This window comes from Squalius cephalus (genome assembly GCF_949319135.1).
Source record: "Squalius cephalus genome assembly, chromosome: 10".
Lineage (NCBI taxonomy): Eukaryota > Metazoa > Chordata > Actinopteri > Cypriniformes > Leuciscidae > Squalius > Squalius cephalus.
In genome coordinates this window covers 12,518,486-12,590,574 of record NC_137131.1, presented here as the reverse complement: position 1 = coordinate 12,590,574, position 72,089 = coordinate 12,518,486, and the positions used below count along the sequence as shown (strand labels likewise).

The 72,089-nt window shown below is 38.1% G+C and overlaps 1 protein-coding gene across 5 annotated transcripts; it reads right to left on the bottom strand.

Annotated features, from left to right (window-relative positions):
- Nucleotides 1-33,419: 33,419 nt before the first annotated feature.
- Nucleotides 33,420-71,442, bottom strand: opa1 (OPA1 mitochondrial dynamin like GTPase). Of its 5 annotated transcripts, none has more exons than XM_079882534.1 (31): nt 71,256-71,442; nt 69,201-69,519; nt 68,788-68,884; nt 67,827-67,934; nt 67,064-67,111; nt 65,606-65,694; nt 62,337-62,492; nt 59,971-60,024; nt 59,762-59,866; nt 59,582-59,668; nt 59,108-59,221; nt 58,895-58,975; nt 58,662-58,736; nt 58,489-58,560; nt 58,276-58,375; nt 58,047-58,177; nt 57,755-57,827; nt 57,605-57,677; nt 57,401-57,516; nt 55,079-55,143; nt 54,714-54,790; nt 52,275-52,440; nt 51,489-51,641; nt 51,240-51,348; nt 51,085-51,164; nt 50,804-50,944; nt 50,585-50,701; nt 49,995-50,088; nt 49,736-49,846; nt 35,722-35,790; nt 33,420-34,860 (listed from the first exon to the last, which is right to left on the bottom strand). In XM_079882534.1, exons 1-30 carry the CDS (start codon nt 71,282-71,284, stop codon nt 35,726-35,728), a joined length of 3,105 nt encoding a protein of 1,034 aa, XP_079738660.1. In that variant the 5' UTR covers nt 71,285-71,442; the 3' UTR covers nt 33,420-34,860; nt 35,722-35,725. The 5 variants fall into 5 exon arrangements, with proteins under 5 accessions (XP_079738660.1, XP_079738661.1, XP_079738663.1 ...); XM_079882535.1 differs by having other exon boundaries at nt 62,337-62,489; XM_079882537.1 differs by lacking the exon at nt 62,337-62,492.
- Nucleotides 71,443-72,089: the final 647 nt, after the last annotated feature.

Below are 72,089 nucleotides of genomic sequence, written 5' to 3'. Positions count from 1 at the left end.
GAAGAAAAATAAGCGGCCTTTAAATCTTGCTGCAAATGGCCTGTCAACACTACAGAGCTTTTGAATGCAGGTCCAAAATTACAGCTGCCCCACAAGCAAGCAATTACTGAGCTGCTAGCAAGGCGATGTGCACCGTGGTGTGTGGTATATGTGACCAGTGTGCAGAGCTTGCTAAGAGGCTTCGCGTAATTTCCGCCACTACATTTTCCTAAGCATTGGTCTATTCCCAAATCCCACTCCTGTATAATTACATGAAATGTAATGATTGTGCTGATATGCAAATCTGACAGTAAAAGATTCTGAGAGTTTTCCATTAGGAAAAGCAGGACGAGAGCCGATGTTTTTTTTTAAAATTTATTTTATTTTTCGCCAGAGGCACCGTCTGGCCACGAAGGCAGTTCGTCTTGGCGCGGCAGACAGTGGTGTTATGTAGGCGCTTCCCAAAAATTAGGCTCGGTAGCCAGTGTCAGGCCAGACGGAGTGAGAGATGTGACGGGGGCGCCCACGCGTGACACACGAGTCTTGTGGAAAAATGGGAGGAGGTGAAATGACGGCCGGCACCACCGCCAATTCCGAAACCTCCGTGCCACATGTCACGCGAGAGCATTGAGTAGAGCAGGCTGGGCAAAGGGCCTAACAATGTCACCTCCTCCTCTCTGATGCATTTTCCACCTCAAACCTCATGATTCCTCTCGGAGACCGGAGTATGAAAAGATGTTTTGGCAATAGTCTGGAAATTTGTTGCATCAATTTGCTCATGTTCTTAGTAACTGTTAGAGTGTGCAAGATGACATGAGGTTAAGGAATATTTCCCAAAATTGAACATTCTGAATGTAATTTCATTTTGCTGCACCTGTATTACGTTCTTTTTTTCATGGAATACAAATTGATGAATATAATGTAAAGAAGGTGAATGTGGACTGGGGCTGTCAAACTTGGAAAAGGATGCAAATGTACCATAAAATTATCATAAACGTTCTGTCTAGGCATGATGATGGTCAACCATAGGCGTAATTCTATGGGGGGACAGGGGGACACGTCCCCCCCAATATTCAAAGAAGGACAATTTGTCCCCCCCAATATTTGATCATACTGTATGATTATGCGGGCGATATCGATGTGATTGCAAATACGTCTTTCTTTCGAGCTCCGAAAATATAAAATCCCGGCCGGTCCATTTCCCAAATTCATTCGACTGGCCTTACACTATACATTAACAAAACCTATTTCTCCTGAAATCCATGTCATGTTTTCCCTATACCTTTAGTAGCTCGTGCACCGTCAGTGAGTTAGGAAAAACCAAACAGAAGAAGAGTTAGGAGCGCGAAATCTGACAGACATTTGGCCATACCTGTCAACACTCCCGTTTTTCCCGGGTTTCTCCCGTTTTTTAGCCCTATCTCCCGGACCCCTCCCGGTTTGTTATTTCTCCCGGGAAACTCCCATAATTTGCATGGCCCAAACTGAGTAAAGCCTCTGTTTAGGCTATTAAGGAAATATCATTTTGGCAAAAGAAGAACTTTTATTTTAAATAAATGTTCATTTTAAATCAGCCTATGTCAGTGTGATATGTTACCATATTATCATGCTTAACACTAAGAATTTGAATAATTGTAATGTGATGATCAGATGCAGATATCTAAATCAGAGAATATCATAGGTTCGGGCGGTTTGCGGGTGGATTATTTATTTTTAACAGTGGATTCGGGTGACTCAAAGTGCACCAGATTAATGAACTTACCTTTAAAATGTACAAAATTTTCTTACGGGGGAGCATGCCCCCGGACCCCCCTAGAAGTACCAAGTACACTTAACAGCATGACTGTTGTATGCTGGTAAGTGTTCGGACTCTGACTTTTATTTTATTTTGATTCAAAAAATGTGTGCATGCGCCAACACAAAAAGTCCCACAGCTGTCCCCCCCAATGTGTGATTGACAATTTCGCCCTTGTGGTCAACTATCCAGTTTTTAAATGATGTTTTATTAACAAAGTTCGAGAGGAACACGTTTAAATGATCTATCCAATCATCACGTCATTCCAACCAGCAGTCAGCAATCAGTAATCAACATGTCTACCCAATCAGCAAGAGTAAAGGCCTATATATACACAGTCGACCCACCTATGTTCCGTGACAGTTTTCAGTATCCCTCCACCACCCCATCTTTACACTCACGGGGTTACTTCCTAATCAGAAATATGGGGGGCGTACTCTGGGTTCGGGCCAAATTCCGAGCTCGGAGCCCTCCCCTCGGACAGCACGCAAAATACGCATACTACTTTGCTCTGATTTGATTATTTGTAAGTGTGAACTTGTGAAAGGTTTGCAAAATCTGTGTTGGTGCTGTCCATGTTATTGGACTTTGTGAAGCTTAAAAATAGGAATAAACACAGGACTGAACATCTTGTCCCACCATTTAAGTCTCAGGTGGAACGTGTGCCCTGGAGCACATCACTACATCACTGCCCTGATCCCTACAGTGTGGCCCAGACCTGTGCCCTGGAGTGACGTAACAAACGGGATTATCCCCTGTCGACAATACTCTGATCCTGGCCTGGCCAAGCTCCCTGCTCCTGCCCTTTTCTGAGGGAACCCCTGCATCTACCATCCCTTCTCCACCCACTCCCAAACACTCTAATCCATCATGCTCTGTCAAAGGCAAACTTGAGTCTCCGCCTCCTCACGGGTTAGCATTAGCCTAATCCACTGGGTCTGTGGCCCATATAGCGGATCTCCCGGAGTCCTGTTTACCCAGCACATCTGAGTCAACAGCAGCACCGGGACCTGTAGCTCTCATCTCATTAGATCTCGGCTGGGTGTGCCTTTGACATTAACAGGTTTGCTCGGCTGTCCCACAGACTTCCAGCATAGTAATCCACATGGCAAATACTGTATGACTAATGTGGAGGGACACTATGGCAGTGCTAAGAGCAGGAATTGGAGTTATTGAAAGAGTTCTAAGACACTTGTGGAGATGGTTGACGTCTGGATAACTTTAGAGTCATTCAAAGCGAGTGGTTGCATAAGAGGTGCTGACTGAAAGCATACACAGTTATAGCACGCTGGTGCTTGTTTTAGCGCATATTGCCGCAAAGAAAACTGCAGTCTTTGCTTCAGTTATCAATGCTAATACAGAGAGGTCCATGTTTATTAGTAGTAAGTACTGCAAGTCCTTCAATTGTACATGTAAAAGCTGAAATCATTATTTTTAAAGATAGTGTTGCAGACTGAGATCAACAAAACCAGTGGTCAATTAAAATGACCCCTCCCCCCATCCTCTCACTAAATTCCAAACAGCAGTTGACACTCACTTTTCAATGGACCTGGAGAACTTCAAGAGCCAATACCACCCTCTTGTGCTCAAAATGTGTAAAACAGTTTCACTGTGTCATGCACTGGGTGTGAGTAACGGAGCAACTTTTATTTCAGAACCTTTTGGCATAATTATACCATGACTTTTAGGATTTTGTATAAACGGTCAGATGTTCTTGCTTACATTTAGGCACAAAATGTTCTTTGGATCATTCTCAAATTATGCTGAATATCATGATCCTCGGGATTTACACAAACTTGTGGAGTGCATGCAGTTTGAGTACTGTCATTAAATCAAATGAGGAATATAAATAAAATCATACTATAGAAAATTAATATAGTAATACAAATTGCATCCAATACAAATGTATCCAGTTAAAAATGCACTAGTTTCCTAAGACATTTTGCCCTTACTGTACAAATCTGATCTGATTTTACTGAGGCAGCATTCTGTATATCAACATGCAACTTAACCATCAGGAGGTCAGATTTGATTTGAAATTCCCTTAAGGTCCTTTTTTTTCTGTATGGCCTATTCAGTGCATGTAAAAAGACTTATGTGACAATGCAAAAAATGGCAGAAATACTGTATACATTATTTGGCTCCTTACATAGAGGCAGGTAGCCCTGGGGGTAGAGACCTTATACAGCTGCTAATGTTCATATGCCTCATAACCTGGTTCCAGCTGCAATTTCAAAACCACTCTTTATGGCCTGAAGAGTCATAACCTTTCACTGGATGCAGCTATTAAAAGTGTTTTAGAATTCCAAGAGCAATAAAGTTTGAGATAAATAGATAAATAGGCTAATAATAATAATAATAACAATAACAATGATTATTATTATTACTACCATAAATAGATTTTAAAAGTATAAAAAAGCATTTAAATTACACTGCCTCCCAAAGACTTGACACAAAAACAAAAACAAGCACTTCACCATCCAAAGTGACTTTCACTAGTGAAATCAAGTGGGACCTTCACAGATCATCTTACATACCTAACCACAAAGTGAATGAAGCAATAACAATAACAAAACAAACCTGCCTATAATACACAAAAAAAGAAAATAGATTTTTTATACTTTTAATCTTTACACATGTATACACATGAATATTTACATATTCTAGCACATGTATTCATGTCACAATGGCTTCCTTTGTAACATGAATATATAAAAAACCTGTTTATCTCCGACCTTCTCCCTGTCTCAGATGAAATACTACATTGTAAGTCACTTCCAGTGACTGTACATTTTGACGCAGTGCCAGCTTGTAGACAGACACGGAGTTGGAAATGAAATAGATTTATGATATGTTTTAGTCTGCTCTGACTGTAAAACATACTTACAGGATGTGTTCAACTCCTTGCAATTCTTAAACTGATTCAAACCAAACTAATAGGACACTGATTCTCAGTAATTATAATTCTCGGTAAATAAAGCTGAAGTTGAATTAGGGGCGATTATCCAGGTTTGTCCCATGTTTTTGTTTATTTAAACTTATAAAATAGAATTGATGTAATAAAATAATAAATACTAAATAATATGAGTAAAATGGATCTCATTTCTCGTTTTTCTGACATGACTGGGAGGGTACCAAATACATTAAAAAAGAAAAAGAAAACTATAATATGGAAAGAGAGGTATACTATGGAGTTGAAGTGTTCTCCCAGACTCTTTTGCTCTTTAAGCCATTTCCCAAACGCGTTGCTGTAGTCCAGGAGATTAACTCAAGCTGTGCTTCAACATCTATTTCCATTCAGCATTGTCTCCTTCTTTATTAATCATTATTGCCACTCTGAATCTAAAGCTGTGTTTTTGAAATAGTTGGCCAAAATGCTGCCCTCAGCATGCGCTCCAAAATTCCCCCTAATGGCTACCGCTTTGCTTTAGGTTACAGACTCATTTCATTCTTGAAGAACATGTGGTTGGTTCCTCAGTGGACCCCACATCCCCTCTCCCTTCTTTCTCTCTGTTTTTCTGGAGTATCTAAGTGTCATAATCATAGTAGCCATGCTGTGTGTGCTATTCTGTAGGCCACTGAGAATCTCTAATCCCTCAATACCTATCCAATAAAGGTGCCCCATACCGAAGCTTCTCATGGCATTTTGTGTGCGTGTGTGTGTGTGCTTGAGAGAGACAAATACACAGAAAGACAGAAAAAGAGAGAGGGGTTCGTTTTTGATTCCACAGCAACCCCCTCACAGTCTTGGATCCCACAAAATAAAAGGGAAAGCCGTGATGTTAACTGGGGCTCCTCTATTCTTCATTGACGGCACACTAGACTGCCATTCCAGCTTCACTAAAGTCTTGTGAGAATTTGATCCCGGGAAACACAGCATGATAGATGAAGAGCATTTCTTTGGCAGATTTTCACGAGTGAATAATTGTAAGCAAAACCCCTTTGAGTTAAATAGATTTGGATTTTCCAATGGCCTGCCTCTTTCATTATAACTTCATTGTGAATTAATTCAGTGTCACATGTTGGCCTAGAGTACTACTGCAGAAACATGTATGATCCGTAACAAAAGATAAAAACCCACATGTTTAAATTGAGCTTATTTAGCTCACACAGTAAGTTAATACGCGTCAAGAGTTGTAACCTTGACAAATGCAGGTATTGTGTATGGGTATAACAATAGGTGTGTTTTGGTTTGTTTTTGCTTTTAACAACTGCTGCCTTTGTGTGTGAATAGCATCATTTTAATGAAAAAATGAAAAATAAAAAGTTTTAAAAGTACTTCAGGCAGGTCTGAAACATTTAAACTTTCGGTTTCACTTTATTTTGATGGTCCCTTTTGAACATTCTGTTGACTTCAAGTAACGTTGCACCTACATGTCTACTAACTATCATTAGAGTGTTAGTAGAGTATTAGTAGGCTGGTAGGGTTAGGGTTAGAATAAGTTGACATGTACTTGCAAAGTTACTTATAGTCAGTAGAATGTCTGTTGAGGGAGCAACAAGAGTTAGCAGATATGAATCAGACAGTCTATTAATACTCTAATGAGAGTTAGTTGACATGTAGTTGCAAAGTTACTTATAGTCAACAGAATGTTCAAAATGGACCATCAAAATAAAATGTTATCAAGCTTTCCTCCTGGCTGATAAAGAAATTAAATTAGAATGTTATTTTTTTCCAAACAACATAAAACCGATAAACATAAAACCGAACATAAAAAATTATTAAGCACACACACACACACGCACACACACACACATACGCACACACATATTTACTGATTATTTGTTCTTATAAAATTTATAATAAAAAATAAACACTTTATTTTACAGAATCATTGTTACATGTTACATGTAGTTACAGTAATAACTATAAATTATGCATAATTACATGCAACTAAACCAAACCAAACCCTAACCCTATAGTAAGTAATATTACTTAATATTACTCAGTACATAAATGGATAATTACAGTGTAACAAAGACACCTTAAAATAAAGTGTAACCAAAAAAATATGTTCATTATTATTTGTTATATCTGTATATTTTTATATAAACATATGTAACGTGGCCAGCTAGTCACTGTACGAGTAAACCTCACTCCTCTGATCTCAATAGGCGCTCTAGCGACAAACGCTAGAGGCTGCAGTCTTTAGCCTATTTGTTAGAGCGCCTGACTCTCACGCCGCAGAACCGGGTTCGAGGCCCGCACAGAGCGGGGCGAGTAGGACCCGGGTGGAGAGACACATACATACAAACATATCAGATCATTCAGAATTCCTATTCCTCTCAAAGTGGGGCTAGTTTGGTGGTATAATATCGAACTTCTGCTCATTTATACTGCTACCATGACTATTCTTGTTGTTTGTGAAGTTGGGTACTTCCTAAAAATCTCAGAGTTTTTTCATATTAACATATTTAATTCAATAAATATTAAGTATTACTGTATGTGAAATTCACTGTAAAAAGTGTTCAGTTCACTTACTTAAAAAAATGTGTAAACCCGTTGCCTTAAAATTATTTGGTAACTAAGCTTAATGCTTAAAGCTGCAGTGGCAAGTCTGGCAGATTGGGTCGACTTAGCCAAAATTTTGAATGTTTACAACTCTCATGCCCCTCCCCCACTAGCAACGAGCACCCTCCCATATCGTGTTCGTCAGTGCGTGTGTACCTGATTTTCTGTGAACGCGCGCGCCTCTTCAGCATCGATCAACACCATGGACTCGGAGGTAGGCTGCCCTGGCTAATCTATCCATAGATAGCAATAACCGAGGAATTGGAAGCTTGTTAGTAGATTTTCTCTCCGCCATCACGCTTCGTACAATCTTCACGCGAACTTCAGGCGTGTCGTGTGCATGTGATATTTTGTAACGCGCGCGTCTGCGCGAGGGAGAGGGGATCTGTGGCGTGTGCACTACCTGTGATGATTGACAGTCAGATCTCACACCCCCCTGCGCTGATTGGACCCGATGATCCGGTGGATTTTTGCAAAACAAATAACACGCTCCAGGTGGAGTTAGAAGCTCGGGTTTTTTTCTAAAACCACCTTATTTATGTTGTTCTGTCAGATTATAGTGTCGATTTCACTGAATATGATCAAAAAAATGTTGCCGACGGCAGCTATAATTGAAAAAATTAAAGGGGCATTCCACCCATTTGAACATTGTTTTTTATTTAAAGTGGGTCATATATGTAGTCGAAATGTAAAATAAATTTTGAATTTGGTGCCTTCGTGACCGAGGAAAGACAAAAAATAACTTCAGGACGCATTTGTATGAAAGACAACAACTCCCACAATGCACCACATTGCACAGCTCCGCAAGCCACTCCCACTAATCCAGAAAGCGCATATCTGCCTATAAGAGAAATCACTCTTCCGTCTACAAGGCTAGCTACCACCAGAGCTTGAAATTCATTTCACATTCACACAAAATGTCTAGTTAGTTGGCGAACTCATTAGTGCATTACTCCTCGTTTGTATTTCTTTCGAAAAGGTGAATTATTGCATGGATGTTCAGTCAGAACATATGCGGTGCGAAACTAGGATAGTTCTCAACACAAACGTCCGTGTCCTCGTCTGATTCAGAGATTTCGTCCAGGAGAAATTGTCATCGTTGAAATTCTTTGCCGCAGACGGACTCTATCTCTGTGTTCGTAGTTGCATCTTACAGTCTATGAGTTGCATAGTGAGATCACCGGCGCCACCAGTCCGCCCTAACTCGAGCCAGTCCGGGCTCCTCGTCCGCGGCAGACAGGTCTTCTGCCTCGGCTGCTCTTCGCTATAATGCGGCTTGTAAAGGTAGCCACAAACACCTGATTCAAGCATCAGACTTCCGAAATCCTCTTCTTCTATATCATATTGAGCACTCTCCTCCGCTATTGTCATTATTTTACATCTGTCTCCACAGCGCCTGTTAGCTTAGCTTCAAACAAGATGGAGGATATTGCTTTCAGTTTCAGAGAGTAAAGTCCCACCCACTGATCTGTAATAGGTCTGTAGCGTGAGCGGGTCCCGCCCCCTGGGAAAGATGAGGAACTAGTGCTTGTAGTCTCAAATCCCCCCCTCTTACACTTCCTCCTACAATGACGCAAAATGACGATTTTTGCGTCATTGTAGGAGGAAGTGTAAAAGGTAAATAACGGATTTCTCCCGTCTCAGGGGAAAATGAGAGAGTGTTGCACGACCATTCAATAGTATGACTGGGTTTCTAACAATGCAAAGCTTAATGCAAATGGGTGGAGTGTCCCTTTAAGTTATGTGAACTTGACAATTCCACATTACTTAATTTTTTCAATTAAGCATCACGTTTATTTACTTAATCATTTTAAGGCAACGGGTTTACAAATATTTTTTAAATTAAGTCAACTGATCACTTTTTACAGTGTAGAATGGAAGAGATTCAATTATCTAAGTTTGAAGGCACTTTCCAGCATGTGGGTTTTTAGCAGAAGATTATTCAAAGCAAGTAAAAGAACTCAGCCCTGGTCATGAGAGAGATCAGCGTGGTCAAGCCACCCAAGCCCAGATGAGAGCCCAACAAAGAAGAGAGCCTCTCCTCTGAAGATCCCACTCAACTGTGGAGAATGGTGCCGAGCAGGCCCAACACAGTCATCCTTCTCTTCACGTTCTTCCTCTCCAACCGCACCTGGTTCTGAGCCTGCCAACTCCCTGCACCCTATGGGCCCCCTGTCCCGAAGAATGCAGAAGAGTTTCACAGGAAAAGACGGTGTGAATCAGTTAGAGATAGCCTCCATCTCCATCAGAATTCCAAAGAAAGAATTCATCTTGATCTCTCTCTAAAAGCCTCATATGCCAGATAGACCAGATGTGACGACAGGCAAAACAGAGGATGGAGGAGAAAAAGAGAGAGAGAGAAGGGAGGGCTGCCCAGTGGTCTTTCTTTCCCTGGCCCACTTCCTTTGAGAGGGTTTTCCGAGAGCCGTCTTGCTGTCTTCCCATGGCAACCTCTGAGGTGGCCCGGCAGACTCTTTTTTTTTTTTTTTTTTCAGTCTTACGTAAAACCCCCCTCATAGCTCAACCTCCCTGCTCTGGCTGGCTAAAGTTTCTGCTCCAGTGGCCTTGGACAAGGCCACCATTAACTGCGGCCCTGTGTGGAGAGCACGTGGGACAAAAGGCCCAACACGGTGTCCCAGCCCTCAGACAAGGCTGGAAACAAATGTTACAGGGCCGACGCAGAATAGAATCATCCGGCCGATGTCACTGAATACATTTACCTACCTCAGAGCGCTTTCAGCAGCCCGCTTTTGTTTTATGCGGGGAAGAAGGGAAAGCATGAATGGTGGGCGGGAGGGGGCGGGGAGAGAGGCATGTGATGAGAAATAGCGGGGATCTCCACAGTGACCATCCAAGATGTGATAAACAAAAAAACTCCTCAAAGTTTTGCTCTGGGGATATTAGAAGGAGCATTCTTCACAAAACCCTCCCCCCCCCCCCCCTCCCCTGTTATTTTAGAAATTCTTGTGTGGACATCCTGTGCTTAATACTAATTAGATGTTTGGACGAACAGCTTAGAAATGATCAGCTGATGTTTGTCAACTGATTATTTCTAAGCCCCAAACTGGATACCATTTGGAAACTTTAAAGCATGTTTTGTTTAGATCTTAAAATGTGTGATGACCCAGTGTAAACATTACATTTAAGTGGCATACAATAATTTGTATTATATATAATACTAAACATTCAAAACTTTTCATTTAATTAATTTATGCAACATCACATATGATTGTGGATGAGAACCCATGCATGTGAATCGTGATTGGTAAAAAAAAAAAAAAAAAACAAAGAAAGAAAAAAAGATATTTCCCTCTGGGAAAGCCTCAAATTAGAAAAGCTGTATAGATTAAAGTCCACTTTCAGACTCCTCGAATCACCACATGGCTTCCGTTTTGATCTCCTTTGCCTTGATAATCTCCACAATCCACTGGGTTTGATTCAGTCATCTTTTTAATGGTATTCTAATCCATTTGCTCTTTGAGTTTTTGTAGAAGTCACAGTTCGTGGTCGCTGACACAAAAGAAAGCAGCCAGTGTATGACATTAAAGGTTTTGTGAACTTCTCCATACTTGAATGCACCCTTACATGGTGCTTATGCTTAGAGAAGTGCGTGTTTTCATCCTTGTTGTCATGGTGATTCTCATTCCTGCTCTTGCTTTCCTTCCTTGGACATTTTAGATGACATAAATTCATTCTTCTGGCCTTTATAACGGACATGACTGAATATCTACTAAAGTTGCTTCTTTCACCACCTGCGCTTTGAAATATGAACTTGGAACAGTATGTTTCTTTAATGGGGAGGGGTTGTACATGGGGTGAAATGCTTTATGTTTCATGGCCTGAAGAGGGGAAGGTCTAAAGTATAACTCAGTAGTCACATCATAAAGCATAAGAACTGTTCATCAAGTGTCTCAGTAGGAGTTACACAGGCTCAGATGGGGAATGGGACATGATGCCATTGTATTTGTTTTATAATAAAAGGTTTCTCTGGAACAAGGCAAGACTTACAATTTAACTGAATGCAGGGACTCCTCAAGAGCAATAACATTGTCAAATAATACTATTCTGCGATACACGCTTATGGTCATATGATAGAGATTCGTCACAGTGCTTTTGATCATTAATTATGATTCTGTCACATAATATTGTTTGATTTTTTTATCTTCTTAATAGTTCTATTCATGTAGCTCAAACAGTAGATCATATTGCATGAACTGAAATATAATATTCAAAGTCCTCTGCATCCATATGATAGATTTGTGTGAGAAAAAGACTAACATTTGTATTTATTTATTCATAGAAAACATAGCATCTTAAAGATTCGGAATGACAGTAAAAAATGACATTTGTTTTTATGTAAAAAAATGTGGGGGGTATTTACTTTATTTATATACAGAAACTATTAGATATAAACAGTATTTTAAAGTTATGCAAAAAAAAAAAAAAAAAAAAAAAGTGTGTTAAAATGCATAATACAACATATCTCTGTGTGACTGCCAATATAGTCCCACTCAAAAAAAGGGACTTTTTTTGTTGTTCAAATTAAAAAAAAATTAAAAAAATTAAATTAAATAAAAAAAAATCAATAAAATAAACAAAACAAATAAAATAAAATAAAATAAAATAAAATAAAATAAAATAAAATAAAATAAAATAAAATAAAATAAAATAATAATAAAAAAATAAAGTGTCTTTACTGATTTATTCAGCCTGAGAAAGCAAGCTAGGAATAACATGTGATGAGCTGAAGACAGGATACGTCTAGATGTCTAGATTAAGGAATTAATCAGGGGTAATTTACATGTTAAAATAGACGTCTTTTGTTCCCATTGGCATGTGCTTTATTGCTGGATGCCCGCTAACTGGATTTGGTTGTAAATGTTTTCTGGCTTTCCTGGACACACAGAAAATTGCTTTCGACATATCCAAAGCTCCCCCTCCTATAACCATCACTGTGTCAACAAAAGGCAGACGGGACCTCGCCTCTGGTGACAGAAGAGAGAGAAAGAGAAGGAGCCTCCAGCAGACGACATCCTGTCCTTGCTCAAAGAGTCTGTGTCATTTATAACAAATTGGGCCCTTTAGTCGGACTACCTGCGTGGGCTCTGAATGCAGTCCCTGACTGACTTCGCCGTCTTGCCCGCTGCCGCTTCCCCCGTGCCTTTTTGTTCTCTTTTGGGCAAACTCTTTCCTCTCACTCTCTCTCCATCTCAAGTGGGCTGGAAGTATCCTGGGAACCTAGCTAACAGTCCGGCAGAGCTCTTAGGACAGCTTGTGAATTAGTCCTTATTAGTCTCCCCCTGACATCATGACCAGCAGCGACTTGTCAGAGGAGCAACGGCTAACAATGGCAGGCCTTTTAACAAGTAAAGGGAAAAGAGCTGTCAGGCAGAGGAAGGCAGCAATTTGCTCAAGGAAGAAGAGTTAAATGACCCCCCTCACGTACATAGGCTTTCTCTACCTCTTTCTGTCTCGATCCGTGTTATCCTCTAGATGCTCTAGCATAAAATAGTTAATGTTTATTATGAGGCACATGTGATTACAATACAAAAGGAAGATTGTATCTTTAAATAGCATGGAAAGCGCAGAGTAGAAATGCGTTACAGGGTGTCCCAACCATGACAAGTTCGCATGCAAATCAATGAATGCAAAAAGGCTACACAACAAGACAATCATAGCCAGTCAGTCAGTTAAAATATCTGATGTTTAATGCACAGTTATCTCAGTATTTGTTTTTGTTTGTTTATTTGTGCATTTTTGTCCATAAAATGAAAGCTAATGGGCTCCAAAACAACATTAGACCCCAATGACTTTTATTAACAGTTGAAACACACACACACACACACACACACACACACACACACAAACACGCATGAATATGCATGCACACACACACACATATATATATACTGTATATATATATGTGTGTGTGTGTATTTTACTATTTTAGTATTACTGAAATACTGTTAAAGTTTTTGTTCATATTTTGAATTTTTTTATATATATTTTTTTCAATTTAAAGTTTTAGCAATTTTATTGTGTTTTTATAATTGTGTCGAGCAGGACGAGGTCGAGGGCCATGTGAGAGCGGCGCGAGGCCGGTGGCGTGATTGAGAGCGACACCTGCACGACGCACCGGTCTCGTATCTCTCACGGAGAAGCGGAAGCATAAAAGGGGGAGCGACGACAGGGAAGAGAGAGAGAGGACCAGGCCTGGACTTGTTTTAGTTGGACTTATGTTTTATTATATGTGACAGCAGTCGTCCGTGAGGGGCTGCTGTCTTTTACTTTCATTTTGGATTTGTTTATTTATTTATTAAAATATTTTGAATGTTAGCTGGTTCCCACCTCCTTCTTCCCAAAACAACTTTTTTTTTTCTTTTTTTACAAAGGTTTACTTTGTTTCACGAGTTCACATCTACATATAATTATTACGGTAAAGGTTATGCGTATTTGGCGTGCTGTCCCGGTGGAGGGCTCCGAGCTTGGAATTTCTGCCCGAACCCAGAGTACTCCCCCCGTTGGTAAGAGTAGATGGAACTAGAAGTGAGGAGATGGAACTAAAAGTGAGGAGATGGGGTGGAGGTGGGATGCTGATAAACTGTCAATGAACAGAGGTGGGTTCTGCTGTTATTTATATTGTCCTGAGTTGATTACTGATTGATCTCCACTTGTGCTAATGGGTTAATTATCTGCACCTGCTCCTCCCGAACCTTGTTAATAAAACATCATTTAGTTTTAGTTATTTTAGTACTTCAACTTAAACTAAATAAATAAAAGATAAACGTTGTCTTGGCAACTAACCTGAAGAGGTGATTTTTTTTTTTTTTTGTGCTAACAATTATAATCCTGACGTAAAGTACATAGTGTATATAAATATAGTGTGTTCCATGTAATTAATACAGGTCTGAAACAACATGAACAAAATTTTTAATGAACAACATTTTTGAGTGAACTATCACTTTAAGAGAATGTGTAGCTCCTCAATGCAGGATCTCAGCGTTTCACTCTTTGAGTTCATGTTCCAGTGGTTCATCAGCCCAGCAGTAGGCTATACTTGCAGCTGTTGCAAATTATAATGGAGGAGTGTGCTGGACACCATGCATAATTTCTCTCTTACACACACTACTTTCCCATACATCACAGTTCCATGCTCCTACAATTTCTTGAGGTGCCCGGCACACGGCATGCTGAGTTTTGGCCGCCTGCTACAATCCCACATCTTGTCTGCAGGAGCCAGGGGCCGGAGCCAGGCATGCAGGCAACTTGTTTGCCTCACTTTCATTCCTCCTCCCAGCCATTCATTAAATCTGGGGCTCCAGAAGCAGCAGCCTGGCTGCACCCAATATGAGACACCATAAAGCAAAGCACAGTTTATTCTAAAATGACTCACTACCCTATAAAGCACACCACTGGGAAACAGATGATGTCATGTCATTACAAAAGAACTGTCTATATCCATTCTGTCAATGCACAGAATTCATTAGCTGCTCAGAAAAAAAAGATAAACATTTATAGCAACACCAAGCCAGAATTAACAGCTTACTAACAACTTTTGCTAAATAACACGAGAAAATATTTTAACACAAAAAAATACACTTTTAAACGTAAAAAAAAAAAGATAGCGATCAGGGGTGCGTTTCTCATACAACGACATAACTCACTGCTTTTCTACCATAGTGCGATGCATCGTTGAAGAAATAAACTAGCTAGTCACGACTGTTTTCCGAAACCATATTGTCGCAAATTGTTAGTTCAACCACGTTGGTAAATGATGTCACGCAGGTGGTTGAGTAATAACTTTTAATAAATCTGTTTGAGATCGAATTAATGCTAGATGTTTTGATATAAATTACGGACATGGCATCTGAGGACTATTTCTCATTTTTCTCTATTTTCTTTATTTCCAGATTCAATCAGGCTCGTTCTTACGTAGCTACTAGAGCACGTACACACAAAACCACTCTTCAAAAATGACGCTTTAAATCTCTTGACAAACTAAAAGACGTAAATGACATTTGTATGTATTCTAAATGAAAGATATAGATTGAATGCCAGCTTGTTTATTTGGCTCAAGATAAGGATTTATTAAGTCCACATCACGCAAACAAGAAACTATGCTTCGAACCACAGGTCGAGAGCTGTCGTTCCAACCACACAATTTTGCGATGCTGATTGCGAATGTTCGTTAGAACTATGTTTTCGTTGATTCTCGAATACTCGTTGAACTATGATGATAACGACGGAACAACTTGCGAACATAGTTGGCTAACAATGCTTTTGGGAAACGCACCCCAGTTCAGATGAAGAAGCTCACCCCTGAAGCGCAGAAAAACAGAAATGTCACTATATTATAAATGTGCTGTCCTGGATGAAAGGCCTGTACATATGGAAAACTTATGAGAGGGGATGGCTATATGAACCTGAATGACAGCGTGGAATCCCAAATCTTCACAGCTGTCTCAGCAGGGCCAACAGGTTGTACCGATCACACTCAACGGTGAGATCCCTCAAAGCCCTGGCTCTCCTCCTTCACCATCTGTATCATGTTAGGGGATTCGTGTCTTTACTCTCTCACTCTTGCCCTCTGGACACGGGCCGGGGTTACATCTAAAAGCATGCACATTGCTCATCTCCCTTTGTCCTCAGCAGGAATAGAGTTTATCAGAGAGCAGTTCACTGGCAGACAGACACGTCTGAATTTTCAGAGTTTAAAAAGCATATGACTTTTGTCTGACCAAGAAGAGTCCAGCACTGCGTAGCTCTTTGTATAACTCTAACAGCATAGTACTAACAACTTGTACTAACATAATGGGTTTAATTGACAGAGAATGCATGGACTTGTATACTAATCCTATAGATGTTAAACGCATTTGATAAATGTAATGCAATGTTAGTTGCTTTGGATAAAAGTGTCTGCCAAATGTGCAAATACATTCTGTCACAAGTTTAGGGTTGTGTTGCTAGACTGTTATACTTATTGACCCAAGTCAAAATAGGTTTTATCATCAGCCAGACAAAAAAAAAATGTCTGACCACTTTGAAAAGTACTAACACACCACTCCTGGACAAACTATATGATTTGAGATAACTTTCATGCCCTCCATTTCAAATTAGATTCCAAAGTTACATCCAAATCATAATTTTGGGTTCAGTAAGATTTATTTTTATACTATTTTTTTAAAGAAACTAACACTTTTATTTAGCAAGGATGCATTAAATTGAACAAAAGTGACAGTAAAGTCATTTATAATGTTACAAACTTTTTCAAATACTATAATTGCTGTTCTTTAGAATTTTCTGATTATATCAAAGAAAAAAAATCTATCATGGTTTCCACAAAATTATAAAGTAGCACAACTGTTTTCAACATTGATAATAATAATAAATGTTTCTTGAGCATCAAATCAGCATAGAATGATTTCTGAAGGATCACCGAAGACTGGAGTAATGACTGCTGTGAATCCAGCTTTTCCATCACAGACATTTACATTTAGTCATTTAGCAAATGCCTTTGTCCAAAGCGACTAAATTAAGCGAGTCATCGTGAAGAGACTAAACCAATGCAAGAAGTGCTCAAAATATAAAGTTCAGGCATTGCTCAGAGTAGAATATGCCAGACAAGGTAGGATTAAACGAAAAGGAACGTTTTTTTTTTTTTTTTTGTGCTCACGGAAGAGCTGAGTTTTCAGTTGTCTTTTGAATGTTGTCAGGGATTCTGCATTCCGGATGAGGGTGGGGAGAGCATTCCACCAGCATGGAACCGTGAATGAGAATGTTCTGGAAAGTGATTTTGTGGCTCTCTGTGATGGAACCACGAGCCGCCGCTCATTGACTGTAGGCTTCTGGTAGGGATGTAGACTCATAGGAGTGAGTGAAAGTAGGAAGGAGCTGACCCTGTGATAGATCTGTAAGGAAGCATCAATGCCTTGAACTTGATGCGAACAGCGAGTGGTAGCCAGTGCAGAGAAATGAACAGAGGAGTGACATGCCCTTTTTGGCTCGTTGAAGACAAGACGAGCAGTAGCATTCTGAATCATTTGTAGAGGTTTAGTTGCACATGATGGAAGTCCAGCCAGAAGAGCATTGCAGTAATCAAGCCTAGATATGACCAGGGCCTGGACGAGAAGTTGTGTTGCATACTCAGTTAGGAAAGGCCTGATCTTCCTGATGTTGTGCAGTGCAAACCTGCATGATCGAGCTGACATGAATTACATTTTAAAATATATTAATATTTCACAAATATTTCACACAATATATCTGTTTGTATTGTATGTTTGATCAAATAAAGCAGCCTTGGTGAAAATAAGAGATTTTTTTTCATAAATATTACAAAATCTTACTGACCCCAAACTTTAGAATGGTATACTTTATTTGATAACTTGATGTAAGTATATGTAGAGAGAGAATATATATGTGTATTCACAATATTGTTCAGCTACATAGTAGGAACAAAGAGTGTTTTGATAGGAGTTGAAAGCAAATGTCTATAGAATGCGAGTGCTTATCTTGGGCAGATGGTGGTTATAGAGAGACTTGAATTGACTGCAGAAAAGCTTTACACAAACAGCATTGTGCAGAGTTGCTTTTCCGTGCCTGCACTCGCTCCAGAGGGCAGTCGGTCGGCATCCTGCCAAATTAGACCAGAACAGCAGGGAGTGCGTTCTCTCTTCTTTCACCTCTCCAGCTTCTCATCTTGACCACTGGCCCCCAAAGAGCTTTTTGTCAGTGGTCAGCAACGTGCACAATGCCCACCTGGAGACCCAGATCCCCCATCCCACAGGGGGGCCAGTGCTAGCGATGGACCCAGGGACTGAAAGCTCTCAGTAGGTTGTTGACACCAGGTCAACCCTGGCCTGGTGCTCAGTGGGTCAGCACTGGTCTGGCCAGGGAGGACAGAAAAGAGAGATCAACACACAGACGTCTGAGCTCTGACCACCCAAGGAAGCACAGGTCATCTGGCACAGAGACCTATGGAATTCCTGCTCATTTCAATACTGACTTACTCCAAATTGACAGTTGCAGTTGTATGGACTCTACTGGGCTTTTCACACTTGAAATTGCCAACCCAAATACAATCTGTATCGTCAATACATCATACTGTTTCTTGTAATTACTAACCATCTGTCAGGTTTTGAGGTAAACCCTGAGATAACGTTGATATATGTCACAATGTAGATCCACTCTATTATTATTCTTAAAGGTCAGCTAATTTAAAAAAAACTTTAATTCAGCAAAAATGATTTATGCTGTTCTTCTGAACTGTCCATTCATCAGAGAGTCCTAAAAAAATGTTTCACGGTATCCACAAAAAATTAAAGCAGCAGCACCACTCTCAAATGTTTCTTGAGCACCAAATCAGCCTATTAGAATGATTTCTGAAAAATCATGTGACACTGAAGATTGGAGTAATGGCTAATGAAGATTTGGCCTCACATGAATAAATGACGTTTTAAAATATATTAACAGTAGTTTTAATAAGAGATTAAAAAAGTCACTTTTGGAGAAATGCATCTGCTAAATGAATAAATATAAAGGTGTCTGCCAAAATGCAAAAATGTAAAACACTATTATGTGCTGAAAACAAACGTAGGCTATATGATTGTTAAATATATAAGCTCTGAGACAGTTAATGATTGGTTGGCTGCTAGCACTTTTAAAAGTACATTGTAAAAAAATATTTTCATGATTTGTCATTGCAATTCTTTTCTTTTGTCAAATCAACTTAGATAATTAATGTTGTTGCATGACATAATACTTTGAGTTTCTATTTATTAAACTAATCTCCTTCACTGTATTAACTAACATTTTTAATTTCAATGAACTCAGAATTTTAAGGCAACCAGGTTACTTATTTTTTTAAGTTAAACCACCAATAATTTTTTTTTACAGTGTGCAAATGTGAAACATTGCTCAACCCTGGGTTAAAATTCTCTTGCACTCATGGTTCAAAAAGACATTAAACCCAAGATTAAAAGTTAAAAATAAATAAAAAGAAGAAGAAGTGTAGTGAGCTCTAAAGAGATTCAAGCGAAGTCCTTTTTAAACCAAGTCAGGCGACTATCTTGGCTGCATTCATAAGCAGCTATTTCCAAAGTACAGCTCTGAGACCGAAATCTCTCAAAATGTTAACTTGTATTAAATAGCAATAAAATCTGACAACAACATAAACTATTCTTCGTTAGCTCAGTTTATGCAAAACAACTATTTACTGTCTGGCTAATGTATATGCACATTTAAGAGTAAACCAAAACAGGTGATGCCTCAAATGTAAAAAATGTAATTGCTTTTTTTTAACTGTAAGGCGGTCGTCATATTGAGTGTTACTATTTTTCCCATTTATTTTTATATGAGCTGATTTATAATGTCCCTGGTGTAATGCCATGAAAAAAAAAAAAGGATTCTGTTACCCAATACATCCATTAGCACCATCAGTCAAACTCGTGTCTTTCTAAAATGTGTGACATCCTTCCTGTTTATCTGAGCTGGCTTTTCTCATCTCCTTTGCACAGAGCTGATAAGTTGAATGACATGAGAAAACTGTGCCTCTCCATTATAGCTCCAGCCAATACGGCCACATGATAAGAGTGAGGAAAGCAGCCTATTGCCTTTAGCCCCTCATCAATCCAGTCCCCATCCTTCTGGGCTGACAGTGTTTGACTGTTTCCAAACGTTTGAGGAAGCCCTGCTGGAGATAGGCCTTATCAGGAGCGAGCCAAACTGCCATTCTGCATCCATCCATCTATCAGCTGCTCAGCAGCCTGGAATCACACCTCACTGATGATCTGACATCGACTACAAAGAACAGGAAGATGACAGAGATTGAAAACAAATAAAATGCTTAAGTAATTTAGTGAAAGACAAATAATGCTATTAAAGGCACACTGTAAATTTTATCTTTGGCTCTATATTTTATGGATTGGAGTAAAGGTATTTCCTAAGCGTTTTTGTACCCAACACTTCATCTCTTGAGAGTCAATGGCTTTTTCCTCACTGTGAGACTCATAGATCTATGTGACTTCCACTAGCTAGTTCTCTGCTACCCTCGCAATTTGCAATAAAACAACTGGCCAATTAACACAGAATAGAGACATACTTGGATCCTGATCTGTCCCAGATTAATGACTGGCCACTGGTTTCACTCCCAGTGGCCATTCATCAGGCTGCACAAGTAGGTCACTTCTGCATCAAGCATTTGGTCAAGTCCATAGGGGCCCAGCACTCACCAAAGACTCCAATTTGATTTAATTGCTCGTTTTAGTTTGTGACCTGAAAAAGCCCTATTGGTAAGATTTCGCAGCAGCTTTTGCTAGACCAGAATTATGAATGGTTTTCAGGGTGCTTTTCTGTACAGTCAAGCATCTATTGTTTTGTTTCGGCATTGGGAAGATGCTAACTAAAATAACATTTTCAGCAGTATGACAGTCGCACAGGAGTTTTTAACAGTTTAGCTTTTCACAGAAGCTATTTTTCCAACTTGTAGTTGTGTATATGACTAAATTTAGCTTTTTTACATTGTTACATTTTGTATTGTAACTGTTGCATTGCATTGCGTGCAGAGCTTTATATAGCACACAGCTCTTTCAAGTAGCATTGGGAAGTCCAGCTTAGTTTTAAGTGAATATGTTTGTTCTGACAGTGTGTAAATCAAGCAACTCAAAAACAATGAATCAAATCAATCAATTTAAAGGGATAGTTCACCCAAAAATGTTTTACTTTTGTCATCAATTACTCACTCTTAAGACTTTCGTTCACGTTTCTCTATAACATATTTGATGTGCTCTATGTACTGTATGTGCGTTTATCAATATTTATATGTGAATAGAAGTCCAAATTCTGAGTCTGTGTAAATCAAGAAATTCAAAAACAATGCATCAAATCCATCAATTTAAAGGTATAGTTCACCCAAAAAAAAGAAACTTTTGTCATCAGTTACTATCTTATGTCATTCCAAACCCATAAGACTTTCGTTCACATTTGAGTTTATCTATAACATATTTAAAGTGCTCTATATGTGCGTTTATAAATGTTTATATGTGAATAAAAGTCTCTTAATTAAATCGCTTAATCATATAAAGTGTCTTTTCAGAAGACTTGGATTAAAATGTTAATTTCAAGATCTCTTATGACCTCTTTATAAACTTCTTGCTTCAAAGTTTTGCTGTAATGGACTTTCAATGGAGGGACAGAAATATCTTAGGTTACATTAAAAATATTTTAATTTGTGATCCAAAGATTAATGAAAGTCTTATGGATTTGGAACAATATCAGGGTGAGTAAATAATGACTTAAATTTTTATGTCTTTGTCTTCTCTAATGATTTTTCTTTATTCTTTTCTACTCTGTTATATGGCATTTACTTTTATTTAGTAGTGGAAGCAAAAATGTAAATCATTTTTATGATACATATAGCTCCCTTAAACAGCTAATCATATTTATTTGTATATTCAGTGTTATTCCTGTAGTTCAGTCGAGTATTGTGCTAGCAACGCCTGTCAATTCCTAAGGAATGCATTAACGTATACTTTTTACGTTTAACGCATCTGCCAAATGCTTAAAAATATTTCGGTTGCATTCTTTGGCACCATTTATTATGTGGCAACTGACAAGAATGCACTAAATTTAAAGAACAATCTTCACATGTATTAGTATGGGCAAAAAAAAAAAAAAAAAAAAAAAAAAAAAACTTAGTACATCCCGATTCCCGAATATCCCTTTCTAGCCTCTTGACTAATGCAGCTTTCCCAAAATATGATTATCGTGTGTAAATTCATGCAGAACACAATGAAATTACAAACAGTAAAAAGCAGACAGATCAAATAGAACTGGTTTGCGTTTTCTATGAAGGACTAACAGCATTAGCAGCACTGATTAACACACTCGACCCAGACATTTATTGGCCTTAATTGAGGACCATGTCAACAGCTAAAGTCCTTCTAATGGACATGGATCTGCTTCACCTGACTGGCATCCCAGTTATCTAAATGCTTCACCTTAACACATGAACATAATCATCCATAAACACACACCCTAGAACAAGAACTTTGATATTAGAACCTAGATAACGTGCAATTAAAAGTCTAAATCTGTCCAAATCTGTAATAAGAAAAGTATTATTTAGGGTTGATTAACATTTAATCCTATGTTGCTGGATTAAACTAGTAAATGAAAACAGAGAACAAACCCTATCAGGATCTAATCTACGCATCTGTGTATAAACAAAGTAAAGCTATACAGTTAACACAGACTGCCTTTTCTCGTCCCTGTGAAAGAAAGCAGAGGATGAAGGCTGGAAGCGCATTGTGGATTGCATTTCAAAGCTGCCGTCATCTGTGGCCAGTCTGACCTTTGAGTCCTTGTCTATTCAGATAGTGGCCTTTGTCGGACCACTGGACAAAGCTCAGGAGGTCTCAGTCTAGCTGTTGAGCAGATTAGAGAAGTGGACCCAGCAACGCTCTGCTCCAGTACCCTCCCTGGACCCTCCACTGGCCACCGAGGCCTCAGGGGCCAAGGTCAGCGTCCACTGTGACCCTTTCGGACCCCTGTCATGTTTGGACACATGCGAGCACAATGCTGCACAGGTCCTAATCCAGCAGATTAGCATACGGGGAGGATAAAAGAGGGCATAAGGTTACGGGCCTGTGCACCCACCACGATGAATGCGGGGCAAGAAAAGAGAGTGTTGGCATGGAGATGGACAAATTTTAAGACAATAAACAGTCTCATCTTCTGCTCTTTTTAAAGATGGATTTGTGGGGATGTTTTATAAAAGGAATCATCCTGAGTCTGTATTCAGCGTGATCTTTCAATTGTGTCCCAGGTTTAAGATGAATTCAGTGATCGTGCTTTAGTCATGCTGTGGCTTGAGCCTTTTATTCTCCGTGAATCGTGAGATTAGCTAAAGATTGGGAAATATGCAATGACTGCAGAACAAGTTCATTTGCACTGTTTATTTGTGTGAATGTTAATTTGAGAAACTTTGCTGCCAGGGATTGCTATTAAATTAAAATAAATACAATTATGCAAACTGTTCTTTATGGAGATCATTTATATAAATATGAATAATGATGTGACAGTTAGATTGCACACAAATTTTAGCTTAATGAACAACAATTCTGAAGTTCTGAGAATGCACAAAATGCAAAAGATGTTTGCATGCATGCCAAAACATCCTTGTTTGACCCTTGGACCCATGGTAACTCTGCATCATCCTTAATGGAGCCCCTCCCCCCACAGACAGCAGCTGACCAAGTTTGCCCAGTTTAATTAAAAACATTAAATTAAAATTATAATAAAAAAAAAAAAAAAAAAAGACATCTAAACTAAAACCTTTGGCATTTAAGCACTTCCGTTTCCATCGTCCAAAGTCAATGGGTTTTTGGTCCGTGATTAACACAAGCTCAAGATATTGTCACTTTTTCGAAGGGATGGTTACGTTGAAGTCATGCGACCGTGGTATAGTTCAATTGTATTTAGGCTAAAAATCCTATTGGGTTTTTGTCGAGGGTGATGCAAACTTCCAGGTTGGCCAACCAAAAAAATCTCTCTAGCTGTCTATATAGGGCCATACTATTTTAGGACTGAATGTAGGTTTTTTGTAGTTATTGACAAAGTTTAATATCACTATAATCAAATATTAAAATAATCAAATATAAGTAGAAATGGTGTAGAAATTGTAAAAATTATGCGACTCAATTTTAACAAATGCCTTTTTTTTTTAATGGGTTAAAAAAATGTGTGCGCACATGTGCGTGTGTGTGTGTGTGTGTGTGTGTGTGTGTGTGTGTAAGTAATGGGATAATGGGACACCAAAGTGTACCATAATTGTGCAAAGTTTCCATACTGACCCGGTGACTGGGTCCAATCTCTTACCCCTGTAAGCTGGTGGTCTGCTTGGTCATTTCCTGTCAGGAATGTAAAGCCAGAGGCTGTGAGGAGGGGGGTGGGGTTGAGGGTGAGTCTCGCTCTGACGCTCCTGTGTGTTCTCATTCAACACAGGGGTCGTGTGTCAGGGGTGAAAGGTCAGGTTTGGAGGTGTGGAGGGAGTGCGGAGACCTCTGGCAGGTAGGGTCTTAATTGGTCCTTCGGGAGAAGGGAAGATTTTCTGTGCCTATCGGGGAGTCAGTCTGTGATGAACTTGGAGCATTAATGATAATGACTGGAGGAAAGAGAACTGTCATAGGGTGAAGACTTCAGGGAAAAGCCTATGGGAGTACTTGTATACTTCCAGTGGAATGATGCAGGCAGATGAATCCTTCAGGAATTTAATTGGAATTGTATGCAGCATTGTCATATTTTGAATAGCGCACAACTGTGGTATCATGGGCTCTCCATTGCCAGTGAACTCTCCCAAGCTTTAGCCAAACTAACTGTAATCACACTTAACATTAACAAAATGCTCTATTCTCCAGAACTTCTGACCCTCTCTTCAAAGTTCACTCCCTCATCTCCACACTAACTTTTTGTATTTGTCCTGACCAATTTGTTGACATAACTCTGCCATTACCTCAACTGAGAAGCATCACAGAGTGCTGGGTAATTTCATTAACAAGAGAGGACCTGCAGCTGGCAAGAGGATACGGAGAGATGTAGTGAGTGTGAGGAAGAGGTGGGGGTCACATCACTTGTTTGTCTCCAGTGAATGACAAGAATGTGTCCGGCTGAAGAGAAAGAGTGTGTGAGGGGCAGCAGACGCAGCTGTGTAGAGGCAATGGTATGAGAGGTTAATAAATGCTGTCATATATCTGAGCTTTTCTATAATGTGCTGATTGCAAAATAAGAGCAGGCCTTTCTCAGCTCATTTACCATCCCGTCCCATTGGGAAGCTGTGCGTGGGAGCTAGGGCTTGGTCACAATGAATTTCTATCTTTAGGCCAAGGAGTGTGTGCTTATGTCAGCTTGACATAATGACAAAGAAAACCTTGCTCATCCTGAATGGTCTAAAAATATTTACAGCATTGTTTGGAAGTATGGTCATATGACTTCTAGGCTAGCTTGACCCTCATCTAAGATATAGATAGACAGAGGCAGCATGCTACTGTTTAAAATGTTCATCATGGTCTGAATAAAGCTTACTGATTCACCACACACACAGTATATTTATGCATACTATGCAGTATTTAGCACATAGTATGCCTTTTCATTTTGAACATTGCCACTGTTAAAGATGACAAGGATTTGCCTCTTGCAGGTTGCAGATGGCACGTCCTGATAGAGTGTGATTTTCTGGAACGTGCTGTGCAAGAGAGCCAGTGGATCGCCCTGTTTGCTCAGGGTGAGTCCCAGCACCCTGGGAGCACATTATCCACCTATTAAAGCCTTGTAATTATTTACCTTCCCCATCCTAAAGAAGGGCAACGTCTCTCAGATAAAGAAGAGCCTCTTGCTTTGCAAGTGCTGTTTGAGTTGAGGCTGGAGAGGGCTTGGACTAGACAGACTACAGTTGCTGTCTATTGTCAGAGCAAACATTCCTGAGCACAGGATCACAGCGATGGGTACACAAACTTGCAATCGCCACCCCCCCCCCGTACACACAAACCAACAGTCTTGGCACACACCCACCCACACACATATTTACACACAGGCATTCTTGTCCCCTGGCTGCAAAGGGCAGGTCCTGGTCTGGTGAGGGGCACAACAGTCATCCAGGACAATGAACACAATGGCCATTAGGCAGCAACTGTCAAAGGCTGTAGGGTGTGTATCAACCATCCCCAAGGTCCTAACCCAATATTTGAGCAGGCCTGTGGGTGTGTTGACTACAGAACGAGCATCCTCATTACTGGAGAAGAAGTATACTTCCAGATCAAATCAGGGGGTGTTCCCTCTCTAACATGCAGGTGAATAAACATGGTGTCCACAATATCCATAGTAGCACCAGTGATGTTTTTCGGTCGGGTGCTGTGGAGACATTTTGTGTCTCACGAAGATAAAGGAGTAATCTTGACTAGGCTCACCCGCCACACGCGTCAAATGACACTTCTTTTGTAATTCCCTAATGGAACGATATGCTATAGTGTATGTTCTATCTAAATGAGTTATAAATATATGCAGTCAGAATTTAAAGTCTGCGTGAACCGGAAGTTGCAAACGACTTTTCTCCAGTGTTGTGACGTATTTCCCAGTGAAACGGAATATTGAACAGAGGGCCGGGTTTTACTCTAGCGCTCCTCCTCTCCATCTCTCACTCATAGCAGACTAACGGTTTGAGGGGAGTGGTTAAGCGTTTCCCAAACCAAGCCGTCAAACGTACATCATGAGCCATTCCAGACCGGAGGTAACTTTTCAGACTTTGATTAAAGATTACGACGGCAAACAATTTTTTTCTGTGTATTAACTTGCACGGATAAATTTTTCACCACAAGACTAGTAATATGCGCTAACAAAGTAAATAGGGTCAATTTTGATTTCAGTTGGACTTTAACATATACAAACGCTGTACGACTGCTGTATGACATCCTATAACATCATTCACTTTTCGGTATATACACATTTTCTTAGCTACCACTGAAAAAAAAAAAAAAAAAAAACTAAAGTAAAACATGTAAATTTATTTGATTGAGGATCTTAATGGGATAGTGCGAGAAATAGTGCAGATAATATATAATATATTATGTATATTATATCGTATACACTACCGTTCAAAAGTTTGGGGTCAGTATGATTTGTTTTTAAGAATGTAATTCATATATTGAGCAAGGAAGCAATAAATTGATCAAAAGTGACAGTAAAGACATTTGTTACAAACTATTTCTATTTCAAATAAATGCGGTTCTTTTTAAACTTCTATTCATTAAAAAATCTTGAAAAAAATGCATTAAGCGTTTCATGAGTACCAAATCAGTATTTTAATGATTTTTAAAGGATCGTGAAAGCTAAAAAAATATATATTTTATTAAAATAGAAAACTATTTAAAATTGTAATAATATTTCACAATAATATTAAATGCAGGCTTGATGTGCATTAGAGACTTTAAAAAACAACAACAATAGAAACACACATACAGTATAGGTTAAGATTAGGGATAATCTGAAGTGTATTAATTGAACTCTAACATGGTTATGTTACATGTAACATTATGTAGTGGTGTATAAATGACAATTTTCAACTAAATTCAATCTCATCTAGTTGTTGGTGCTGCTAAACTACAGAGGAAATTCAACCAGCATTCAGTCTTGTAAAGAATCCCCGCTTCAATGCAAAGGCTCTACACTTGTTTGCCAAGGGCTTTAGCATCTGCTAAGATACCATTCTTGCCAATGAAGTAATGTCACCAGACTTCGTTTGGTGCAGACACACTATGCCACTTACACAGTGAATGCGGTCCTTAGAGTCCCCAACGCTGTAGTGGTAAGGCCCTACAAGTGCCACTCCGCTAGGAGGGATCAGCCTGCCTGTGGATACACTTTCATCCTGGCAACCGATCCCCCCTTCAGTCCCTTCTCCATACCAAACATCAGTGTTTACCTAAAGGATGAGGGAGCTGAGCTAGGACCTCACCTGCTGGCCCCGAGGTTGCCATGAATACCCCAATAATCCCTCTAAGTCCATGCAAATTCACCCAGGCTGAGTCGCTCAGCCCAACAGAGGCGGCGCTCTGTTGTTGATCAGTTTGCCATGGCAGCAGCCCTTATCTCCACATGAAAGTGGGAGCCTGTCATGATGCGGACCTCATTCGCTGCCTTCACCGCCTCCCGCCGTCTCCAAATCTTTCACAGGATGCCGCATGTTTACTCCCAGCGCTCGGCGTGTTAAATTAAACCTCTAACAGTAAGCATTCGTGTCCCTTTATGAGTGAAAGAAAGAGCCTGGCTTGTTTTGTCTTGTGAGTGGAAAAGAGCCACGGAGGGATTAGGGAGCCGAAATATAGATTTGCCATCGGGAATCCATTAAACGGCCTCGTTCCCCTAACAAAGGAGCTAATTCATTTATGACATTCCAGGCCATGAGACAGTGAGGTCATCTTATTGATTTTTCCCACTTTTACTATTCAGATGAATAGTGAAGCAAAGAAAGAAAGAAAAAAAACCCGACACATCCAGTGCTTGAGAAACAGAACCGTGGATCTATTCAGCTTCATCCATAAGCATTAGAGATATGTGCGTCACAACCAGTGGGTAATATCTATGCTAAATAGTTATAGTAATTTATGGCTCATCCTGAGTCGTAGGCCAGGGGGATGGGGAAGAAAATAAGTGACCTTTGTGCTTTGGCCAAAATCCCCATGGGCCTAATTCAGCTGGGGGAATGGACCCCACAGCAGCAATGGGAAGATGCCTCAAACATAATGCACACAATAGCCAATTGTGCAGTGGTTTCTCTCCTCAATATAAAGCAAAGAGCCCAGGGGACAGTAAAGGGTGAATGAAGCCTGTTGCTTTTCTCAGGCATGATGACACTCGGTGATGAAGGGGTGTCGACTCAGCGATCAAGAGTATCTTATTGTGAGATGTACAAACCCGTGAATTTAGGATAAACACTAAAGCTGTTCAACACGTTTACAGTAATAAAAGTAGTGTTCTCAAAATGTTGATAATCGCTGCTTTTACTTTGCATGGCTGTAAATTCAAGACAAAAATTTTAAATTCCTGCAATTAAAAATCAATCTGTTTCCATATGTGATTTGAGTGTGCACCAGTGTTTTCTGTACAGCAACCATGAATGCAATACAAGTCATGATGTCTGATTGACAAACAAATTGCTCGCTTGCACCTCAATAAAAATGATTCATAAAACAGATAGCTGTTTGAATCAGACTCACTCACTCATTGAGTTGTTCTAATCCATTACTTAAATGGGAGCCATTTATGTCTTGAAATGATTTGAAATGAACCAGGAAGGAACTGTGATGTACATTTTACGTTTGTGAGACTTCTGTTTACTACTGACTCACTGTTCATTTGACAATGTTTATTTAAACATTAAGATTCACAAAATAGATTTGTTATCGTAATAAATTACTAAATGGTTTTCTAAAAAACATTGAAATATTTGACCAAAAAAAATAAAAAAATGTTGGTTATTGTTTAGCTTTTAAAAGCAAATTCAACTAACAATTGGATCTCATTTGCTAAGAAGTTATGCATTCAATGAACTGAAGCGCCTCTGAACAATCATCTTTATCAAGGGATTCTGTAATTTGTCAACTACTAAAGTCTTTTTTAGGGACTTTTTGTTTGTTTGTCTGGAGTCCAAGTAAAGCTGCTGTTCTATTTCCACAGAACAGATAAAGTGTTTCGTATCAACACCATAAGAACAGTAAAGATTGTGACATTTTTAGATTATTTTTTGTTTTTAGATAAAATAAGAAAATCTTATAAAATCAAACGATTAAAAGTCAAAAAACCCAAAAGGCGTTAAGAGTACAGCAATACGGACACCACAAACTGCTTCACTCTTAATTGTCACTGGATTTCAGCCATATTAGTGCAGTAAAAAAAAAATTAAAATCCCACCCTGTCTTGCAGCCCTTTATCAACTGCGATCTGTATAGGACTGGGACAGCACAAAGCCCAGAGGGGCTGGCCCGTCCCAAAAGACAAGCCTGTGAACAAATGGTTACATGGCCAAAACAGCCCAAGAGCTGAACTGCTGAATTTATTTCCTTTTCCCAAGCTTTATTCACAAAGTGACTCTGCGTGGCCACCCTCCCCAAAAAGGGCGGGCGGTGAGGTAGACAGGGGGGCGATGACAGAAGGGGCATAGACAGAACAAGTCAGTGTCTTTTGAGGGAAAAATAAAGCTTTGTGAGCATCGGCAGTGGTGGCACATTTGACAGGTCTTTACCAGTCTTCAGCTCCTTTGTGTCACTCACATAATGGAGAAAAACACAAACTGAGCCACTGTGGCGTTGTGGCCCTGGCTATTAGTCAACGTGACGGTCTTTGGAGATGCTAATGGCCATATAGTGTGTCCTCCCCCGTCTTCAGAAGCCAGTTATCTGATAGCACAAAGGCATTTCGCTGGAGGTTGACTTCTCCTTCGCCCCTATTGAAACGCTACAGAGTCATTAGGTTAAAGTCTTTCTCTTTTTTTCCCCTCCAAACACTCCTCCTTCTCAGACTATCCTTTTTAACAAACGGGGGAATATAACCATTCTCCGAGACGTGAGAGAGGCCGGAGCATATGTATGCGTGCGACCCCTCAGGTGCTGGAAAAGAAATGGAGCGCTCTCTAAAAAACAGACACCCCGCAATTCCCTCCGCACCCCTCCGGCGAGGTAACGATGCCAGTAACAATCAAGGCCTTGTGAAATGGGAGAGGATGCCCAGGAGTTAAAGACCTCTTGCCCGCTGTGTTATTCATCAGTGTGGGCTGGAGCCGAGAGCTCAAGGGCCCCACGCTTCCACACATAGCCCAGAGGTCCAGCTCTGACAACCCTGCACTGATGAGCACAGGCCACAGAGAACCGAGTCATACCTCAGAGCAAGGGCCAGTCATACCTAACATACATCATCTTCCAGATTCATTAGTTGCAGGAAATGCACATTGACGTACAAGAACTTGAATGCATACGGCATCTAAAATTGGTCTTTATTTAAATATCAGTAAACAGAAAATTCAAATAACACTGCAGTTTTGTTTTTTGTAAACTAATCTAGGGCAGTGGATCTCAACTGGTAATTTCACATCAGACATTAAGCGGCAACCAAACACCCTACCAAAGTTTATTGTTCAAAATAAAAATAAAATAAAAAAGATGCCCTTGAAGCATTGGTCTGATGAAAATTTGGAAGATCGAATGAAAATTCTGTCTTTAACTACTATGTACTAACTTTTAAATTAATAATTTCATTCAATGCACTTATTGTGTAAGCTACATGTATGTTTTTACATTGTACAAGCAACTGATAATTGCATTCATGGTATACATTTGGGGCCAGATTTACTAAAGGGGGCAAAATTAGCGTGAAGGCGCGATTCCACAAATGTGCCGATGGGAGGGGCAAGTTTTGCACGTGATCTACTGCTGACGCGCAAATGAAAGAACACAGACGCAGTCAAATCATTTACATAATGACCAACGCAATCTACCAAGAGCAGCGCTAATTAGCGTTGAGACCACTGATAACGCAGGTGAAAATGTGGATTGTAGATCCCAGCTAAAGAAAAGTACGTTGAAAAGCTAGTGAACAAAAAAAAGGGTTGCAAGAAGCAGGTATATTGCGTGACTCCCTGTAGTTGAGGGTTCCAAGACGTCTTTTATTTTCTGCAGTAAATTAAAATTAACATGGCTTGGCAAACGATGTTTAACGATTACGATAACGTCTTCCTCTGGCATTCCAAAGAAATTAATATGAGTGGAAAATATTTTCTCCCAGAACCACGCGCTCTGTTCTCTGCGGTGTCTCCTCTTAGCAGCAACAATTGCAGCCATGTCGCAAAATGGGTTAAGACAAGCTTTTTTGGGGTGTTAATGGCGCAAATACCAGTAAATTGACTAGCGCAAACACTAGCAAATCGCGTTGCGTGATTCATTTAAATACTCACCTCCCATAAATTTAGCCTCTGGAAGGGAAACTCCTACAAATGCATATGCAATAAGGTCAGCCGCAAAAACAACTCAGTCCACGCCTTTTCAGCGCTAATTTTGCCCTGCGTGTCTTTAGTAAATCCTGTCAGTAGTTTTTAAACACCAAAAGAGGGTTTGCGCTGGCGCAAGCTGTTAGTAAATCTGGCTCTTGATCTGTTAATGCATTCCCTGGGAATCGAACCCACAACATTGCCATAGCTTGCACCATGTGCTAATTTCTGAGCTGCAGGAACGCTGAAATTGCAGGTTGGGCGGCCCACCAGTTGAGAACAGCAAAGGACTTTTGATATAATCTTTTTTCTTAATTACAGCATTGGAATGAGTGAGAAATTTGGGTAACACTTTATAATAACTACACGCTATTAATCATTAGTTAAGCATTAGTAAACAGTTAATTCATCATTTATAAAGCATTAATAGACATTAATAAGCAGTTTATAAATACAGTTATAAATGCTTCATTCTTGATTTATAAGCATATCTATAATGTGTTTAATAATTGTATTTTCATAATTTATTAATTATCAATTTATCATTTCTAAATGAAGTATAGCATTATTTACAAACCAGTTACTTTATTTACCATTATTTACAAAGCAGTTATTTAGGAGTTGTCATTGATTCATAAGATCACTTAAGTGGAAGTAAATGTAAATGCAGTTAGTTATAAAGCATTTAGTAGTGGTCAGTTCACTATTTTGTGAGCTCATCTAAAGTGAGGACTAGTTATGCCTTGTAAAGCATTTATAAAGGAGATTTAAAGGCTCATTTATCTTCTAAACAGAAAAAGGAAACAAATACAACACAGTGATACAGAACATAACAATATATAACAGCCTTTAAATCTCCTTTGTAAATTATTTACAAAGCATAACTAGTCCTCACTTTAGATGCTCACAAAAATAGTTAACTGACCACTACTAAATGCTTTATAACTACCTTAATTAATCATGAATTACAGTAGAAATACATGTTAATAAACCATCTATTAACACACTAAGTAACTATTACTATATGTCTGAATAATATGTATGAATGAACATTTAAATAATTTATTAATCATTTACTCACACTTTATAAGTGATCTTATGAACCACTGACAACTCCTAAATAACTGCTTTGTAAATAATGCAATACTTCATTTAGAAATGATAAATTGATCATTAATAAAGTATGAAAATACAATTATTAAACACATTATAGATAAGCTTATAAATCAAGAATACAGCATTTATAACTGTATTTATAAACTGCTTATTAATGTTTTATAAATTATGAATTAACTGTTACTAATGATTAATAGCATGCAGTTATTATAAAGTGTTACCCAAATTTGGAGTTTATTCTGGTTATCCTGTGTATTTAAACATAAAAACTACTGGACAGAGAGAAAGATGATTCAAGGATACGGCCAAACTGTGGATCTTTCAATAAATATTTTCCAAAGTGCAACAAATGTGTTATAATTTAACCAGTTTAAAAAAACAAAACATACACTGTGATGCCTGACAAAAAGTTTAACAGCAAGCAAAATTCTCATAAAGCTGGAAATTTCGGAACATGTTGGATAACGCCCATCCTATATCATCTTAAATGGAGATCTGTTTAACATACTTTTATTATTACTTTTCTTTAAACACCAATTTAATAAATAAACCACATCTGTTGGGGTACAACATGCAAACATTACAATCTACAACAAAAACGTGGAAACATTCTCAAATCAACCGACAGATTTTCTGTTACAAGCACCGCACTCATATATTTTTTCCATTGTGACAACAGATCCATGATTTCAATGAACCTACTCTAAGGATACTTTACAAGTACATAAACATGTACCAATTTACATTTTTGAGCAACCAGGAACAATTGTGTGGTGTCCCTTACACTAAAAATTATCAGGACATTAAAGTGGATTTTATATAAAACCCAATCAGACCACACAAATTCCAGGGAGAGAGAAAATGTGCAAGCAAAGAATAAAAGTGCACTAAAGCTGAAGATGACTGATGAAAATCAGAACCATTTGAATCTCTCAAAGTACATTATAGAAAAAGACAGAAAAACAAAGTGAGAGGAAATGGTGTGTAGGGCCGAAGTAACGGACCGGATATGCCATTGCATTTTCATCCATCTGTGTGAGCATGTCTTCATGTTTTGTCTCTTCAAGACCAAGTCTCATAGCGTTTCTTGAATTAACTTTAAACTAAGCTAAGTGTGACTACAAACAAATGGTAGGTGAGATCTACTGTACTATTAATATCAGATTCTACAAAATAATAACAAGGTATTTCGATGGTGGTCGATTGGTAAGATGTTAAGACGTATCATTTTAACTGTGACCTCCCTAACTGTGAATATTGTACAATCACAGCTCCAAAAGATGAACAAAGGCGGCAGTTAGTGATAAGACATTTTTTCTCTATTCATAGCAAGGCCAATCAATAAAAGATGCATTTTACCATTTGGATTATCCATAAACATCCCCTTAAATAATAAAGAAAGTCAGGGGAAAGAGAGTCCCAGACAAAGTCATTTATTGGGAAGGAGGGATGGGAGATGATGTATGTGCTGACTGGTTTCTCTGAGAACATGTCTGGTGAACACATTGGTGGCTTTTAAGCACTGGAGGAAGAAAGAAAAAAGCATGACACTGACATGTATCATTCTCTAGTCAAGTAAGTGCTTTTTCTCCAACAGTGAATAAATATGCAGCAAATGTAAAGGGACTCCAGCTCACTTCACTTACTTTCACTGTTGCCAAGGGGGAACTGTGTGTGTGTGTGTGTGTGTGTGTGTGTGTGTGTGTGTGTGTGTGTGTGTGTGTGTGTGTGTGTGTGTGTGTGTGTGTGTGTTTGTGTATGTATATATGCATGTGTATGTATACGCGTATGTGTGTGTGTATGTGAGGAGATACGTTAAAAACAGAGAAGACAAGAAGCTGGGAAGAAAGTTGTTGATTAAGGGCAAAAAGAATGTTGTATTTAATCAGTGCATTTTCTTCTGTAAGGGCATGACTGTCCAGAAACAAGATGATCCTGAAAGAAGACAAAATATTAAGATTTAGTTCTCAAATCATGAAATCCAGCAAAAAGCATAAATACATTTTAAATAATAATAATGATAAACTTTAATACTACAGTGAACACTATTTAAACACCATGTGTTTTTTGATAATCCATTGTTTTATTTAACATTTTGAATGAATTACTAACATATGTTGCATAATTGCATCTCCTGCAGTAAAAAGAAAGAGCTGAATTAAAATACTTCATTACTTAATACAATAAGATGAGTAAGCATTGAAGAGATGAAAAGTGAATGAAAAAGAAAAAAGTTCACCCAAAACTGAAAATTCTGTCATCACTTACTCCTCCTCAAGTTGTTCCAAACCTGTATGAATTTCTTTCTTCTGCTGAACACAAAAGAAGATATTTCGAAGAATGTCAGAAACTAAACAATTGATGGACCCCATTGACTTCCAAAGTATTTTTTCCCATTCTATGAAAGTCAATGGGGTACATCAACGGATTGGTTACCCATATTCTTTAAAATATCATCTTTTGTGTTCAGCAGAAGAAATAAATGCATACAGGTTTGAAACAACTAGAGGATGAGTATGGGATGACAGAATTACATTTTGGGGGGTTTTACATACAATTCAGAAGGCATAGTTCATTTCTTGTTTTTTAGTGCATTTCTCGTTACTTTGGCAGCCCTCATTTTATTATATTTTTTATATAAAAAAATGGATTATATAATATTTTTAAGAATATTTACACTAATTAAAGTATAAATTATAATTCAATTATTAATCATAAATGCCATCATAAACCATTTCTATCACTTTCGCTCTACTGTTTTCTTTATCCATGCAGTAGAAATTAAAAACCACCTACTTCTCTATTTCTCTTTGTGAAGAGCTTCAATGAAGGCTTCAAGTTTCTCCTGAATTTCACGTACTTTTTCTGTAAAGAGAAATGCAAATGTGAGCAAACCACATAGTAATATTGATGCCATTTCAATGGCATGGAATTACCATTCCATCTCCCCTGCGCTGAACTGAATGAAATTGACTCATCTTCTCAAGTTCAAGCTTCTTCTGGGAAAAACCCTAACCTGGCCACATCATTGCAGAGACGCACTTTCAAGTGGACTCGTATGCATAAGAATGTTTTGCAGGTTTTCTTGCAGATAAAGTATCAAGTCGTGTCAAGTGCCATTGTGGGTATATTCTCTGTCTCCCAAACAGCAGATGGTGACCACTGACAGTTCAGCACTCAAAGGTGCGTGCGGTTGAGGAGCAGATGATGAAGAGGTGGTGTTCTATTGCACCTCCTCACCTCCACATGCCACTTCAAAGCATGTCCCCTTCAGGGAGTCATGGAGGAGGAGTGGGAATAGGTGACAACTTTTAACTATGCGAAAGAGAGGGGCAAAGGTAATGAAGATGATGCAAGATGATGTCCTTTAAAATATGAAATTCAATTTCATTCTCATATAGAATTTTGGTTCCTGCATGGGTAAATCTCACAAAGAGGTGTCAAGGTCTCACAATTTAGCCCAAAAGTTAAAAGAACACAAATATATGTATTATATACATACATATTACAGTGATGGAAAGTGGGTGGTAAAATGCACATTAATTGTCCTGGGGGGGAAAATAGCACAATGCAAAAAAAAAAAAAAAAAAAAATTGTAGGGCTCCATTTTCTATATACAAAATATTACTTTTGTCTCTCTTTTTTTTTTTTTTTAAGGTAAAATACGACCTTTACATTTCTTGAGGTTTAGTGTAATCCATTAAAATTAATTTTATGCAGTCTCTTTCATAAACAAATTAATTAATTCCAAGATGGTTGATGAAAGAAAAATTATAAATATAAAAGACTTTCATTCATGAAAAAAAAGAAAAAAAAAAAGAAAAACCTTGTAGCCGGAGCTACTTCTCTCTGTTTATGTCTAACTGCAAGTCATGCATGTACTGGGCTACTCCGCAGCATGACCCTAATGGTCTAAAATAGTCAGAATATAAACACTTATTATAGGTTAACCATAGTGATTCAAGATAAGACAAAAACACGGTTTGGAAAATGGATTCATGATGTACTCGCTCATTATATACATTTGATCAATTTTGAACACAAAAAAGGTACATACTGCAGCTTTAATGTTTATGCTTAAAAGAAGTTAATAATTTTATTTGTTGTTTATTTATTTTCAAACTTTGTTTAAAATGAAATGTTTTCAGTGCGTGTATTAGTTCTTTTTTAACATTCTCATCTCATTAACAAAAACGTGATATTGATAATTGTGATAATTCTGATCACTATAATCGTGATATGAAATCTTCATACTGTTTCATCTCTAATCCTAACCCTATGTTGTTATTTAATATTGCTCAGTACTTAAATGTATAATTACACTGTAACAAGGACACCTTAAAATAAAGGGTTACACTATTTTAAGGTGACGTAGTTACATTGTATACTTACTCAAATATATATTGATTAATATGAATTAACAACATGTACTTGCTATAGATTTACGGTTAGGGTTTGGTTTAGGGTTAGTTACTTGTAATTATGCATAATTTACTGTTATTGCTATAGTAAGTACATGTAGTAACTACGTCACCTTAAAATTAAGTGTTACCAAATAAAGTTTAAAACTTCCAAATCAGTCATTTATGAGGTTTAATGACCAGTTGGCAGCGAGGCAGCTCACTAGGTTTTAGAGCAGAGCTGTTATGCATGTTATATATTTATGCAAGACCATTTTAGAGTTGCCTAATAGTGTGTGAACAAACAATCTATGGTCTCATATGACATCAGGTTAACTGGGCTTTTAAAGTGGACACTGGGCTACAAGTTTGTGGCCGTAACGAAATACTGTCATCCGAGGCTCGTGCAGCCGTTTTAGGTGTATTTGTGGTGTGGGGATTCCCCATTCTCCTCAGAGGTGTAGGATGAAAGAAATAAGACATCCTTTGTGGACATCTGACATCTCTAAGGTCTGAAATTCAATACTATGATCCACACAAAACCGCACACGTGCTCACACGTACAAACACACAAACTTTCACAAATATCCTGAAGCATGGAAACATGACCCTTCAGCACCTTCTGAACACGTATACGCAATCTCAAGACTTAGACTTTTGAGTATCTTTTTTTGTGCCTAGGGACATAAAGAGTAATGGTGAAGGTTAGAAAATATAACATGCATTAAGTTTTGGAGAGGGCCTGGTGACACGGCAGGTGTGGAGATGAAACTCAAGCCACCCATGTTCTTTTCTGAAGAATGCAGGACAGCAGCAGGAAAAGATTTTTGTCATAAAATGTATTCAATCTGAACAGTTTTGATGATACCTGATCTAATTGCATGACACTGGAAAATAGAGATCTGTGCATTTATTATGAATAATTTGATAATTGTTTTCGTGTTATGGATGAATTACAAATGTAAAAATATTATTAAAAAATAAATAAATAAATAGTTTGCATACTACAAATGAACTTAGGCATTACATTATAAAAAAGTACAGATCATTATTTTTAAAAATCATTATTTACAAATATGCACAGCTCTGCAATAGTGCACAGCATCTCCAAGCAACATGTGCTCTTAAAGGGACAGCGCTACTCAAGAGATTACAGCAAAGATTACTCTTACAGGGCTTAAAGGGTAAGTTCGGTATTTTACACTTAAAGCCCTGTTTACAGATCGTTTCTGATGAAATAGAACGGTTAAGATTAAATTTGGACACATGCTGCTGTCCCGAGAATTTTAGGTTTCTTTCGCTTTCCCCAAAACCTCTAGAATGGGTGTATAGGTGCACTGGAACACTCCTTCATAAAACGCATTAAACTTTCGTTTACAAAGACGTGAAACTCACCGAGTGGTCAGGGGTGTTCACTGATATGCTCACACAAAAATCGCTGCAAAAGATGCTTTCCAACAGGTGTTTTACCATTCGTTGTAAAACTGTGGATCTATTTTTCCAAACGTCTCACACCCGTAGATTCTTCCGTTGAGAGCTTGAATAATAGACACTCCAGCCCAGTTGATGGCGATAATGCACCTTTGCCAATTGCAAGCAAACCGCTGGCATTTCATTGAATACACAGAAGAAGCAGAAGAAGAAGCGGCGGAGTAATACCGTACCTCACACAGCACATTCAATACAAGTCAATGGAGTTGGACAAAAACTACGATAAAACCTGTTGGAAAGCATCTTTTGCAGCGATTTTTGTGTGAGTATATCAGTGAACACCCCTGACCACTCGGTGAGTTTCACGTCTTTGTAAACGAAAGTTTAATGCATTTTAGGAAGGATCGTTCCAGTGTCCATAGGCTGCCATTGTGTCGATGGGGGGGAAAGCGAAATAAACCTAAAATTCTCGGGACAGCAGCATGTGTCCAAATTTTAATCTGAACCGTTCTATTTCATCAGAAACGATCTGTAAACAGGGCTTTAAGTGTAAAATACCGAACTTGTCCTTTAAAGGAAAAAGTCGTCTAAATCTTGAAATAAGTGGTAACAATTAAATATCCAGATATTGGCAGATAGATATACAAAATCTGCTAATAGAGATAAAAAAATAGTTACAACAAAAACCTAAAACCCAGATAAATGGCTCAATATATCGGCCCGTATTTATAGTATTTATAGATGTTGAATACTAAAAGTTTTTGTTTATTTGTGGCTTGTTTCGTTTATAATACACCGAGACTCTAAAAGACTGGGCATGGAATGAATCAAGAGGACGTGATGCGAGGGGAAACCGCAAGTCCATGGAAACTGTCAAATCGAAAACGTGTACGTTTACAGCCAATGAAGTTTTAAAGAAGAATGAACAGCTAAGGATGATGTGAACTTGTGTGTATATGGGCTTAACGTGTCTGAAAAGACTGTGAGAAACAGATATTTATTTCTGGTCACCATCTGTTTGTTCCACACGGAGGAACGCAGAATGACGGCTAAGAAAAGGCCAAAACAAGACCGGTCTTTTCAGTGCCTCGGAAATGTGAAGCAGGAGAGAGAACTGCTCCTTCCCCTGCTTCTGTGAGTCCGAGAACAGGTCCAAACTCCATTTAGACCCCTGTTTACCTAAGAGATGAGCTTTTGGACACATCCATTCATAGGTCTTCTCTCTTTATCTGGTCATGAATATTCCCATAATCCTTTGGCCCCTGTCCCAGCAGCCTCCTTTTTTAGGAGGTGTGTGGTGGCTTTCTCTCTTTCAGGATTCCTCCTCAATCCCTTCTTTGAAAGGGGGCTCTCGCCTGATCTCCACATGAAATGATATCTCTTTCACTCCCACTCTTGCGGGCCTCTAAGCCTCCTGGGCCGGAGCGGCAGAAGGCTGGAGAAAGCCCTTAATTGACCTGTAATTAGACTGTGAAACAGTGTGGCCGTGGAGAACAGAAGGACAAGGAAAAAAAACGAGAGTCAGGGCACGGGATACCGCCAATGAGATGGAGCTGAAGAGAAACTCAATCCCTTTTGATATAAATGGTGGCCTTCGGTATTTGCCATCAAGTAGCACGACCATTAATGGGGAAAATGGCAAAGAAATTAAAATGTGGCAACAGCCTTTTCAGCAGCTCACGTTTCCCACCATGCCTTCCCGGAAACAAAACTGCTGAAGACGGTCTACGGAAAATCAATGTCACATCACGTGTGAACCTGTGTGACAAGAAAAGCTTCTCAAGCCGCAAACAGAAAACGAGAGAGGTCCTTAAATTGATAGATCACCCTAAAATACTGTTCCAAACCTGCATGACTGACTTTCCTTTGCAGAACACAAAATAATATATTTTGAAGAACCATTTTTTTGTACATGCAATGAAAGTCAATAGAGTTAAAAACAACTTTGGGTGTGTGTAGGTGAGTAAATTATGACAGAATGTTAATTTTGGGGTGTCACAACACCATGGAAAACAGCAGTCCCACAAATCAGCTCTCCAAGTTGTCTCTAAAACATATGGTCACAAGAAGGAGAGGAACTGCTGCCGGAGCTCTGCTGTGGAGAACCTCAGGGTTCAACATGAGGGTAGCTTTCAGCTTACCTCAGATAACTGGCTTATTTGAGTGTGTGAAATCTAACAGCCAGTTAGATGAAGTGTGTAATTTCTTGAAGTTAAACACTTTCCCCATCACAGCATAAAGTAAAGAGACATCTAATAAGTCACTAATAGGCTGATTTCCCAGAACTTTCATTGACATGAAAGGCTAAATATTACATTCTTGACAAACAAATCTTACATGTATTCCTTCTGTCCAAATATGAAAAAGCCCTCTTTACTGTCTTTCTACAGTACCTTTAGAACCACTTATTAGAATGACATTTTAGGCCATATACTATAGAGCTATGCTAATTATCACAATGTGATACTGTGACTACAATGGAAAATATATCACATTACATGCAAGATAAATGTAAAATATAATTTCATCCGAATTGGTTGATATTGGATATATTAAGGGATAGTTCTCCCAAAAATGAAAATTCCGTCATCATTTACACACCTAGTCATTCCAAACCAAAAAAATAAATGATTGTCCATAACATAACATAACATAACATAACATAAAAAAAATAAAAAATCATCATTCCCAATCCCTATATTGAAGTAAAATGTATTGCTGATGTCGTTGCATGAAAGGAAATTAACCACTAAAGACCACAAAGAACTTTTGTAGCATTCATTTCAACACACCAAACAGTCAGTAACTTTGAACAACATCTGATGGTGCATCTAATGGGAGTTTTGACTTCACTTTCCCCTTAGGCTGTGTGAGAGACTCTTACTTATAAGGGCTGTGCAGAAAACCTTGTGTCAACCCAGGTGTATGCTGAACTCCTCACCTACCCTTCACAGCCTCCCTCCAGCCTGGCCTCCAATAAGCATTTAATTACAGGGCTTTGGCACAGGTAAGAAAGGGGCAAGTCAAGACGTGGAACAGCCAGAAAACAGTCAACCGGACAATAGATGGCCGTCCCTCTACGAGTATTTGAGACCAAAAGTTACCCTCGCTGGAAAGAACAATCTCATAACTGCATGTCAGTCAGCATAAAGTTCCAACTTTGACCCTTCACTCACAACTGCAGGTGGTCACAGTGCATTTCCATCCCACCCCTAATTCCTTGCACCACTGATGGGCATCTAAATGGGATAGTTCACTTTTCTTCTTTGGAACACAAAAGAAGACTATAAAGTGTCTGTGTTTTTTGTCCATGCAGTTTAGACCATGCACTGTTGTTTTGGCCCCAGTGACTTTCATTATAAAGTCAAAACCAATCAAAATATCAAATTTTGTGTTCCAAAGGAGAAAGAAAGTCATACAGGTTTGGAACAACACTGAGCAAGAGTAAATTATTTTAATTTCGGGTGAACTATCTCTTCTGAACCCGATCTGTCTGAATATTAGTCATATTAACTGGCTAATGTGTGTGCAGAAATCTAGAGGCCTTTCATCAGGTCCTGATTTAATGGATCATTAGGTTGGACAACATATTTTCTGATGGATGTTTAGCTCTAGGTTAAGGGTTAAATATTAGGACTCTGGATTTAAAAGAGAAAAACACACTTTGTTGCCGTGGTTTGCAGAATATATTAAAGTGATGCCGGGGACTAAAATTATAGCTTCAGTAAATCCGTTCTTTTAACTATTCATTGAGAAAAGACATGATAAAGGAGCAGCACTATGTCATGCAGTGTCATTGTGACTGGTCCAGAAGGTGAGGCATTGAAACAAGTGCTCTGTTTTTCCTCAATGAGGAAGGAAATGTATGGTTTTCCTATTACCTCATAACATACTATCTGACAGATAGATGTATAGTGTGGTGTGCAGAGGCTTTGAAAACAGCCTTGCAGGAGACCGACTGACAACGGGACTTGATCCTGCCAACCCCAGAGGTCCTTTTTGAGATGGGACGAATGGTGAAATGGAAATGCAAGATCGTCGGCCCATTTCCCACTCATTTAACTTCCGCTTCCCCAGGTTCAGAGGTAGGGTGACAGTAAAAGAGAGAAGTGGGAAAATACTTCCTTCACTGGGATGACGAGTGTTGAGAGATTTATATGTGGAGAGCAGGACCTCTGAGAGCACTTGGGTGGAGTGACGGGGATACGTTGGTGGGAGAGGGCGGCCCATTATCGGCTTGCATGGGAAGACCGGGGCTACAAGCCAGCTTCGGGGGGAAGGGGGGCTCGCTCCAGCTGTTTTAGAGATGGGAGCGGTTTCCTCTCAGCCTGAAAGAAAGGCATAATCGTCTTTCTGTCACTAGAGGGGCAGGCCAAAAATATGCTTTTCACATCAGAGCGACGGGGTGCAGGGAATATGGTGAGAGCGTGTGAGAAAGAAGAGGCGGAGTGAGAGGAGGAAAAACATAGAAGCTGGCCACAGATGAAAGGCAAATGCATATAGTTCTCCAGAAATTGATGTGTGACGTGCAGTTTTGTTTTCAATACAAGGTCATTGGTTGAATCAGTTTCTGGACATGTCTTTAGTGAACCGAACAATAATTTGCATAAATCAAACACAACAGCAAGAATGACTCAATGGTTTCCAGTTGAAGAGACCACCACATGCCCAATCCGGCTTGGAAAAGAACATCAAGTGTCCTATATGGAGTTACTTATAGCTGTATGACAATTATTTTACTTAAAAAAAAAATAAACAAATTAAGGCGTCATGACCTGCATTTTTTTATAATATTCTCTGAGGTCCACTTATAATGTTATCAACATTTTTAAATAAAAACACATCCTAATTTAGAAGAAATAGGCTATTTAGTATTTTCTATCCTGTTTTTGACCCTCTGTCTTCCAAGAACTCTGCATTGATAGGTGTAAACGCCCACTGCTATGATTGGGTAACAGTTTTGCATATTAAAATATTTTTCAACGTCCCCGCCATTACAAGTGTGGAATTGTTTTGAAAACTTCCGATGTTGAAAAATATCTCGTTACACAGTTGAAACATTTGCCAACTATTTGAAACATTTATGCGTATATGCATTGTAAGTCTCGGATATGGCAAATAAAGTTTAAGTTATAATAATTTTAAGGGGGGCTAATTCACTCGTTTGGGGGGAGCATGGATTGCAAATGAATTTTTTCACAACTTGGCACTTCAAAACGTCTTGTAATCCTCAGGGGCATCTGTATCGTTATGTTGCTGGAGTAATGTGTTTGCACCCGTTTCATATTTACTACTACATGACATACACAAATCAGTGGGCGGGGCTAAAGAGGCAATGGTGCAGAGGTGGTCTTTCGTTGCTTTCTGACGTAATAATGTAACAAAATCTGAAATGAGTAATTTTCTGAGCTTGGTTTCAATAAAAGCTGTTTTTGGACTAACAAGGAAGTTTGGATTTCTGAAATGTACAGGATATTTTTTATAATACAATGACCTCTTATATGTCAAAAGATAAAGGAAAATCCAATTTCTCAATTCATGGCCACTTTAAACATAAAAAAAAAATTGTAAAAATAAATAAATAAATTCACCAGGTTAATGGGGACCAAACAATTGCCTATTTTCACATTCTTAACAGGGTTATTATTATTTACTAAAACTTGAACCATTAAAAAAATCATTACTTTAAATAAAATAAAATAAAATATATAATATATAGATATATGAAAAAAAACTTAGCTAGTTGCAAAGGCAACATTTCTCATTTTTGTTTAGTCTAAGTTGAAGTACTAAATAACAAACTAAAACTATAAACTAAAACGTGATAAAAAACTATATAGACATTTTATGACATTTAAAAAGGATAAAGAAAACTAATAAAGATTTTAAAAATTACTAAAACGTTCAAATTAAAATGAAAACAGAAAATATAAAAATGTTATTAAATTCAAAATATTAACAAGATCTGTGTATATCAATGACACTAAAATAACACTGGTTCTTACAATTCTCAACATTCATAGATGATTATTTCTTTAGTTTAGCTTTTTGATGAAAATCTCTATAATCTAGCTAGCAGGGCAACATCACGAACAGATGATAACACTCACAGGATTAACAGTTCACACCTGAGTTGCACCATATGCGCAATATGTTTTATATTCCCAGCTCTAGATAATCCAATAAAAGGCAAGAACATACAGTCAAGGGAATGATTAGATAGAGGGCAAAGAGAGTGAGAGTGAAAGACACTGTAAAAAGGTGGTACACCAGCTTCTGTGGTGACCTAACGCCTCATGCAAACACAGTTAAACCCTGTGTATACAGAGCTCAGGGGCAGCAACAGTACATCACAACGCTAGGAGGAAACAGAGAAGCGGTTTTCATTGAGCACTTAAACTGGTTTCCATGTCATCCTTTCAAGAGAGAGACAAAATGATGCAAAGGTGATGAGGGGGAGACTGAACGTAACAGCGGTTCTGAAGGACCTGCATAACACTGATCTGGTTTAACTTCAGTATAATCCTTGCAGGAGGTGAAACTGTGGAGAAGATGTAACCTCTCCAATTAGGGCTGGATTGACAATAATAATAAAATGATGTACTAATTAAGTAATGGGTACCAAAAACAAAACAAAAAAAGTAATGGATTCCAAAAATGTAATACAAAATAACTTCAACCGCGTTTACTTTCACATGCCTGTAGACTTGTAGTACTGCTGCAGGGTTGCAAGTTTGAGCCCAGACTATTTTTGTCCTGCTCTCCCCTCCTCCCTCCTCTTTACAATAATCCTATCGCCCCATAAAAAGTGAGAGTAATGTCAATTCACACTTCAGTTGCCATGTCTCAAAGACTAATTTTGAAGGCCCTTAAAAAGCCTAAAAAAGTAAGTACTTAAAAAATAATTACTCTGGCTGTTTACACATCAAATTTCCACCATTCAAAAAAAATTAAACGGCAACTAAGAGCCAAGTCTACGGCTGTCATACGGGCTAACAAGAGAGGGAGCCCCGCACGCCCTGGATTGCTGTAATTGAATTGAGTCTATTAGGTAAATCAAAGACTCATAAAGCCGTCGCCTGACGTGCCTGCAGTTGCATATTAGCGATGTGGGCAGAGCTCCAGCGAAAGGCACAGTGCCATACAGCTGCCTTGGCACTGCGCGCGTACACGACACATCACCCACAGGCGGCAGCCAGAGTAACAAGCCTGAATGCAGCCATCTTGCACATCTAATCCCACGCATTCCCACTCTCTCACTCACACATGCTCAATCCCCAAGTGTGAAACCAGAGCAGCTCTCTGCCTGCATGCCTGCCTGCAAGTAAGGGCAAATCGCTCTTAACACCAGACTTTGCCCCAGGGGCTAAATTTTTTTCTCTTTGTTAAGGGAAGTGCCCCTGTCCTCCCCCAGCTCCTCATCTTCAAACAGGCAGACAGGTGAGGCCAGGGTCAGCAGCTCAGCTCCCTGCACCTGTGGGAGTAATAGCCCCTCACGGCCTCGTGTGAGCCGGACTCAACCCCTGGCCAAGCCCCAGGTTCCATGAGCCCATCAATACATCTCTCGCTTTATGAAGGGGGCTGTCAGTTTTTCCAATCCGTCTAAAAAAAATAAAAAGGGGAAAAAAAGAAGGCAAACAGGGAGCAAGACAGGGAGCGTGTAACAACAGCTCATAGGTGATTTAAAGAGCATGGAGCTTGAAATCCCCCTGCTTCCTAACCCCCTCCCTCCCGCTACTGGATTCTGGAATCTTTTCCTGTTGGGTCTTGTAAGGTGGGCGACGTGGGATAGATGTGGCTTGGAGACATGTACCCAAAATAAATCCCCCACTTTTCCACCTTCTAAAAATCACAATCCAGGAATATATCAATGGCATAAAAGGTCCAATTTTGTGAACTCAATACAGTCTAAGATTGGATTTAGCAAAGCGTCATCAAAGTGAACTGAAGCACAACGAAGTGCTTCGTAATGAGTAATGGGCTTCACTGATTTGTAAAAATCTCAAGAAGCACTCCAGAAGTCAAACATCTAAGAGACGCTTGTCAAAACTGCTGGTCAGAAAGTGATACTTCAAATTGGATGGAACTTTAGCAAGAACCAACTGAGAGAGTATGCTATGGTTTATTAAACTTTTGGAAATCTTTGGATTTTTTTTTTTTGCCCAAGGTTCGGCCCCTGGTTCCAAAAGGTGTTTTTTGAGATAAAGATAAAAAGTTAAAAGATTCTAACAATCTAAAGAACCTTTTTCCACTGATAAAGAACCTTTTGTGCAATGGAAAGGTTAAGGGTTAAGGGTTATTCATGGAAACATACATGACAATAAATAACCTTTTTTTTTTTTTTTTTTTTTAGTTTGATTCAGCTTGCAAGATGACAAAAGGAAAAAAAAAATCACTTTGGTCGTAAATCGATCAGTTGTTATCATATTAATTTGAGATCCTCTGATCTCAATGCATAATGGTGCTGAAACCAGGCCAGATTGAAAAGCTTGCTGATGTTTAAATGGTTTAAGAATTTAGGAGGTGAGTGCGGTCAAAATAAGATTGTTTGTTCTCTCCGAGAGGAAACCGAGACAGCACATCAAAATACATCAAAAGCTCCAGGAACCCTGGGAACATGATGCCACCTCACGCATGAAAGGCGGCAAGGCCAGACAGGCCCACAAATTCCTCCCTGCTATTTGAAAAGGCATTGGAAATAGCCAGGATTCTGTCCAAACTCATGTTCATGTTGAACTTTGCATATCCCTTCAGGATGTGGCAGAAACCACAAAACTGGATCAAAAAGGGTGGCAAAACTAATAATGTACTTACAAAAACAACATACTGTGTTAATTGTGTATACACAGAACAGACAATGTAGTATATTTATACTTAACACACATTGGCAAACCTCTGGCCTGAAAACTATACAAACATGCTTTTGTGCCCATGTACAAGCCCATGGCATGTAGGCCTACACAAAAAAATTATAATATATACTGTGAAAGAAAATGGAAAAACTGAATATAATATGATACTGCACATGATCAAGCCATTATGATTCCTGTAAACTTATGCCAAATAGAAAAGCCTTTTTACACTTCAAACTTAAAACGCACCACAATGACGACAGGATGAAAACAGCTGGGTCTGAAATTATTTATAATAAGAAACAGTTTCTGCTTCAATTCAAAACATACTATTATGTTTATTAATAAAGTCAGATGAATGCTTAATGTGTCTATTAAAATGTGATGTAACAAGCACACATTACGCTACATGTGTGTGCTGACCACGAGGCTATCGGCTCCGAAGTCTAAAAAAAAAAAAAAAATACACATTTTCAAAGTGAAAAAGTTAAGTAAATGTGCTAACGCCATTTACGCCATTTAACATTGAATTTATCTCACATATGATCCCTTTGGCAGCCCTAATTGTTACGTTTTACTAAACACAGTCATTGTTTTTCATATCATGGCAACCATTATTAACAATCCAAGTCCTGTCACTACAGCCCTCTCTCTCTTTCATAAAGACTGACTGCACCTTAATAGAGTGACCATGTGTTTTGTGCAGTGGCAACAGCTAGGGCACTGATGCATGCATGCCCAGACTTGCTTTTATTAGCATAACAGCCACTTCTTGGGAGGTCATGCTTGTGTTTTCCCTGAGTGCTGGTTATCCACCAAGCAACGTCATGCTTTACAGCACAAGAATCCACTCTAAGGGTTACCCAACGCCAAGCATCGGGCTTAAACAGTGGAGGGTCAGACATCTTCTAGAACTAGAGGACATGCTCACGGGACCAAAAAAAACATCCTGGTCTTTATATTCGGGCAGATACAAAAGCAGATTGAGCACTCTTGCTGGTTAACATGGTCCATCTCTGTCCTGTAAGACTGTGTCCTAAAGACTTAGTCTCTTAAAACATGCAGAATATTTAAAACATCTGAATGAAAGCTTTGCAAAGCTTTATTGCTTTATTGAATACTTCAAATATTCTTGGAAGATATTTGTTGAGTTATGGGATAAAATCACTGCCATCATGCTTTTTCCTGTCCACTGCAAAGACACTTAAACAAGTCAACCTGGTCAAAAGAGACAGTGCCCACTAAACATTTAGAGAGGCCTCTTAGATACACAAAGACATACTTCATAGAGAAGGCAGAGTGGCTCTTTATGACTCAAGACACTGTATGGGCAGTCTGACCATTGTGTCTAAGCACACACTAACCTGGGCGGCAGGGTCATTACCTCACTCTCTGTTATCACAGTAATGACAGCACTGGGATTTACGTGTGTGCAAGTCGTGTGTCTGCGCGAGATCAAGTCTGAGCATGTCAGTCGTGCCTCCACAAATTGCTGCTTTAATCAACAGAGTGTTTAACAGTAACCAGGGCTGAAGACATGACAGACAGCAGGCAGTGTGCAGCCAGGAGCTCTCTCACACTGTCTCCCACACTGTGAAGGGCAATTAAGGGTTCAAGCCTCAACAGAGGAAGGAACAGGAAAAAAAATGAGAGGGAGGGTGAGAGAGAAGAGTGTGTGGAAAGCTATCTGTACCCTTTTCTGAACTAATAACGCAAAAAGGAGTGGAATTACAACTATAGACACCTGACACTGAAGTACAAATGGTTTAGGCCCTTAAAAAAAACTTTTAGAATTCAAATGTGGGATGAAGGGGGGGGGGGGGGGGGGGGGGGGGGGGCAATAAAAAAAACTAAAAGTTTGTTTAAAAAAAAAAAACTGTTGTTGCATTGAAAAAAAAGAGGATTTATAAACATCAAAAGTATTCATGAAAAAATGTCATATTCATCAATATTATAAATGGACCCAGAAAAATGGAAATTTAACGCTGGAGTGAAATTTGATAAATTACCCCACATAGACCAAATGAATGGGCTGTTCAGTGCAAAACAACACTGCCCTCTGGTGGTCGACCTGTCTTGCTGATGTTTCACACACTGAATGAAGGGAAAGTATGAGGATAAACTTACTGAGGTCTTCTGCCAACTGAACCCTCCTGCCGGTGATCAGCTGGACTTTCTTCTCATTGTCCTCTCCAAAGTCCTCTAATACTTCTTTAACGTTCTTCTCCAAGCGCCGCACTGCACACAAACACACACACAAATGCTTGTGTTGTTTGAACATGGAATGGAAATGCTGCGAGTAGTCTGTCACTGTTCCCTCTCACTGAAGCCTGTTTAATTAGTAATGAGAGACAACCAAAACTGAAGACTTTGCAGGAAAGCTTACCTTCAGTGTTAGTGAGCTGTTGTCGAAGAGTATTGCCTGTGATGGCCAACATCCTCTGGATCCTCCAGAACAGAACTACATCATTGCACTCAAGCTGGAACACAGAGAAATATGAGAAACTATTAGCTAAATATAATCTTTTAACACAAACCAAGACAAAAACAGCTATTTTACATAAACTGTGTACTGTATATAAAGTAAGGAAACACTGAAACTTTTCAGTCTTTGGCCGAAAGAGAGAGAAAAATGCTTTGATGATAATTCAGCTCAGTTATACAAAGAGTGCAAATTACTTTTGTTTAGTTATTGATAATTAATCATTTCTGGTTTTCCTTTTTAAATAAATTCCTGTTAATAACTTTCATAATTTTGGAGTACTGAACACAGACACCAATGGTGGTTATACAATTGAGATTAAATGCATTACATTTATTTACTTATTTAACTTTTGCACTTTAAAATGCTTAATTTAGTTGTATCTATTTGTTTTCTCTAAAAAAAATAAAAAAATAAGCATATAAAAATACATTTAATCTCATTAAACATTTAATTCTCAAAAAAGATTTTACTAAAAAAGGCATCTTCTCTACCTCAGAGTCTACAAAGTGTCTCTGGTAATAGTAGAAACCTCGCCGGCAGAGGTTACAATGTGATAATGCCTTTTGCAGGAAGTGGCGTCGATAGAGCTGGTGCCACGTGTCCTTGATCTACACAGAGAAATCAGTTATATACACATTAGTATAAAAAAAGGCATAAAATCAGATGTGCAGGTAGTAATGCTACAAATTTTCAGTCAGGGTCTCACTGACCAGTACAGGGTCCACCTCCACTCCTCGGCCCTCCAGGTTTTTGCGTACTGTAGTGACCTCATCATTGGCCAGGTAAGCTGTGTGATCCTCATGCAGCTTCAACAGACGCTCTAGCTCGTTTTTGGTTTCATTACGGATGTGCTACAATTAGGAAAGAAAATTACGTTGACTCTTTTCACTAGTACCTACAAATACAGTGACACTTAATTATGGCTCCATGATCATAAAAACTATATTTTAAAAAAAGACTGTGGACAAATATGTAGTTTTGTCTGTCCAACCTGCTCTGGTGATCGATTTTTCCAGCTCAACCACCTCTGCTTCCAGTCTGGCCCCACCATATCTGCTATTACTGACTCAGCTGCAACACAGGAAGATGAGTCACACACTCCATACACAGAGAGACAAGAAATGTGTTTATAAAGGGTAGTCATACTGTCTTTAAGACGGGACTGTAGCGTTTCCTCCATGAACTGAATAGCAGCGTCCCACTGGGGCTTGTCTGTGATAGAACGATCCTCCAAAGCGTTGTGTTGAATCACTCTCTGTACCGCACATACATGAGTAACATTTACCAAAAGCACTCAAGAAACCCTTGTGTGCTGCATTAGCAAAATAACATTATTTCTGGTTATAAATTCTATATTGAATTTAAGGTGTTTCTGGTATTGTGCATGATATTTACCAAGCTGTCCATGGCTCTTTCATTCCACTTGTGTCGTTTGATGCTCTCATCTTTGACAGCTTCCTTAAGCTTATCAAAGATGTCATCCTGATCTTTCCCTTTGTATTCTGCCATGAATCGAGCAAACTCCTCCTGCAACGTTTCCCAAGCAACCTGAGTATGAAAGAAAAGAGGATAGATTTAAAAACTGGACGAGAGAAATTTTATTTTCACATGGTGTTATACAGCAGTGTATAGTTTGGGGTCAGTAAAAACTTGTTGCTGTTTTTTAAATTAATACTTTTATCCAGCATTAAATTGCTCAAAAGTGACAATAAAGATTTTCACATTGCTGCAAAAAATATAGTATTTCAAAAATACTATTGATTTCTGAAGACTAGAGTAATGGCTACTGAAAACTCGGATTTGCCACCAAAGAAATAAATAACATTATAACATACAACAAAATAGAAAACAGTTCTTTTAATCTAATAATATTTGATAATATTACTGTTTTACTGTAATTTTGATCAAATAAATGCAGTCATAAGAGACTTAAAAATAAAAAATAAGAGATTTAAAAATAAAAAAAAAGATCTTACAGATCCCAAACTTTTGAATGGTAATATAATAGCATATAAAATTTAGAAGAGAGCAAAGGGGATTGTCAAAAATCATCTTTGTAACCAAACAAAATTTCAACATTTTGCATAAACAGTCTTTTAACCTGATGATTTGGGAAATGTAACTACTAAATATCAGCATTCAGCACAAAGGAAAGACCAGTGTTTCACCAGCGATGATTACCTCTAGTGCTTTATGAGGAAGTTGTTTATCAGTCCACTGCTTGAGTTTAATGTCTACAGTGGTGTTGAAAGTGCCCGAGTTCATGGTCTGGGCGGCAGGCAGGTAGATGTTCTCAATAACGTGTGTTGAGACCCTTTCCCAAAGCTTTTTCTGTAAGATGGACTCCCTACAAAGACAAAATGTATGTACATGACCAAACTGCTATCAAATAGAGACCAAGAGCAGAATCAACAATGTTAATTATGCTATGTTCAGTCCCCTCAACTATCTACAAATAACATCAAAAATGTACTTCATAATTCTAAACAGCCATGTGGAAAGTATAGGACTTGACATTAAGACAAAGACGAGAACATTCTGAGGGTGACGGTCAAGCTCATTTATCATAAAAGGCACCATATTTCATAGCTTCCTGTTTGCTTTGTTCTATCGTGGCACATCAATATACACACATCTTCAATAACACCAAACTAGCGCTGCCACCCTCCAGCTATTCATCATGCCATTGATTTGAGAGGCTGGTGGAGCACACTGGGCCGCCTACAAACATCTGATCTATTTCATTTAGCTTGCTCCTCTGGGTTTTGGGGATCATAACTCCAAGTACAGCTTGCAGCTCTGCATTCTGATGGTAGAGGCAGCCCTGAAGCCATGAGATGGAGAAGCTGAGTTTAAAGTCAGTCAGCCAACAATGAGTCGAAGAGTGAGTATTCCTCATTTGTTGTGGTTTTGCTGATATATGCAACTAACACAATTAGGGTTGGGTATCGTTTGGTTTTTTTTCGATACCGGTGCCAAATCGATACTTTTAAAACGGTACTTAACTGAACCGATACTTTAAAAAAAAAAATTATAATAAATTAAGAGCCTCAAAATGATGGTGAATGACATTAAAGAACGGCTTTTTTAGTGAAAAAATAAAATAAAAAATTCTTAAAATCGAACAATATTTTCAAATTTAAGTATAAGTATACTTAAATATATTTAAATAAGTAGCCTAAATAGAAAACACAACCAATTTACATAAATTCACAATAAACCTAAGACATCTAACCCAACTACAATAATTTAACACTAAATAACACTAAAAAACAGTTACAGTACTAATAACAGCTAAGTAGTCTGTATTCTTGGTTTGCTACAAACCAGCTTTACATTTCAGCATTTGTTTTGCAAAAATATGACCACATTTTTGCCTTCTCTGGCAAAATACGACACCTCTCCTGACTTATTGCATGTCCTGCACAAGGTGAGCGTTATTTTAGAACGCATCACCTTAAATGCCGTGACGCGAAACCCCTCGTGGAAGAAGAACGACGTCATGTTTACAACTGCGACAAGGAGCGCTCACGCTCATCGGGATTAGATGTACACCGGTCCATTGTAGGGACATCGACTTTTCACACTAAACATGACGCGGAACAAAACGAACTTTGATTGCCTGCTTGTGTATTTTACAAACTATAAATGTATTGTTTTGTTAGCATACTTATGTGTATTTAAATGTCTGAAACCTAAAATAAACTTTGTGGTTGAAAACACTGAATAGTTGTGATATATGACAGCGCTGAGCGCGTCTGTCTCTGACTCAGCGCCAGCCAACGCGCGAACGCAGATTTGAATTTAGAAGTTGATGATCACGCGATCTGAACGTTCTAATCACAGCGGTGTGAACGATGGTACGCATCGAATGGTTAACTAGCGATCACATACTGATTATGCTGCTTACGTCCGTTTCGGAGAACCAGATGGCAAATATTTCAACCGACAGCTGACGAGCTGAGGCATTCAAGTGGCACCGAAATCTGGGTTTTGATTCGGTCCGGTTACATACCGTTACCTGGGTACATTGTTCCATATAGGTACCGGGTTTCGGTACCCAACCACAACATGTATATTGTCCAAGGTTTTTGACCTTGGATGTGTGATATCAAAAGGTATGTTTAGCAAAGGATTACTATCATAGAATAAAATATCATAAAAAAAAAATGAATAAAATGAAATGAAATTAAATTAAATGAATGAACTAATGAATGAAGGAACAAATGAATGAAGGAACAAATGAAAGAACAAACGAATAGGTGTGTTCAACTTGAAGCGGTGCTGCGCAGAGCGAAAGCAGAGGGCTCTGTATGCTTTCGAAGCGCTCTCACTCTACTATGATGTCAAATACTGATCGGTCTGCACTGCGCTGCTTAAAGTCGAACACACCTAATAAACGAATGAATGAACGAACAGACAAACACACTACTACAGAAGAAATTTAAGTTTGAAGTACCAACTTCATGTTTTTGTAAATCCAAAGTCAATTACGGAGTAGGCAGAACAAAATTAGTAAGAAGCCATCCACGCAGCATGCATTATTAATTTTTTGAATTTTTTTAGTGATTTGAAAATCCTACAATTAATCTTATATTTAATGAAAAAAGAAGTGCTCACCAGTGTTTTGGTGTAACTTGACTCAAGCTGATCACCTCATCCAAGATCTCATTTTTGGCCTTCTCATAGAGTTCATTCTATGAATAAAGAGCATGACATATACAGTATAAAACATAAACTTAAGCTCTGGTCATATATCACAAATGCTTATTAAGGAGCTTTTACAGTACATTACAGAATTGTAAGTAATTCTTTACTTTTTTCCCACTTTCTTTTTGCAAGGACAGCACATTAGCAACATATTTACATTACTAATATTCAATAATGTTATAATGATTATATGCCATACTTAAAATCAAAATACACTTAACAAGGTGTCCAAGACTTGAAGATCTAGTCTAGATGAGCCAGGAGCTGATTCTTACCCTGTCAAGCTCTCGTAAGCGAGGATAGTTGTTCTTCCACTCAGTCTCCAAGTTAAACCGAGATGCTGGTCAACAAGGAAGGAAAGTTGATTTTAGATTATTTTCATTAATATCTATAGATTTGTAAAGGAAACAAATCTGAAGGGTTGTAAGTATTAAGCCATTTTTTATGTTTTTAAAACTAGGGATAGTCCACCCAAAAATGAAAAATCTGTCATCATTTATTCACTCTTATGTCTTTCCAAGACTTTCTTCTGCAGAGCACAAAAGAAGATTCTCATTGACTTTCATTGTATTTTTTGTCCTTACACTGGAAGTCGATATAAACCAAACCTGTATTGAACATTCTTCATAATGTGTTCTTCTGTTACATAGAAGAAATTCAAACAGGTTTGGAACATTTTTACTCAATTTTGGCTGGACTATCCCATTATATAATTTTTTGGACAGTGTGTCTTACATAAGGTCACAACAGTGAAATCTCAGTACCTCTAACATGCAGTAAAAAGTGTTACAAAATTCATAACATTTCGATTTCAGTTTATATGACTGTAGCAAGTAGGTCAGACGTACAGTAGGTTAAAACATTAGCAACTTAGCTATTGATGTCATACTAGAATTTTTTTTCTATAAAACAATGTGTTCAAAGTTCACTTAGCCACCAAAAATAATAAGAGTGAACTTTGAGTAAAACTTTTCAGTGACAACAGCCCTATTCTTCAGACACTTCCCATCTCTGTCTCGTTCCCCAAACAGGGACACCAGATAGCCTGCGCTGTGCTCGTGATCAATGCACCTGGAGCCAGGCGTGCACTGTATCAGCAACCCCACGTCCCCCTGGGGCCCCGCGTCCCCAGCACACACACGGGCCGAACGTCTCGCTCACACAATGGAGATGACGCTAATTGCTCTGGTTATCGGGCCAGCCCTGATGCAGCTGTGGAGATCGATAGCCCACACAAAGGTTTGAGGAGCGTCCCGGGTCAGGTAATAAATCTAGAGGTAGAGCGTTAGCAGGGGTGGCCTGTTAATTGGCAGCGTGGAGGTCTACAGCGTGCCCTGTGCAGAACGTCTGAGCTGAGGTGAAGTGTGACGGGAATCAGCACGCACAGGACTGGGGAAACAGCTCTGCTGAGGTGGGTTTCAGAGTTAAGTGGCTGTCGAGCTGTTGGTTTGGATTCTATTAAGGTTTATTTACTGGGTCTCCTGAGAGCTGACGTGTACTCTTCTCAAAATGCCCTTGAAAATCAACATCTTGTTAAGAGTTTAAAATAACAATAATCCAACTAAAGACTTAAAAGCACAGTCCATGTGCCTTTTTTATTTCATGGTTTTCAGATGTCATAAAGCTGTGGTTAACAACCTTTCTGAATTCAAGGCTCCCCATTGTCCATAAGGATAATCAGAGGACCCATGACCTTTTCAGTTATTTTTGATATACCGAGTAAGGATGGACCATTTTTCATAGACTTTGATGACGTGTTTCCAATTATTAACATTGTAAATCTAGCAATTCTATTTTATATTTTGATTTTTAAAAAATTGTGTGCATATGTAATACTACACTTTGTTACATTGGCTTGGAATTACATTTCAGAAAACTTGCTGTGAGGGTGTTTGTAACAGGGATTGACGGCACATTTGACACCTTTCTCTTCCGACAACCGTAATCGATCTCTCAATATTTTTTTCCCTTTTGGAAAATCATTAGAAATGCTATCAGGGATTTTTTTCTTTTGCTATTGGAGCAAATAGAAACTCAACCTGCTTCTCAGAACTCAGAAAGGAGAAAAGGGTAAATATATTAAGAATAAAGATTTTTACATTACTCAGAATTTCTACCTGATTGAATAACAATACATTTTTTATTAACTATTAAAATGTTAAAATATTTCAAAAGATTTTATTAATTTACATGACTTTTCCAAGTCTAGAAAATCAGATTTTTTTATCTTGGGTGATTTTGTATTATTATTGTTATTATTTATCATTTTTAATAAATTCAGATTATTTTAATGTTTGTTTTGTCTTATTTTTAATTATTTCAAGTCATCTTTAGGCCTCCTTGTAAGTTCAGTAAGGTCCCACTAATGGTCCCTGGATCACTGGTTGCGAACCACTGCCCTAAAAGGATAGTGAAGACAAAAATGACCTATCTGAGAAAGAGGGTGAATAGAAAATATTTCTGGGGAGGGGGGAAAAAAAACATTCTTTCAGTCTGTTCTTCGCAGAATGCTATCATGAAGCTTTAGAGCAGTGATTTTCAATCCTGGTCCTGGGGACGCGTCAATCTACACATTTTGTATTTATTTTCTATCTTACCTTTAAAGGCATCTGCTTGTTGTTCCACTGACTCTCTCACCATCTTCCAGAAGCAGTCTGACACAGCAAGACTCAGGTTCTTTGTGGTCACCTGATGAGCTTTCAACATGCCATCCCTATAGCAGTTTGGTTAAAGACTGTCCAATCAAAAACATGTGACAGATTATAGAAAAGGTAAGGTAGAAATATGCATTTGAGTCCTACCTCAGCAGTCTTGAGTTCTGGAAGAAGTCCTCCTCATAGTCTTTGATGGAGTCTATGCTCTCATTAGTACTGCCTACAAAACAATCACAGGTTTGAATGACATCCAGCAAAGTCCAGCAAAATGCAAATGAGAAAGATCTAATTTTTTACCTTTGCCGGTTACTACTGCAAAGTAGCCCAAGGCCTTCATTGGGAATAATTTGCCTTCAACAATTTGCTGGATCTACAAATAGAGAAAATGAATAATTTGAGGCAAGTAACAAAATATTTTAATCTTGTATATGAACTGTAAAACATTCCCATGAATGCCATCACCTGCACATAACAGCATTTAATATTTCCTTAGTGTCAGAGGATAAAAAGGAGCTCCCTCTAGTGGCTAATACAGCAGGTAGCACTTAGTATTGGGAGTTTCATGTAGTGAAATATCTAAAGGTCTTACTCTGTTCGGACTAGCTAGATTCTTTTCTGCCAGGTCAACCTTGGTAAGAACAAAGATGGTCCTTTTGCCCTGAGGGTCCATCTGACTGACAAGATCAGTGACTATACTACGCTCTGCATCTACCGAGCCATCTGAAAGAGAGAAATAAAACAAGAGACAGAGAAATATTAATAGTGTTGGCTAGAAACAGTGATAGTACACATATTTTAATGACAGAGTGAAAACTCACCCTGAATGCATAGGATGATGGCATTTGGATTCTGCATGTAGGCTTTACTCATGCTAAAAATGGTTTCCTTTGTGTCAGCAGCCATGCCGGTCGTCACAGTCTGTACACAAATGAAACAGTCAATGACAAAGTCAAGAACCAGAGTAACATGTTCTGCATAGATGTATAAGCTTGTGATGAGTAAAACTGTATGAAAATGTACACAAAACTTACACTGATAACCCCCGGCAAGTCAACAAGCACCATTCTCTGGATTCCTGGGCCCTTTACACTTAGAGAAATGGTCTGAGACAAGATAGAAAACACATGAATGATGAACATTAAATCATTTAGGCAGATTCAAGTGTAAATGTTTTCACAAAGCACTGAAGGAACAAGGGTCTCACCTCAGGGCTGACTGTCTGACCTTCCTTCACACTCTTCCTCATCCGGAGTTCAATCTCGTGCCTCAATGCAGCAAGCTAGAAAAGAAAAGAAAAGAAAAGAAAAGAAAAGAAAAGAAAAGAAAAGAAAAGAAAAGAAAAGAAAAGAAAAGAAAAGAAAAGAAACTCATCTTAGTGATCTGACAGTCAAATATAAAGGCTCACAAACTTGTACTACATCATTTTAAGATACTTACATCCTCCTCTTTCCCGAGGTCAAACTCACGAGTGCTGTCTTTGAACATTGCTACATGGTGAGGGCCTTCACTCAATGTCACCTTCAGAATAAAACAAGTCAGGTAAACGCATCACTAATATGAAGCAGCACAACTGTTTTCAACATTGATAATATTAAGATTTTTTTTTAGCATCAAATCAGAGGTCAGGAGAAGTGAATTAGTTGAATGCACCTTGACAGGAGACCTGGTCATCATTTCTCCAGAGCCTCTGGGGAAGATTCTAGCTTGAGCTATCATTTCCAACACACTAGTCTTTCCTGAACTCTGGTCTCCAACCACTACCACCTAGAGAAGATAAGGTGTTTTATGAGGCCATATTACAGGGAAATAATCAGATTGCAGTAATATGTTATGTTCAGAGGAGGGAATGTGAGTTTTGCTGTAGAGAATTCTAACTTTTACCTGTAAAATGTAGTTTGTGGTTCGTTAACTTCTGACTTTATATTGTAATATTTATATTTTAAACCATTTTGCACTCAATGCAGCATACATTCTACAGACATTGTCTGATGGAAAGAATACCCAATTAATCAATTAATTAAAGATTAGTCTACAAATTATTTGATTTTCAAAATAGTTACTGGTCATTAGTTTTGTGTAAATATTTGACATTCTAAAAGAAGAATAAATAAGAATAACACTGACCCTTGGCAGGTGATCTTGAGTATTGTAGTTGGAATCATAATCCGAGAGAATGTCCAGGACTTCAGAGTACATATCAATCAAAGACTTCTGCACAGGATCAAAAACAGGATAAATGCTTCAACGAAACCCAGCGATTTGTTCTTTGCGTTCACCGATAAAAAAAGACTGCTGAAATCTGACCTTGACTTTTCTTTGGTGAATCCCCTTGTCATCTTTCTGCAATACGACTTTCCTCAGCTCCTTATTCTCCTTTTCCAGACGCTCCAGCATCCGTTGGTACTTCATCTATACAAACATGAGAGAAATGGAGTATAAAATGATTATGAACAACTTAAAAATGAACAACTCAAAATCAAAGCTTAAAATCAATGACATTTAACAGTTAATACCTGAGTTCGAAGAAGTTCATCCTGAAGCTGATCAATTCTTTCTTTATCAGATGACTGTAAGCACAAGAAACAATGTAGCAGACTATGATCATGTTATTTCTTTTCAGGACAGCTGATCATCTTCCTAATATCCCCCTGTAAGAGTCATTGCACAAACAATCCACATCTCATGCATTCAATTCCAGCGAGTAACCCAGCAGAGGAAAGGCAAGTTAATGCAAAGAGAAGAAATTACACTTCCAAGCATTTAATCAATCATTTATTCTTTACACAAATCACCACACACAAAAAAAAAAAACCTGATTTGTGAAGAATGCTTAGATTATAAATCAACGCATCAAAAGTGTTTCTTGAATCATTTATTGGCCCGCACCTGCAATGCAATTGTTGAGCACACACACCTCAAACTACAGGGCAAATCACAGAAAATCAGTGAATGATTGGACACAAAGGAAAGGACACAAAGGAAAACATCAAACATACACAAACACACGTCTATGTAAAATACAAGGGTGTGTGATATAAAATGTTTTTTGTTTCCTGCTAAATAACATGTATTTTGCCTATGTGCAGACAGACTAACTGTTTCTGATGTAAGGCAGGTTAATTTTGCTGGCCAACAGCTGAAGCAAAGTGCATTGTACTCCATGTGGCAGGAAGGCACACCACTCCATGCAGTGAATATAAACTGTACACATGGGACTGTGTAAATAAATGGGTTTGCATGATCGAGGCAGAATGGATCGAGTTAGAGCTTATCGCAAAAATGATGAAAATATACAAGACTCACTTTATACTACTAGTAATAGATGGATTGCAAATATCATGTTATTTTACTTTCACAATAACAATTTGTTTAAAATAGGGGTCTTTTGAAAGCTACTTGAATGAAACGTTGAAACATTTCACTGTATTGTTTCTAAGTCACTCAGTTTGATTGTTAGAAATCAATGTCTATGTCGCAAACCATGGGGTTCAAAAGTCTGGGACCACTCTGAAAATCTGAGATTCAAAAAATAAAGTTTATTTAATCTTGGAAGTCATTTTTATTTTTTTATTTTATTTTTTACAATTATAAACCAAGAAACACTATAGCATTAATTGAATAAGAAATATTGTATACATAACATTCTGTTCTATTTCTATTTCAAATTTGTGACTTTGACCATGTAAAAACATTTGTACAAAATGTCAGATTTCTTTCCATTAAAGATCACAAAATACTCTTTGGAACATTCTAAAATAGAAAGGCATTTTGCCACACTGTATGGGGTAAGTTGTCACAATAAAAAAATCCATTAAAAAAACTATTATAGGCTTTTCAGCTAAATCTAAATAATGATAAAAGTAACAATTCATGAAACAGTGAAAATATACAAAGTAAGACAAAAATTAAAATATTCATAACATATAATGCACATTTCAGCTTGCCCTGACCTGACATTTCTGAAAAATATCCCTAACACCTGACTAAAAATCTTCCTCAAAAATCTACCTATTACAAAATTATGATACTGTAATTTTATTTTCTGAGGACAGAATTCAAAAGTTATTCCAATTAAAGGCAGTTTTTAATTTTATGTTTAAATAGAGACAGGCTTTGTGACAACTTAGCCCAACTAGTCTCAGTATCCTCTATATTTTGTAATGAAAACTTATTTATTAAATAAACAAATATGTTTTATCTAATGGTCTAAAGGTGATGATACACAGGGCAACATTTTGAGCAATGTTGCTGGGCAATGTTGTCGTCAACGGGCAACCAGATGAGACACAGGGTCCACGACCGATCTAAATTATCCAGGTAGAAATGTATTGCCCATTTTCAATGGGAAAGTGCCCAAGCAACAATCGCTCTGCAAGATTGCCCAGCAACATTGCTCAAAAAGTTGCCCTGTGTATCATCACCTTAAGACTTTGTACCCCACTATATAAGTTATGAGATGGAATAAGATCACAGTGAAATCAGCATTTTGGTGGGAAGAGCATGTAGCCATACAGACGCTCAGATTAAATTAAAATACAAAAGCGGATTAAGCTAAATTCTCGCTTAGGACATGTCATTTCCAACAGGCGCTTGGATGGGTGGAGCTACTTATTTGGCTTGTAACTTAAGTATATTAAAGCTGTAGTTCTCTCACGCCAGTCGTGAATACCTCCACCATTCCACTAGCTATATAAATATAAACAATAGTTAATAATATTAATTACAGTCAGCTAATAAGAATGTCAAAGAGTGAAGAGCGTCAAAAATTCAATATATCCTTTTAAAAGCACAACGTAACTAAAATCGAATGGCGTGAGGCAGTCAAAGACTGGCATGAGAGCCACAGCGTCAGAGGGGTGGTGGGGGAGTGGACCTTCACCTTGCGTTTGGACTGCGAGGGGCTGGGGTTCGGGGCCGGGCTGGGACTGGGTTCAAGCGGCGGAGGCGGAGCATTATTGGCTGCCGCCCGCCGCATCTCCTCCTCATGCTGCTGGATCTGCTGCTGAATGAGAATGAGCTCGCTGAGCAGCCCCTGCTGAGGGACGGCACAGTGACAGAGAGGGGCAGTCAATCAACCTGCTTACCAACCAATAGGAGGACATGGCAGAGCCTTTGGGTAATGGTCCACCTCACTTAATGTACTGCTCTTGATAACACAGTAGTTTTGAACTCGGTTATGGCGAACCTAAAATCTTAAAGAGCATAAGAAATGACCATAAAGGTCTCTCAGCAAACGGGAGGGGAAGAGCTGAACTGCGAACATCAGAGGAAATTAAAAAGAGAACATTTATTCGCACTAGTAATAATGTTGAGTCACATTCAAGACCTGCACTCATAGTCAATGTTGTCAAGCTGCTATAATTGCAGTAAGGGCACATCTAAGTTTTAATAGATGAACTAATATCATATAAAACTAGTGCTACATGGCAAAGCAAGCATTTGAGGAATAAGTGATTGAGTAGCAGAACAGTGCAAAGCCTGAAGCTGGAGAGAGCAAATATTTACTACACATCTTTCAAACACCGCTGCTTCCAAATATATGTATTAGGCTAATTCAATTGTATCATTTCGTCTTACACACACTCATACTTCCATTCAAAATTTGGGGAAGGTATGATTTTTTTATGTTTTTGCTCACCAAGGCTGCATTTATTTGATCAAAAATATAATAAAACGGTAATATTGTGAAATATTATTACAATTCCAAATAACTGTTTTTGGTGCTAAAGTTGAAAACGGTTAAATATTTTTGTGGAAGCCATGAAGCATTTTTTCTTTGAATGAATAGAAATTTTAAAAGAACTGGATTTAATTGAAATGAAAAACTTTTGTAACATTATAAATGTACTGTCACTTTTTATCAATTTAATGCATCCTTGAAGAATAAAAGTATAAACTTATAAAGTATTCAAAATAAATGTACTCACCCCAAACTAAATGAAAGTGTAAATATGCTTAGACTTCCAATATAACTGCAACAACCTTGTCTGTTAAGACATTTTATGGGATATATGCTCTTTTAGGAATGCTAATATGAAAAACTTCAGTTTTAATCTAAGATAAACTAAAAAGTACATTGTTTTCCACTGTAGACAAAGAGTGATTTATGAGTGATGAAACAAAGAAAATGAAAAACAGAACACTGACATTTAACATTAGCATATCAAGTAGTAAATCCTTTGCTCTCAGAGAAGCAAGTTTTCTCAGAGAGCACAAAATGACCATGGCAGACAAACATGGAATTAAGGAGAGGGAAGCCTTTAGACAGACAATAAGCTTAGAAAGACAGAAATTAATCATCAATCTCCTGGAATAAGGGTTTAAATAGAGTTGCAGGACAAATGATATGTGAACCCTTTGGATTTAGGTTATACAACTGGATCTGACCTTTAAAACACCTTGGAAAAAGAAGATTTTAGAACATCTAAAATTAAGTCAATGTTTCAGCATGTCAAACAATAAAAAGAGACATCTGTACACTGAGAGAGAAGATTCATTCAAATAATGTGAAGGTGTCCAATAGAGGAAAAATATCAAGAGCAAAATAAAATGCAGACTGCTCACAAACAACAATTTTAATTAGTTGAGTAATGGGGCAGCTTAACACTTTCCAGCGTTTTTTTGTTGTTGTTGCCAGAAACCGCCAGCGTTTTTGATAATTTTCATAAAAATGTCATGGCCCCCAGAATATTTTGTTGTATGAATATCTGAACATGCAATATATCAAAAGAAAGAACAGACCCTCTGCTTTTAAACAAAAACAGTCGTGTTTTTCAAAGACTACATCTGGATCAGATTCAGTACGGTGATCAAAACATAGTTGGAGTAGACGGAGTACATCAACACCCCCAAAGCTTCACAGTCAAATAGCACTTTCTGGGTCAACATTTCATTCGGTAACATCGCATTATTTTTCATATGCATCTGCAAACTTATGAGATCGCTCGTTTCTGCTTCTTTGCCTGTGTTTTGATCTGGAGAGACAGTACTAGCCTAGTTCAGGAGATGCGTAACAGCGCCCCCTACCTTACAACAGTGACAACACAGAAAGCAGTAAAATGGCAGGGAAGCATTTCTCATAAAAGACGAGATAACTCGGCAATGTCGGGGAAAGAGTAAATAAAAGAGAAACTTAAAGGGATAGTTCACTTTGAAATAAAATTTTGGTATGTTTTAGCTTACCTCAAGGGCATCCAAGATGTAGGTGTCTTTTTTTCCGCAGTAGTTTCAATTTTGATATTTTTAGGTCAAACCATTCTTGTCTGTCAGTCATTTAATGCAGGTCTGTGGTCACTGTCTCAAAGAGCATGCACAGAGTCCAAATTAAAACAATTCCCCATCGTCCAAATTAAACAATTCCTCATCGTAAGTACACATTGATGGCCTAAGACACGAAAGTGTAGAATTATCTCTGCACCAGTCAGCGCACACGTCACACAGCAGGATGCGCGAGCGCCCTCAGATCACTTGGACGTGGCTGTGTACAAGAGTTAAAAAATTATATAAATACTGTTCGTTTTCTCAAACAAACCGCTCGTTTCGTGTCTTAGGCCATCAATGTGTACTTACGATGGGGAATTGTTTAATTTGGACGATGGGGAATTGTTTTAATTTGGACTCTGTGCATGCTCTTTGAGACAGTGACCACAGACCTGCATTAAATGACTGACAGACAAGAACGGTTTGACCTAAAAATATCAAAATTGAAACTACGGCGGAAAAAAAGACACCTACATCTTGGATGCCCTTGAGGTAAGCTAAAACATACCAAAATTTAATTTCAATGTGAACTATCCCTTTAACTTCAGCATTAGCAAGTTGCCTGCCACAAGCCACTGAAACAGTGTCTATATTTACCAGGACTACAAAACATCAGGATAGCCATCAACCAATGGTGGTTGCCCCTTATAGTAAATAGTCAAAACAACAGCAAAGCAACTTGCAACTCAGTTGCAAGCTGAAAAAAAGCCCAAGCAACACAGCTTGGCAGAAAAATGCAAATAAAAACTTAAGCTGCTTTAATTATTATAATGGCTGGATACACTAAATGATGAAAAGACAAGAGCTGTCATAATATTATGGTCAAGCTTTAGCATTCAGAAAAGCCATTTGAAACATCATTTATACAGTGAAAAGAGAGACATTTACCTTCTTGAACTGTTTATCACTGCTGTCAGACATGGATGCAGACGTTGGTGGGATATCTGGTGCTCTCAGGGAAGAATCACCTGTGGTTTCTAGAAAAAATAAATATAACACACAAATACAAATTATTGTTCCCCTTTTTTCACATTTAGAAAAAATAACTGTCATGTAACAACAGAAATTAACATGCGAAAGCATATATTTGCTTGTAGTTTAAAGCAATTACATCAAGTCACCATATCCCAAAAGAGACTCAAAGGTTTGAAAAGTAAATGGTGCAAAAATGCTTGAGAAACAGTTCATTAAATTATCAAGGCACACTTTAAGACTACATAACAGAGCATATTATTTTAAGATTGTAGTGAGTGTAGTAATGAGAATATATACTGTATGAGAAAATATGTGCAATATGCTATAGAAAACATGAATATGAACATTACATAAAAATGCAGTTCTAAACAACCGTTCCCTCTCTAAGATAGCAAGAATTCAGATTAGATGTTCAGTCAGTGTACTTTTCAAAACTCTTGAGCTGTAAGAACTTCACACATATAGAATAAATTAGTAATATCGATGGAAAGAGAGAGAAAGAGACAAACACAGGGAAGGGCTCACAAAATCATTAGAGAGGAGAAGGTGAAGTCAAGGGACCAAGTGGCAAGACAATTAAAATCGGAGAAATTCACATTCACAGATACTGTTAGTGTCATTAACTGCATCTCTACTGTAACTGTAAATGCATCTGAAACTGACTGTGAGTGACCTATGTTAACTGAACGCTGTAGCATCCAGTTAAAAGATCTCAGTTAAAGGTATATTAAAAAAAGTCAAACAAACTAAATAACCCTTTGTGATCCAGTTTAGACTAAATATACACTAGCGTTAAAAAGTTTGGGGTCAGTAAGTTGTTGTTTTTTATGAAAGAACTCATTACACTGGTTCAGCAAAGATGCATTAAATTGAGGAAAAGTGACAGTATAGTCATTTACATTGTTACAAAAAAATTCTATTTGAAATAAATGCTGTTTCTTTGAATTTTCTGTTCATGTGACACTGAAGACTGGAGTAATCGCTGCAGAAAATTCAGCTTTGCATCACAGGAATAAATTCAATTTTAAAACATATTGAAATAGAAAACAGTTATTTCGAAAACATTAGAAAAAATATAGCCAACCCCAGACTTTTGAAAGACAATGCAACACTGTAACGCAACTGCAACAGGAAGCTTATTTTATCTTTTAAGCTTAATAATATTAAGCTTCTGTCACAAAGAAGCTGTAGCCCTGTACAGACAATAAAGCGATTTCTGACTAACAACATTATTGTGATATTTTAAAGATTATTCCCTGTTTTGCTGGTCCATCCTTAGAGGCGCACACCCCACCATCAACTTAAATCCATTTTATATCAGTGCAGCAGATCAGGAGGAATCGAGGCACGCTAAGTGAGGCATTTACACACCTAATAACAGACGCAGACCAGAAGATCCATTGACTTCACTACCCAAACCTGTGAAGAACGTGGAGGGAGGGAGAGGAGAAGGGAGGAACAAGAGGAACAAATGAAATGAAAATAAAATAAAGGCTGTAGAAAAAGCATGGAGCGCTCATTCCATTACACATTTGATTGGGATTCTAGCGGACAAGCAGTGTCAGCAGCACTGTGCACTGGAAAACATGTTAAGCAAATAAATAACCCAGACTTGCGTGAAAAATCTTAAAATGCCTCAATGTCATATTACCATTAGGAAGAAACTGATTACGCATGTATGAAAATGATTATAAGCAATTCAGTGTCTAAGAATATAGTGATCCATTTAGTTGGCAAAAATCACAGAGACAAACCACATGGACCACATGGTTAGATTTAGCACCTTGAAGCTTTAAAGATTTTAACATTCAAACACATTCACATAAACGGTCTGACATTCACAAAAAATGCAGTAAACTACGACGGCAAAGCTGACCATTTCTTATGTGTCACATGATACTTCAGAAATCATTCTAATATGCTGATTTGGTGCTCAAGAAAGATTTCTTGAGATTATCAATCTTGAAAACAGTTGAAAACAGCACAGCTGTTTGACTGTCACTTTTGATCAATTTATTGCATCCTTGCTGAATAAAAGTATTAATTTCTTCTTTTTTTAATTCTATGTCATTCTATGTCATTTCTCTTTATTCAGTTTGTATCCATCATGGTGTGTGTGAAAGAAATTGCTTACCGCTGGAGAGCAGGCTCTTCAGGAAAGTGAAGTTCTCTCCGATCTTTTCCATATCAGGTAGTAGTTTGGCTATCTCTTCTAGTTCAGGCAAAGCTCTGGCGAGCTTGTCTTTATTAGGGAGCAAAGAAATTACATCATTAGCAACCCAACTAATACTAATATATATATATATATATATATATATATATATATATATATATATATATATATATATATATATATATATATATATTTATTTATTTATATATATATATATATATATATATATATATATATATATATATATATATCAGAATAAAATAAAATATCGGCCACCATATCGGTATCGGCCGATATATGGCTGACCAGCCATCGCACACACACCTCAAACAGCAATGCTATTATTTTAAAAAGTAATATTAATTTTAGATGTGTTTTTTTTTTTTTTTTTTGCAAAAACATTGATGCAGTATTAATAATAAACAAAACTTTTATTTTTCTCATATTATTTCCATCAACAATATGGTTTAATTAAAATCATTTCATTATTGTCCATGTGGAGGCTGTTCCATGTTATTTATCCATGGCATATGCCTTTTTATTTTTTTGTACTTGTTGTCTAATAACTTGTTTGCATTATTTAGGCATATTTCATTGTGAGGCAATACTTTTTTTTATTTTTTGATAAATAAATTTGGCTCTTGGAGTGTAAAATCTTACACTTGTTCTAACTAGGCTACTGTATGTTTGATTTATGTTGAAGAGCTTGGGACATGGCTTTTAATGGTAAGCCTTTTGTTTTGGTAATCAGGCTCTCAAAACATTATTTAAAAATATGGATTTAGATTTATCTGCCAATATATCGTTATTGGCTTTCAGATATAAAGAATTACTGGTTATCATATCAGACAAAATTTCATATCAATGAATCCCTAGCATAAGCATATTTTTTTATCAAAATATGGCTCTCAGAATAACTTACCTAAATCAATATTTTCACTCAGCTCCCAAATGAAGTCTGGCACAATCCATGTGTATTGGCTCATATCAGGAAGCATATCCTTCCATTCATCATAAGTCTGTAAAAACAGAACAGACAGTATTTATTGACTAGTAGTGGACTAATAAACATTTTGCCTGATTCCAACAGCCAATTAGTATGTTTGTTGATAACTGATATGATGGCTGATACTATAAATCTATAAGTGCTTAATCTGTTAAAACAACATGATAACATTGAAAACCAAATATCTGCATCTTGTTTGAAACAGGACAAGCAGCACACCCAGTGTTCATTCAAATTCAGATTTAAATTCAGACTCTGCATGTGCAAGTAAAATGATTTTGAGGTCATTCATTTCAATTGGCTGAACACAACCAAATAGTTAAGCGTACCTTTTTCGCTGTATATCCACCTCCAACTGCTGAACCCAGTACGATGTATCTCAGTTTCAGCAGTCTGGCAGCAAGTCGGGCGACCCAGAATGTCCGGTGCTGTTGATAGCCGTGTCCTCCTGACCGGGATTTGGGAGGACGCATGGGGAGCCTGGAGAGAGACGTGTAATGGCGGGCCGCTGAGCAGTGAGGTGGTCTTTGTGGATTGTTGTTAGCAGAGAAACGGTGATGGATGGCACGAGAGAATGGGTGCAGTTTCTGCAACGGAACTCTGAACTTTACCCCCATTCTGGAGGGAAGCAGATTCTTGCAGGCAATGCTGTGGAGAGAGAGACACTTTGATCATTATGACACATTTATACTCTTCTGAGTCTCTTATTTTCCAGATTATAACAATTAGGGATGTACGATATATCAGCCACCATATCAGTCTCGGCTGATATATGTTCATTTTTAATGTTATCGGCTCAATAAAAAATAATTGGCAGATATAAGTCGATAAATAATGGACTATTTCCTTCAGCTGAGATACTTCAGATGCACACTGTTTGCCATAATGGTTTTAAATTGCTAGAAATATGATTGGAATCACTTTTAAAAGGAAAATACAGTTAAGTGCAACATTCTGTCATATAGGCTACATAAAATTATAATGAGAAAATTATAATTGTGTGCTTGGGACATGGCTATTAATGGTGATGAGACTTTTGATTTTGTAATCAGGCTCTCAAAAATTATATAAAAAGTTGGATTTAGATTTATCGGCCAACATATTGGTTATCGACTGCCAAAGATAAAGAAATATCGTATCGGCCAAAATATTCATAACGGTGCATCCCTAATAACAATAGAAGAATATTTGAATATTTGAATATATATTGTTCAAATGCAGGGCTCAAGAGTACGGTTGGCTCGATGGCCCAGAGCAAGTATCAAAGTAATGGGCCAGCTGATAGAACTGAGCAATGCCAATGTTTACTATCAAAAGTGTGTCAATTTATAGCTGTTATGGAGTAAAATTAGGGCTTAAGTAGCAATAAACATTTAATGAAAAACACACATCTATTTTCTTACTGTAAAAACATATTGTTAAAAAGTTAGGCCTATTTAAATAGCGAAAATGTTGGCAGGTTTTCTGCTTTCTGTCAGACATACGCTGCATGCAAAACCACAGCATAGTATAGTATATGATATAAAGTGCCAAATGTGACAGCTGTAACACATTTTAGGTCTTGCAAAGATAAAAAAATCTGTTTTGAAACTATGAGAATGACTTGGAAGCTAGAGTTACAATGGGTTGAAAATGATAAACAAAACAATGGTTCACGCGGTGTGCTATCGTTTTCGATTAGCCTAAGTGACCATTTATAGCTGTAATTAACTAACTTTAGGGTTTTTTGTTAATAAAACTAAGTTGTTAATAACTAACTAATGAAAAATATCATTCTATTTTAATCTAGCCTAAATGTTGGCAGCTTTCTGTCAGACACACGCAGCATGCAAAACAACATCACTGTATAAGATATAAAGTCCCAAATTTGACAGCTGTGTTAATAGACCGACAAATGCCTAAAAACGTTAACTTACCTTTTAAGTGACTAAAATACATTTTTAAGCAAGAACGCTGAACAAAAATTCAGAGAAGATCTTGGTGGTTCCTATAACAGCTGTCCAAAGGCTAACTTAGTGCTTTAAAATTGGAGTAATAAATATGTTAAATTAGACTAAAATTAGTACTGTTAAATTTATGATATCAACGTAGAATTTTTGTTAATAATTGATGTAATTTATCTAAAAACGTGAAAAGTGAGTCAGTGTTCGGGTGGTGTCCATTTAGTGCAGTGTAACGTTAGCCTGTCAGTGTCATTTAGGAAACGATACCAAGCAACATTTGTCATTAAGGGCGAATCTTTACAGTCAACCGTCCTTTAAAATTATAAATTTGTGTATTTATATCACATATGGGATTAGGCATTTTTATTTATATATCCAATCACCTGGTTTCCAATGCGTTAAATTCTGTAGCTGCAAAAGAACTAACGTTACTCTACTTACCAGGTAACTACACTTCCGGCTCGTAACATCCTGCTATTGGCAATAAAGGAATATATAGGGGTCTATCAGATCTCTTTCCGATATAAAATTCAATTCATCTTTCCAAATGTGGCACTCAGGTTAGCTACGTGGCTAACAAGGGCATAGCAAGCAGGCGATCACCAGTGTCAACTGCTGCTGGAGGAGTGGAAAGTAGTTCCTGGTCCACAGCGTGACAGCATGCTTTCAAAACAAAAGTCAGCAAAAATAAAAGTCACTGTCTGGGTCACATGTAATGGAAGATTTTCTTATTTATTTGTAATCTGAAATGACATGATGTAAAGATGTGACTTTTTATGAGCAGTATAACTGGAGAAGAAATAATTTTAAGGACCATTTTTTTTAAAACACTAAGACAAACAACACCAAAAATCAAAGGTTTCTTAAGTACATTACATTCTCAGAAAATAAAGTGGCTGTAAGTAGAGAGCAGTCAGATTTTTGACTATAATAGGATTTCATCACAGTGTATAAACATGACATTTCCTAAATGTGTCCAGTCCGTACAATGGAGTTCCTTCATTTTTATTTTATTCATTAATATCTTTGCTCAATATGAGAGGGTAATGAAACATATAAAGTGGGACACTGTAAGACTCAATCAAGTCCAATTTGTAGGCAATACCTCTGAGATTAATTGTAGGTTCTACTTGTGATTGCAATACAAATAAATTCCACTAGAGGGCAAGTGACACAGACAGTGCATTGCATAGATCAGGGTTCCTCAATCTCGGTCCTGGAGGGCCACTGTCCTGCACAGTTTAGCTCCAACCCTGATCAAACACACCTAGCTGT

What these genes read in the sequence shown, in the direction of transcription:
- opa1 (XM_079882534.1), bottom strand. Translation starts at nt 71,284, where the DNA reads ATGTTACGAGCCGGAAGTGTAGTTACCTG. An exon ending in GAGTGAAAATATTGATTTAG is followed by an intron (nt 67,935 to 68,787) that starts GTAAGTTATTCT and finishes TCCCTAATAAAG; the next exon opens with ACAAGCTCGCCAGAGCTTTG. An exon ending in ACAAGCAGATGCCTTTAAAG is followed by an intron (nt 55,144 to 57,400) that starts GTAAGATAGAAA and finishes CTTGTTGACCAG; the next exon opens with CATCTCGGTTTAACTTGGAG.